General features: G+C 34.3%; 1 protein-coding gene across 1 annotated transcript; it reads left to right on the forward strand.

The window, feature by feature from the left end:
- The first annotated feature begins 18,410 nt into the window (after positions 1-18,410).
- LOC149560136 (alpha/beta-Hydrolases superfamily protein) lies at positions 18,411-44,805 on the forward strand. The gene is made up of 7 exons (XM_089824526.1): positions 18,411-18,586; positions 18,826-18,936; positions 37,623-37,761; positions 38,687-38,857; positions 43,084-43,327; positions 43,488-43,579; positions 44,452-44,805. Exons 1-7 carry the CDS (start codon positions 18,436-18,438, stop codon positions 44,723-44,725), a joined length of 1,182 nt encoding a protein of 393 aa, XP_089680652.1. The 5' UTR covers positions 18,411-18,435; the 3' UTR covers positions 44,726-44,805.
- The last annotated feature ends 27,284 nt before the right edge of the window (positions 44,806-72,089 follow it).

The following is a 72,089-nucleotide window of genomic DNA, read 5'->3' on the forward strand; positions in this document are numbered from 1 at the left end:
TGCATTGCTTAAGACCAGTTTGAATGGAATAGCGCACCTGTTTTGTATTTGTTCTTACTTCAAACAAAAAATCACGTGTCTGGTCATGCTTACTAAAGATACATATCGATAAAGAGGACCTTAATGAGATGACTCACATGACTGGTCATACCTGCAGTTTCTATGAACTTGGGAATATTTAATCAAATAGTACATATGCTTGGACTTGTGTGGGTTGGCTAAGTAATAGGTATCCCGGACAATACATCATTATCATTTAAAATCTGCCACTCTCCTCACATTGGTTATTCCTTCAAGTAACTCACGATGCTAACTTATTTGTCAAACTGCAGGTCTTGACTTGCATGGACATCTGAACAATATGTATTTCAAACAACGCACTGTTATCACTTATATTTCCTGGCATCTTTCAAGTTTTTCATTCCTTCAAATGAATCACGTGCTTGGTCTGATGTCTATTTGCAATACACAAAGTTGTATTGTCTATGGAATAACTCCAAATGACTCACATGCCTGTCAAAGCCACAGATCTTGACTTGAGTTGGATGGCTAATTAACATGTATTTTTGAAGTAGCATATGAAAATAGTTTAGCATCTTGAAACCACAGTTCGTGTTGCTCTAACTTGGTATTGCTTTCTAATTAACCTCCAATGAAACAACACATCTGAATTACTCTAAACATTTGTGAACTTTATTTCCAGCCAGCAGTTGCTTTCAAGTTGAAGTTTGGGTTGGGAGGTTTGGGTTAGGATTAGGTCAAAAAGTTGGAGTACGGGGAGAGAGAGTTCTTTAGTATGTGGAGAGAGAAGATTGTGAATGAGAAAATCCAAACCCAAACCCATACTTCTCTCTACAAGTTTTGGTACGTGGAGAGAGAAAATTGTGAATGAGGGGAATGAAACCCAAACTCAAACCCCGAACTTCTCTCTAGAAGTTTTAGTACATGGAGAGAGAAAAGTACGGGGAGAGAGAAAGTTTGGTTTTACTTGAGGACTAATCTCTCTCTTTTCGTTTAATTAATATAATTAAAGTTGTAAAATATTTGGGTAACAAACCCTAACCCTAACTCTGACTATAAACCTATCCCTAATCCTAACCCTAACACTATATATAACTCTAACTCTATCCCTAACCCTAATTCTTATTCTAATCCCAACCCTAAATCTAACCAGGTAACTTTAACCCTAACTCTAAATCTAACCCTAACCCCAACTCTATTGTGATATCCCCATTTTTAATAATAAATAAGTATTACACATAAAGTTTATAATATTAAAATAATCGATAATGTATATAAAATATTATAATTACACTATATCATAATAATATTATTATAAAATAACTATACATATATAAATTATTATATATCTATATAATTAGATATTTAAATAGCATACTATAAATAATTAATATATATCAAGTTCTATTCTAAGTACTATAGTATATGACAATAATATCTTTGTTATATATTAATAATATTGTTATAAATAATTAAAATAATTCATATAATTAATATTATATATAATGATATATAATTAATATAATATATATTTAATTACCTTATCAATATAATTAATATTTATGAAATGACATGACTCTATGAATACACTCAAATATATATATATATATATATATATATATATATATATATATATATATATATATATATCAACGCATTGAAAAGGAATTCAGAGAGAGGAATAGGAAAATATACGCAAAGTCAGGTTTTATAATCTAATGTCCTAATCGGGGACATTACATCTATCTCTAACTTTAACTCTAACTTGAAACCTAACTCAAACTCTAATTCTAACCCTAACCCTAACCCTAATCTTATCCCCAATTCTAACCCTAACTCTAACTCTAATTCTAGCTCTAGCTCTTATACTAACACTACCCCTAATTTTAACTCTAACTCTAATTGTAACCCTAAACCTAATGTGAACCCTAACCCTAACCCTAACACTAACCCTAACCTTAACTCTAAACCCAATTATAACCCTAACCTTAATTCTAACCCTAATGCTAACCCTAATTGTATTTGTAACCCTAATTCTAACCCTTGCCCTAATTCTAAACTATATTTGTAATCCTAATTCTAATCCTAACCTTAATCCTAACTCTAATTCTAAACCTAATCCTAACCCTAACCTAACTCTGACCCTAACTATAACTCTAACCCTAACCCTAACTCTAGCTCTAATTGTAAACCTAACCCTAGCAAGGACCCTAAATCTAACCCTAACTCTAATTCAAACCCTATCCCTCACCCTAATTTTAATTGTAATGCTAACCCTAACTCTAACCCTAACCCTAACCCTAACCTTAACACTAACCCTAACCCTAATGCTAACCTTAACCTTGACCTTAACTCTAACTCTACCCCTAACCCTAACCTTAACACTAACCTTAACCATAAACATTAATCTATCCCTAACTCTAACCCTAGATCTAACTCTACCATAATTTGACTCTAACCATAACCATAACCTTAACTTTAATCATGGCTCAAAACCTAACCCTAACCATAACTCTAACCTTAACCCTGACTCAAACCCTAACCCTAACCATAACTCTAACCCTAACCTTATCCACGAGCATAACTCTAACCCTAACCTTAACCATAAACATGACTCTATCCCTAACTCTATCCCTAAATCTAACTCTACCATAATTGGACTCTAACCCTAACCTTAACCCTAACTTTAATCCTGACTCAAATCCTAACCCTAATCCTAACCCTAACCGTAACCCTAGCCCTATAATAAACCTAACCCTAACCCTAACTATAGTCATAACTCTAACCCTAACCTTGACCATGAGCATAACTCTAATCCTAATCTTAACTATAAACATAACTCTACCCCTAACTCTAACCCAAAATCTAACTCTACCATAATTTGACTCTGACCCTAACCCTAACCCTAAATTCAATCCTAACTCAAACCCTAACCCTAACTCTAATCTTAACCTTGACTCAGACCCTAACTTTAATCCTAACTCGAACCCTAACCCTAACTCTAACCTTACCCCTCACTCAAACCCTAATTCTAGCCTCACTATAACCTTAACCCTAACCCTAACCATAACTCTAACCCTAACCTTAACCATGACCATAACTCTAACCCTAACCTTAACCATAAAAATAACTCTAATCTGAACCTTAACCATAACTCTAACAATAACCATAACCATAACTCTAACCCTAACCTTAACCATAACTCAATCCTAACCCTAACTCCAACCCTAACAGTAATGCTAACCCCCTAACCCTAATTCTATCCCTAAGGTTAACAATAATTGTAATGGTAACTTCGTCTCTAACCATATATCTACATTTGACTATAACATTTTACATTACAATATCCCAAAAATAAAATTAATTTTTTAATCTAAATTAAACTCCATATATTAAATTTAAAAAAATGTTTTGAAGCATAATTTTATAGTAACTTTATACAACTCTAATTAAAAATTAATTAACAATTTCATAATAATCTTATCAAAATATAAATAAAAAGTAAGTGTTTTTCCTATTCCGTCGCGACTACCACTAGCTTATATATACCTCTATACATATTACGCCGAGAGTAATTGTTCTTGAGATGCCTATTTTTATTTTCATAAATCCCAACTCTGATTAAAATAACCTTGGGATTATAGGCGCCTCAAGAACGATTACTCTCGGCGTAATATATATAGAGGTTTATATAAGCTAGTTATAGGTTTGTTCACAGTATTGATCTATATTCTCAAACCATATTTTACATAATATGTAAACTATATATATGTATGTATGTATTTATATATGTATTTAACAAGAATTAGAATTGATGCTAAGATTATTCAAAGACAAGTGTCATGCTAAAGTGTAGGAATTTGGAGCACCCATGAGTTACACTGCAGAGTAGGTCACCCTCATTCAGTGACTCACTACTGTTTTTGAATGAAGCCTAATCCAAAATATGGATTATCTACATTGAATCTCTAACCCATCTATTTATTTCTTTACTTATTTATTTTCATAGATAATTAAAACTACTTGTAGTTATGCTTATTTTTCTTGTGTGACAATAGCAATTAATTGCAAATTTTATTTTTTAGGTTCATATGGACTATCATGCTAAGGAGATCATGAGAATATTTCAAGAACAACTCTTTCTTTACATGGTTTGAATATTCACTTGAAATGTTTGACTATTTATTTTTTATGGATGGTAGATAAGGAATATATACTTTGAAATCACACATGTAAAAGATTCACATGCACTTCAATGAGTGAGAAAAATGTAATGGTGAAATTGGCACGCCCATGTCAATTCTCATTTAGGTTTAAGACATTGTAATGTAGTTACATGTCATTAAGTGACACATTCATGTGCCACTTTTGACTCATAGATTTTCCTTATCCGTATCTATTTCACCTGTTTAAGACAGATTCCCAAATATTTATTGAATTTATTAAGCAATTTCCATTCCTATTTACACATATTTTATACTTTCTTTCCTTTCCTTGACATAATCATTTCCACCATCTAATTTCTTAAAACTAAAATTGAAATTTAAACATTTACATTGAACCCCAAAACTCCATTTCTTTAACAAAATATTGTGAGCTATATGTATCAATAAGTTATTATTATTATTATATCTTGATATTTAGTTACACTTGTGCACTTTGAAAATTAAAGAATTATAAAATAAGACAAGAGAAAAGGAAGTACTAAATTACATTTTTTTAAAGAACTACGAATAATAGTCTACACTAGAAACATATAATACTATATCCATGTTGTACACACCTAGATAGCACACTGGCTTCAATTTTTTTTACGTTGTAGATATGAAAGATTGACTTGATTACCTTAATGAACGATTGAGAATGTTTTAAAATCATGTAAGACGATTGAATACAAACTAGCCATTCAATTGTTTTGCCCAGTTACTTCCCGTATAACTATTTTATTCACTTTCCTAAAGTTTTCTAACATTCGTAAAGTAGATGAAATGAGCTCGTGCGAGTGGCAGAGTCCCGTGGTATAGGGTTTGAAGCTTTTCTCTCGGTGGGTTTAAGAGGGGTTATCTTGCGGATGATTGATCTCACTAGTGGGAGGACTAGTTTTGCCCTAGTTCACATAGGTATGGAAGATATGGGCTATTAGTCACTAAGGCCCCGTTTGGTTGGGGAAGATGAATTTTTGACATAACCAGGTTATCTTATAACCAGGTTTTCCAAAACTTGGTTTTGTGGTTTGGAAAGCCAATGGTCCGTTTGGTTGACACGGAAGATGAATATATTGTGGACCCCACAATATTATTAAAAAAACTGTCATAAAATTCAAAACCTGGTTTTAATTTCGAATTCCACCTTTTTACTGGAAGAAACTTCTTCCAATTTTTGACCAAAATTGGAAGATGAAATTGAAAGCCGGGTTATAATTTTAACCAACCAAACAACAAAGTTTTTTTGCAAAACCTGGTTTTGCCCCTGATAACTCGATTTTGGCCCTCATCTTCCAGCAACCAAACGGGGCCTAAGGGTTCGTTTGGTTGCAAGCGTAGGAATTGAGAATTAGAATAGAAAATTTGAATGAGAATGGAGAATGAAGAATAGGAATGGAAAAATGCAATCCAATCTTGTTTATCCCTTGTTTGGTTATGCAAGCTTAAATTGGAATAGGGTTAACTTGCAATCGGCGCCGTTTAAAAATATTTCTGAAAATGCAATTGGCGCCATTGGAAAATCGCTGAAATATTTGAAAATATTGAAAACAAAGTTCCAGCGCTCACTCCAGGTCAAAGCGGATTTGAAAATTTAATCAAATTTGAGAAAGCTAAAATGAATGCAAGAATAGCAATTCCAATTACAGGTATTTTTTGGAATGGACAAAAGCTCATTTTGGGGCTAAAATGAGAATACGTATTCCTATTCCCTATTCCTATTCCACGCACCAAACAAAGAATACAAATCATATTCTGATTTCCTATTCCTATTCCGGTTGTATTCCAACAACCAAACAGGCCCTAAGATATGACATCAAGTTACCTCCCACTTATTTTAAAAAAAAAGTAGATGAAAAAACTTTTTAATACTAATAGATTCAAAGTGCTCAACATAATTATGATTTTTTAATTTCTAATTTAGAAAATTATTTTTGAAGACGGACATATTTATAGATATAATTATTAAGATAATTGATGTAGTGACATGTTGCAAAGCTAAAATACAAATAGATATATTAAAATAAGAAGTTGATTACTATAATTTATATAGTGAAGTGAAAGAATTGGAGAAAATATGAAAATAAAGAAAATGTAAAAATAAATAAATAAAGATGCATAAAGCAAGAATATTTGAATCTAATTGATTAATTGGAAGATATTATTATTTAAAATTATTTAAATTGATTATTGGTTTGGTCTCTTTCTATCTTCTTCTAGATGCTTCCCTTACTTTTTGGATCCTCTAGACAGTGCGTCCCCTCCTTTTTTATGCTTGTTACCTTCTGTTTTGGTGTCCCACCTTTTCCTTTTTGGCTTTCATTAGGTTCGTGCCTTGCTACTTTCTAGATTTGGTTCATTTAGGACATTTTTGTGTTTCTTGAATATAGACTCTCTCAGTATCATCTTTCACTCTCATGAAACTAGGACCATGTCCTTCATTGGCTCCGTTAAGCACAAACGATGAAGTAGAATCCTCAAAAAAGTAGACATGACTTGGTTGGCTATGCACAAAGTGCTCGGTGAAAAATATTTTAACTATAGTTTTCTTCCTAGCGATCAAACAATGAGGTCATAGGTTGCTTCATCACATGTATTTTTAGGGCCAAAGTAAAATCGTGGGACATTATTCAGCTCTGCGAATCCAATTTCCATCATACAAGGCTTAAAGGGCTTCAAAACACAATCTAAAGCATTAATAATCAATTGGAAATTATGTTCCCTGAAGAGAACATGACTTGGTTAGTTGGAAGTCTTTTACATACCAAAACTCCTAGGCATCCTATCCTTGTTGTTAAGGACCGCATGACTTAAACATCACACACTAAGGTTTAATTCCTAAGCTAGAAGTGTTGAATATACTATTTTTTACAAACTTCATTTCTTCCTTAGCATGTGATGTTTAAGAATGACTGTCACTAGTTTTTCCAAACATAATTTTGTTCTTAGTGTGTGATGTTTAAGAATGACTGTCCATTAGATACCCTCCCACCTTTAAATGTTTCTGACCTAAAATGAAAATGTACATCCACTTTCTATTTCATCGAGGCAATATCATCAAAGAATTTTTTTGTAATCCTTTCTCAAACATGCTAGGATCATTTTCTCTCCTAACCTAGATCTCAATGACCATAATAAACTTTGTTGCATTCTCCCAAATCTCAACAGGCCAAATAGGAAGGCCATCAACAAACATGCATTGGAAGTAGGATAGATTAAGGTGCAAATTCTGATGTAGATGCAGAGGAAGAAATCATAGTCTTTCGATGCCCGAAAGTTGTAGGTCATGGATAATTCACGGTTCTTGAGGATCTTTTTGTTGTTGTTTAACTATGTATCCTACTTATAATATCTTGTCTATATAAGTATTGAATGTATAGACTGTTCTTATAGATAACCAATCGACAAATATTTCATATAAAGGAAGTTAACTACTCGAATCATGTTTGTTATACTTCTTCTGATTCCCGAAAATGTGGATTCTTGTAAATATAACTCTTTTGTCACTATTAACATATCACTACTAGTTTTCTATTTTGTTAGAATAATGTTTATTTAATAAAGTAGTAGTTGAGCCTTTATTATAGTTTTTGGAAATATCTAGTTACAAGGAAGACTCCATAAGTTTTCCCCACCGTATTCTCTAGAAAGAATTCTCCAAAAGGTTGCACATATCTATAAGTAGATCAGCCTGCCCCATAGATGGATGTAACAATTTGAAAGTGTTAATAGTATAAGTTTCAATTTCCTTTATGCATCTCTTCTCTGTTCCAATGTATTTTATTGCTTTGTTTTAACTCTATTTTGTTGATCATTTATGCTCTATTTTATAGTTTGTGTTGCTGTTATAATCACTGTTATAATCATTTCAACATGGTAGCAGAGCTAAAATATATTCTTTGGCTATGATATGTTTTCTGTGTGTGAGAAATTCTGATTTCTTAGTTGATTTAAAGTTCTTCTTCTTTCAGTTCTTCTACGTTTTTATCATGGTATGAAGAAGAGTTTAAAGTGTTGCTCATTGGCTATGGTGACATCTACATAAGGGAATTGAGCACTTTTTTTTTACAAAGTGAAGCTATAAAAGATTTAGCCATGGTTAAAAATCATTGCAAGGTCTAGAAAAAATAATTGTTGTTGCTTTGAGTATGAAGAGGCATCTCCACTAAAGAAGATCAAGCCAACTCTGCTAAGAAAACTGAATTTGGAGTTTGTTGTCACCAAGGACTATAGTTAAGCATTTGATTAGCTGGAAGGAGTACAAAACAATTTGTGTGTAAAAGTGCAGAAGCTTCTAGATTGCCTCAAGGAGAAGGTAGACAGTTAATCAAGGTTAAAAAAAAGGTAAGTTTAATTCTGAATTTGCAATATCATACTTAGGAAGAGTAAAATGAAAATGGAGTGACAAATTTTGACAAATGTTAAATATTTTTAGTTGGAAAGAGTGATAAATGATGGGAATTGTTGATGTTGACAAAGGGTGTTAAGAATTGCATATTTTACAATCATCAAAATTAGAAATAGAAGTGTGTAGTTTAAGGGTTAGTTTGGATTGAAAGGTTATGATTACATAAAACAATAAGTGTTTGGTAAATGTGTTTTTTAAGATTTGAGATATTGTAAAGAAATTGAAGAGAGAGAGAGAGAGAGAGAGAGAGAGAGAGAGAGAGAGAGAGAGAGAGAGAGAGAGAGAGAGAGAGAGAGTTTAATCTCAATGGGAAAAGATGGAAGAGTTAAAAAGGAGAAGACCAATAATTTAGAAGAAGAATTAACAAAGGTAAAGAAAGAAAATGCAAGAGTGATATGTGAAAATGATGTTTTGCAAAGAGAATTGACAAAGCTAAGAAATGAGCTAAGTGTAGAAAGATGTAACTTTCTATATCAGATTAATGTTTATATAGAAGCAAATGGAGAGCTAGAACAACAATTAAAGTCATTTGATATTGTTAAGAAAAGAAATGAAGAATTGGAGAGAGAAATGAAGAAAATAGAAGAAGAGAATGGCTTGTTAAAAGATGAATTAAATCAATTACATACTTTGAGGAATGTATGCTTGGAGATAAAATTAGTATGTGATATTTTGTGTAGTACAAAAGATTTGGAATCATCACTTGATAAATGTGTTTTTAAAGATGATAAAGAATGTAAGAAGGAAAAGGATAATGTGTTCACAAATAATACTAGTTCTGATAATAAGAATGTTGGTTCGAATATCATGAAGAAAATGGGATACAAAGGTAAAGGATTGAGAAAACATGAACAAGAAATCATAGAAACTATTCTACCAACAATGAGACCAAAGTATGAAGGACTAGGATATACAACAAATAAAAAAAATGATGTTATTGGTTTAAGAAAAATTGTTCAAAGTAAACAATATATGCAATGTTCAAATTGTAATAGGAAAGGACCACAAAAGACAAGTGTTGGGATCCACATCCATGTAATATTTGTGGCTTAAAGAGTCATAGTGAAAAGATGTGTTGGAATAGAAAGTGTAAGTGCTTAAAAATGGACTTTGGATGGAGCTATGGATCAAGTTGGCAAAAGATTGTAGGTATGATCAAAGGTTTGTTTAAGTGCAAATGTTCAAGTGTGAGCAATAATTAAAAATCCTTCAAAGAGTGAATTCTCAAGGAGGAGTACAAGTGATTTGAGCAAATTAGAATCATTGTCGAAGAATGAGATTTCATAAAAGAGAAAAACTTAGAGATGATTTTCCCATCATTGGGATGATATTTGTTCCAAGTCTTTGAAGGGTTTGTGGTAATCCAAAACCACTTTCTTGGGTGAAAAACCTAAAGGAAAAATAAAATGTATTAGTTGAAAATCTCAAATGGTTATGGGTAAATCGGTTAAAAACTCAAAGTGTAATAACAAGAAAAATAAAGGGATAGTGATAAGCGGAACAAAGATTTTATGTTGTAAATGGGTACCTAAGAAGGTTGAATGCTGAGACCCATCAAGACTATTTGAATTTTTAATTTCTCCCACATATAGATCCATTAGTGGTAGAAATTAAGGGAGGGTGTTAGAATAATGTTTATTTAATAAAGTACTAGTTGAGCATTTATTATAGTTTTTGGAAATATCTAGTTACAAGGAAGACACCAGAAGTTTTCCCCACTGTAGTCTCTAGAAAGAATTCTCGAGAAGGTTGCGCACATCTATAAGTAGATCAGTGCACCCCATACATGGATGTAACAATTTGATAGTATTTATAGTATAAGTTTTACTTTCCTTTGTGCATCTCTGCTCTGTTTCAATGTATTCTGCTGCTCTGTTTTAACTCTATTTTGTTGATCATTTCTGCTCTGTTTTACAGTTTGTATTGCTGTTAAAATCATTTCAACATATTCAAACTTGTGTTTCAAGGTTTATCTCTTCTTATGGGTTTTAAGCCTTGGGATCATCCCCTATTTTCAGTTTATGCTCCAAAACACCTTGACATAGTTTAATCTAATTTTCTAAAAGAAATTAACAAGTAGTATCATGAGCAAAATATGGTATTTGCTTATGTAAACAAATATGATCCGCGATCTATTGTTAATTAACTCTTTTAGTCGGTGATTTTCTTACAGCTGAAGATTGAATGAAAATGGCAATGTAGTAATCCTTTAGGACCTTGATAAATTTCCATTAACAATTGCACAGAGAGATGTTAATCCCCCAATTAATCAAATCATAACTGGTTAAGCTGGGTATCACTTGCTTGCATTCTCAAAGAAGTTATTAAGACAAGCTCAAAAATATAGTTGCATCAATTAAGTAGAAAACGTATTGGTTAACTATGTTTCAATAACAATAAAGCATATGATCCTTTTACAAATACATATTTCTAACTCATGCACTTCCATAATGCAAGCTAATGAAAATACATGTCGAGGGTAATTATAAGAGTGGTTAGTTTACACTATTCCAATTAAAATACTAAGGAAAGAATTTAGCTACTAAAATATATTCTAATAAAATTCTATATGTAGAGAAAATACTTGCAAAGAATGTACATGTAAAATAGAACAATCATCAATAGACTTTTAAAGTCCACATTTATAAACTAATAAGCCATTTAAAAAATTAAAGAAACAAAAAGTCTAAATAAATACATTTAATTGTGATAAAAGTCAATCTCATTATGTTAAACTTAATATTACAAAGTGATTGGATTTTGATCATTTTGAATGCTAACATTAGATAAAGGGACTTAAAATTCTACTAATTCTGAATAGGATCAATATAAATTGAATAGGAACATCTCAAAATAATAATCATCAAGTTCAAAACTTCCAAAGTGACACCAGGGATATGGAGAAGTGTAAAGCCATAAAGCTCGAAATAATTAAAGCATATAAGAAAATATGCAAGAATAAGCATAGAAGAAAGTTGTATAAAACTATTGATCGATTAATTACAAAGGAAGGAATGTACATAGTAGATATGACGTTTTCCTTTGGATACTAGATTGGGGTTTTCTTCCACATTCTTTTTCCTCCTGCACTTGAACAAGGGTTTAAAAGATTGATGTAAATTAATGAAATACCAACAATTGCCTTTTACAGATAATTTTTTAAAAATTAATAATTAATAAAAAAATTCAAAGTTGTAAATTATTCTTAATGCATTTTTTTAAAACCTATTATTTATATCTTTATGTTTTACAAAAGAATATTCTTATATTTACATTATTAATTAACTAAAATGTGTTTATATCTTAAAATTAAATGATTAAGGAAAAATGTGCCAACATAGTTTCTTGAAAATATTTTTTTCTTGAATGAAAAAAAAAACATCCAAATTGATTCTAATCATATGAACTAGCTAGATAAGTTTGACCAACATGACCAAAATGTCATGTACAAAATCAATGCTAATTCATCAAAATAATTGATTCTTCAAGGACAAGTAGGCAACAAAAAAAGCTCAAAACCTAATCCAAAGAAAAGAACTAAAATAGTGTTCATAATTTCTAGCTAGTAGTCATTGGCTAGGAAGTTGGGTTGGGCAAAAAAAAACAATGACTTTTGCCACAACACCAAGGTCAAACTCGAAACTATAATAGAGACATCATACCTCCTTAATAAAAGTGAAATGTTAAGTGTTTAGTGGAAAAGTGCATAGCCTCTTACATTTTTTAACCATGACAAAAAATAATAGCACCCAGAAGAATTTGTCAAGTGAGTTCTTCAGGACAAAACATAGCATGCAATGAGATGATTAGAGATATGATTTGATAAAAAAATGGTGTGATTTTTAACATAAAAATACTATATGGAAACTTCTTTCGTGCCCATATTTTGATAGAAATTTCATAATTAATGAAAATAAACAAATTATCAACATCAGTTCTCAAATTGAAATGTGAGTTTTTTCTACAACAAATAGCCATATTTTGGAAATGAAAAGAATATCATTAAAAGGAAAAATATTGAACCTTAAAATTACAATTAAGAGAATCATAGACCTTTAGAATCTCCTCATGCTATATCATAGAAAATTGATTTACGACAAATGATACTGAAGGGAAGAGAACATAATTCTTTTCAGAATCAAGTTCAAACAAGCTCAAATTCTACTGGTCAAGTTTCAAGCCCATAGAAGTAAATTGGTTTTTCCTAAGAGAGCTTGTCAAACTAGTTTCAATGTAGGCCTTATGAACTTACATCAACAATAAGAAGCTACTTGACCATGAAAGTAAGAAGAATGAGAAATTACATAGATATAAAGATATGGAAGGGGTTAATATGATCCAAAATCTTCACAAAGAGATCAAACACACAATTTTATAACCCAACTATACAAAAATCCCTAGCCCATTGATCTAAAGAAGCCTTTATCTTTTAGGTCAACCTTGAAGTGGAACAAAAACAAAACGTAAGATCTTTGAAATAATTTTTCTACAAGGAATATTTTAATAGATATAGAGAAGAAGAAAAGATCAATGTTACTTGCAGGCCTTCATTTTGATGATGGTGGACTCCTTCAAATTGGTTAAACAAAACCCCTATTTGAAACTCGAGCCTTATTTCTTAGAAGTAATACATTAGATAGGAGGAGGGAAGACAATTTGAAAATAAATCCAAAATGAAACTGCAATATTCTAAAATGTTTTCCTCTACCAGAAGAGCTCCATAATGTAAACAATTGGGCAATTTTGAATAGATGGGTTACATACCCCTTTGATTTTGTATCCAAGAAGTTCATGGTCATCCTCTCGATTCAAAGGACTATACATATATAGATGAACACAAATTGACTCATAGTACATTACAAAATTGTAAATCTCCCTGCCTAATTTAAAGCACTAAACAAATTTTTCTTGCAAATTTGATGTCAAAACAATTATATATATCACAATTCGAGGTAAACTTGACTAGGTCGAAGCTAAATTTGTTTGGTCGAAGCTAAATTTGATTAACAAATAAATATGTCTAAGGCTATCAATTTCAATTCAGTTGGAGATTCAAACCATTCTGCTCAAACTAGGTATAGGAAGCCCTAATTTCAAGCTAGATTCCTTATCTCTTGATATAAATACAATAGACAAGAGGTGAGAAAATAAATTGAAAATAAACCCAAAAGAAAGCCCCAATATTCAAAATAGAGCAACCAAACTATAAATGGAAATCAAAACAACAAGATAGCAAAACTATAAATGGAAATCAAAACCACATAAATAGAACAATACTATGGATATTAGACATGGAATGCAGAAAAAAGAAGACGAAATGGAATGCAAAATTGTGTTTTGCGGACCAAGAGAGCATCCTCTGTAATAAGTTTACAAAAGTTGATGCATTGATATAACAATTGCATGCCAAAGCCACGTCTACACCTCTAAACAAATTCCCTCACCTCTTGCCATGATGTGTCACCAATGCAAATGCTTGCTATGAATTTTAGGCTAATTTTTTGGTGCAGAAAATAAAATAGATCCTTGAGAAAAATCAAAAGAGCCAATGAAAAAATTAGGTCTTCCTAGCATTGGGGTGTGGTTTGATGCAACTCTCGAGAAGTTTATTTTCTTTTCTTAGTTCATAAGGGTTGGCATACTAAGAATCTCATGGAGGCCTTGTCATTTATTATGTTGTGGAGCAATTTTGTTTGAGGGGATGACACAATCTTTTTTGTGAATTTGACTCTCAAGTGGTGGTATATTTTCTTACTTTGGAGTTTCTTGAGGATGTTAGTTGGCAATTGGCTTCAATTGTTAATCAAACTATTCTCTTTTAAAATTCTTTAGAGTTAGTTTTAATTACACTCCTCGAGAATGGAACAAAGCTATTGATTGTTTGGCCAAATGGGCTTCTAATCATGTTTAGGATTGGATATTGTGGATAGGGGTCAACTACCCTTGGATCTGTCTTGTGAGTTAGATGACCTTGTTTAGGATTAGATATTGTGGATAGGGGGCAGCTACCCTTGGATTTGTCTTGTGAGTTAGATGACCTTGTTGCTCAGGATAGAGCTCCTTATTGAGCTCTCCTTTTTGTTTCTCTTTTTGTCTTCATAAATTTTTACCCCTCTTTTAGTATTATTAGAAATTTTCAACACAAAATTCAGTTTTATAAATAGTAATATATGGAGCTTATAGTGGATGTTTTGCATATCTCATGGAACCCAAAGCATCAACCAATGTTAAATAGAGATTTGAAAACTTTAGTCCCTGCCATGATAGGGACTAATAATAATAGTTATGAGAAATAATAATAGATTTTCATTCAATATTTGTTAATATTATGAAAAGAAGAGAAAAAAATCATAAATATGCTTTAATTCATTTGAGAATGTATTATATTATATATATTAATATCTTAAAACTAAATGAAAATATTAAGGTTTACATAAATTGAATCAAATTGAAGTGATTTGGATTTGGTCACCTGTGGGGGTTTAAGGTTTTTTATGTATTTTTAATCATATCTTTTGATTTCTAGGGATTGTATGCTCTAATTATGGTAGGATCCATAACTATATTAGATTTTAGGGATTTACAATGGATGTCAACAATTTCTTTTTATCTGGTCCTTAAGACAGATATAGTGCTTTATGCTTGTAAAATGGTTTTGTTTCCTTTAATTTCTCAAATGATTGAGATAGGTTAAAAACACTATTTGCATTATAGGTCAATTCTGTATTTCAATGCTCTATATCAAGGGTAAGTTATGATAATGCAATAACAAAGAATCTACACTGTGACTGCAAGTAATACATTCAGAATTGATGCATGGTGTTTAGCAGGATTTCATCATTTTTTCTAAATAAATTTGAGCTCATCTAGGGTTTTATTTGATTCAATTGTTAGATATGGCTCTTTGTGTCTTTTCTCGCAGATTTGTATTTCTTCTCCAGGCATTCTAGCTTTAGACTAGATTATTAATTGTATCCAGTAGGGCTCTCTACATTTGAAACCCTAATTTAAAAGACTCAAGGGTTTGGTTCTTAGTTTCATTTTATTTCTTTCCTATTCAAGATTGGCTGGCTGGGCAGAGGAGGCATTTTTAAGATTTCTGTTGGTAATCATGTTTAATGTCATCTAGCCTAGGTTTTCTATTGACATCCTTTTTGTTTGGACCAAGAGGTTAGCTGATTTTGTTAGGCAGATCAAGTATGAAATGAGTCTCATTTGAGGTAGCAGGAATTCGATTTCAGTTTCAATCACTTTAGGTTCTGAATTTAGATCTTAATACTATATTGCCTAGTATTTTAGGTATGAATTAGGATAATGTTTTCTCCTTCTCAATCCTAGTTTTATGATTACATATAGTAATTTAAATAAGCCTCAAGTTAGTGTTTCTGCAATCACAATTTAAATATAATTACTTGAAAGGGCTTAGATTCTAACAATCTTATTGATAAGTTTCTAGATTATGAAACAAGTGATTAAAACCATAATGGAAATTTGGTAATGTTAATTTAAAAGGTATGAGTAATTAGTTACTTGGTTCAAGATAGATTTTAGTTCTTTAGATGATTGTAGTACTATTACTAACCGGTTTGTTTGACAAGATAGCTAGGTAGGGTGAGCATATTTATCTTCGATGGCAGGATGCAAAGAGAAGTGGATGGAATGATCCTCAATGAGGTCTCAGCTATATTTAAAATTTTTTTGGTAATAAGATCTTTCTATTGTAGTAATGAGTATTGTTGATAATTTGACTAGGGTATGCCCCTTTTATAATGTAATAATAAAGGACCATGGTCCAGGGCTAGATTGGAGGTTTTCTTCCCTATTCTTTCCTACCAGTGCCAAATTGAACGGTGGTACGCTATTGTAAATAATTTTTTATTAATAAAATTATCAAGGCCTTGGTCGTTTACTGATCAAAAAATAAAAAATAAAAATTGAATCAAATTAATATAAATATAAAATGATATTCCACTTTGTCTATTTTTTATTAGATAAAATTGTATTGTTGTGTCCAATCTTCATGACTAACTAATTTGAATTATTACACATTATATATTTAATATAGTATCAATATATAACATATAATATTAATATTAATCAATTAAAAAAATTACTTTCAATAGATTTATATTGAAAACTAGCTTTTATATATATATAAAATAAGTCGAGAGATATCTTCTCGAGGCGTCTATTTTCATAATCTCATGATTTTCATCATGGCATATTTATGTGAGTCTAAGAGGCATAAGAGACATGAGGAAGTGATACGAGACTCTTGATTTGCTTCATTCTTACTTCCATTTCCTCTCTGTAATTTTCACGATTTTAATTATAATTATATTTAGTCTATTTCTATTTAGTTTTTCTAACATGTAAATGAACATCAATTTTTTTTCAAAATGAAAAATGTTTACATTAAAGATTGTTGCCACTAATCAGAAGAGTATCTAATATTTTGAATATTTTATTTGATTTTTAAAAATATATTTTTAACATTTTTAATTGAGAAAAATATAAATGTGTGTATAAGAGAGAGAGAGAGAGGGGTTAAACGTTTTCAAAACCATTGTTCTAAACAAATCAAAGTTTTTCTTTTTAATTTTACTAAAATTTATCTTATATTCTATACAATTCAAAGTTTTAAAGAAATAATAATTTTAAACACATCATATACATCATTATAATAAAATAACTCTTCTATACAGTCATTCAACAACTATCAATAAGTGCTTATAGTAAATTGTAATGCAAATACAAATCTATAAATATTGTAATAATGTGTAAAAATTTATCAACTAATATGAATATCGTAACAATTTGTAATTGTGTAATAGTATTTGAAGCTTCATAGATTAAAAAGAAACAAAAATTGATAACAAGCTATGTATATTATTCAGCTAGAAGCATAATGTAAAGACATGTTTTTTAGGTCATTATATCATCAATTTTGTTTCAAATTTATTTCATCATTTATTTTAGTAAACTTTGATAGAAGATATTAATCAAAATTCTCTCAAAGACCTTAAATTGCTCTTTAGTATATGTAAAGTGTTTCACTTTTGATGAAAATATCACAATAAGTATGGTAAATTATATTTCACTATCTTTGAAAAACTATGAAAGATCTTAATTAACATTATCAATATTTTTTTATTTTAAATTGTTCATTATAGTTGAAATATAAAAAATTAAAAGAATTATAATTGATGTTAAAAAATTCAACAATGATAAGAGAAATGTGTTACATTCATAATTAATTGAAAGTCTAAATTTTTTTAAAATTTTTTAATTGATTAATTAATTATAATTATAATAATAATATAATTATAGACAAAAGTCTATAACACAACGCTAATATGTGGGAGGTCTTAAGTTCTAATCTATGTCACTGCACATATAATAATAATTAATTCCAACAAAAACTAATAATTAATTCTAATAAATAAGATGTCCATTACCTTTAAAAAACATAAATAAAAAATATAAAATTATCGTACCGAGGAAAAAATGAACATATATAATATTGAAAAATCTCAAAATTAATGAACTAATTGAATCACTGAATCTCTGAAAACTGTGAATCTTTTTGTCTCCTGTTTCTATTTGTAATATATCCATGAAATCAATAATGTTTTCTTCCATTGGTGTCGATGCTTGCTACGTAGCACCATACCAAATGGGTAAAAGACAATCCAAACATCTGGACCGGATGCAAACACACCTGGTCCGAGCAGAATATGAACTATACTTAAACGGTCATTCGGGTGAATTATGGAGCTGGGTTTACCAGCTTGCAAATCGATAATGGAACATACCTGTACCCTTCCTTTGACCTCTGCCTCATCCCCCTTCTCCATTTTATCACCCACAAAGAGTCCGATTTCTCATTTAAATTTATGGTCGACAATAAGCCGGCCATTGAAGAACAGAGTACCTAAGAGGGCTTTAGTTTCTGGTAATACCAACTTAATTTTTTGGGTTTATCTATAGCAATTCCCTTAATACAATCTCTTTAGTTTCTGTTAACACAAATATGAATGTCTGGGTCTTGTCTGTAACAATTATCTTTTTGTAATACCTTAGAAACTCTTTCTTTTGCGGTGATACGGAAATTGGTTTTTGGCTATGTCAATAACAATTCTCTCTTTTTCTCAATCCTCCGCTTTTGAAAACAATTCAATTTGAACCATGCAGGCTGCTCTTATGGGGATGATTTGAAGCTGCCGAGGAGAGGCTTGCTGAAGAGAGTTGGAGCAATTGGTATTATCATGTGTGCTTCTGTGCTGTCTGAAGAATCGGTGAAAGGTTGGTTCCACTTTCTCTGAGAAAATTTAATAGTGCCCGCTGGTGCTTTGCATGCTTTGGAGGGAATTTGTTTTACAGGCTGCTGCATTTGCAGGTTAGGCCTCCGGTTTAGTCAAGGTAAAGGGTAATCACTCTTGTTGTTTCTTTCCCGCCTTGTGCTAAAATTTGTCATGAAGAAACCAAGATCGATTTGAGGTCTTATCTGTATCCATTAATTGAGTGATCCATCGTGCTAAGGACACCTTCCTCCTTACAGGAAGACCTTTTCCTGCCTTCACATGGAGAAATTCACCATGAAGCTTAGAACACTGGACCCTGGGAAGGCCGATTTCTCTTCTGTTAGAATTTGTCGTCTTTTAACTGTAAAGGAACATGCTCGGCAGGTTTTGAAGTCGTCACAATGCCTTGACGCTAGACAATGGTAGATGGTGCCTAAAATTAGCTGCTAGATATATTACGTAGTAGTTTAATAATAATCCCCATCAAATTTGAACGGATTGCCATAGTGCAAAACAAATATTTGAAGTCCTACGCAACCAATGTTTTGGGTGTTAGACAACTCATTCTAACACATGAATCTGATGCCTGTGATCATTTAGTCGGATTGCTTTTCATGAATTTGAATTGCTCCTTGATACAATTGTACTTTTTGTTTGGTGATGCTTTTTACTACTAGGTCATCTCGATTTTTCTGTTATATAATTATATTTGTGCTCTGTTTAATAAGATAATGAATCTTGATCTATTCTTCCAATAAAAATTGTGATTTTAAGGCATTATAGTGCAACTGTAACTATCTGAGTATCATTTTAGTACTAAGGGTTTCATTTGATAGCTCTAGAATCTTCTGATGCACTTTGTGAAACATTATGCCCTCAACCAATTTTAATATAATGTTTGACATTTTCTGATCACCAAGATCCCATATGAGCGAGGTGATTGCACATGATGAGAAAATATTAGTAACCACTTCTTGATCATGTAAATCTCATGAAGGCAAGGTGAGAGGATATATAAAATACATACACACAACAAAAATGCTCAGTACGATCAACAATGGATTGCAATAATAGTATATATATGTTGAAACTTAAAAGAACAACGCACAAGAATGAGTAAAGCTTCTTCAGCAATAAAATGCTGATTTAGAGATTGTAAAATATATGCTTCCATAATAGTTTAGATCTTTATAAATAAAACACTTGTTCTAAATATCAAATGTCAAATATATAAGCCTAGGCGGGCCCTTATAATAGTAGGGGTAGGGGGCCAAAATCCAAATAAAGCTTTGAAGTACTAATACGACATCTCTGATATTGTCCTCAAGAAATGAAAAGGATTATCATCTTAGCAATCTTTACGAAACCAATATATATTCATCCTCCAATCCTTAGAATCCTAGAGTTTCTTCTTTAAATCCTATGGCTGAACAAAAAGCTTAATCTATCGGCAAAATGACTAAATCAATTGGTAAATGTCTCAAAGGCAACACCAGTTGAGCACAAGTTTTCATGACCCCACTTTCCCTTCCAATTATAGCAATTGTAATATTAATGAGATTCTTTCTCTAAAATACCTCCTACTTTGACATTAATGCTAACTTGTTAACTTATAAATTTCTTGTCATAGAGTTGTCATGAAGAATTTGCCAAGTGTCCTAAGAGTCACCCCGACTTTCTATGGAAACTCACACCATATTGCTTATGATCATTTTATTTGTTGCCACTAAACCATAGGCCTTCTATTAATATATTTTTATATCCATATTATAGAAATAAAGATAGGGGCCACATAATACAGCTAAATAAAAATGGACATTAGAGTCTTCTTTTCTCAAAATATCTTTCTTACCGGTGCTGCACAGTTGGGTGCTCAAGAATATTTGGTTACTCCTATCTAGCATCTATTACAATTAGGTTCTTCCCATAAACCAAGTATTCTGTGACTCATGTTCCTCAACTTCTCCCATGCATTAATGGTAGCTTTTGGCACCAAAAGGAGCTTCCCTTCATCATACAATGTTGGCAACTCTTTTGTGTAAATATTGCCCAACTGTCCTTTTGAAGCAAGACACATGGACACATTGTTAATTCTATTGTCTATTGACAAGTCCAACTCATAAGCATTTTCAAAAACCCTTCCTACAACTCTATAAGGTCAATAGGTTTGAACATTTCAGCCCCATGTTATTTGATTGCTCTAATATATGATTGTGGCTGTACAAATTCTATTTCTCTAGCCTTGAAGGACCTCTCAATCTGGTCTAATCTACATGGAAATTTTGTTGATCTGGAGCTCTGTAGAGGTGATTCTTGAGGGACCTCAAAATAGCTAGACTATGTCCTACCAAGTCATTAGTTGTTTGTCGCCTGTTGTTAGTGAACACCAAATTTGTAAGGACTAGTGCATCATATCCACACAAAAGCATGACAAGAATAATGCCAATGGATATGTGATGGGTAATATTGTAGCAATATTCTCTAAGGTGCAACCACTTGACCCATGCTACTAGTTGGTTTGTGTCAATATCTTCAATATCCTTCAACCCCACTTATTCACCATTTCTATCTATTCATGTGTACAAGGTGTGATAATGAGTAATAGGAGTGATCTCAATTCCAGTTAAACAAAACAGTTTCTACTTGAAGGAGCTAAGGAATCTACCATCCCTATCACTAACAATATTCATAGGCAATCTATGTAGTCTATATACTAATTTGAAAAAAGAAACTCAATTACCTAATGTGATATGAAATACATAGGTATGGTAAATAAATTTGTACATGTAGTTAATTAATCCAAAATATAAACACAAAATTTTCCATTTATCTTGGAAACCCTGTGATGATATCTGTGGTTATGCTTCCCCACTTCTATTTGGGAACAAGCAGTCACTATAGCAATCCTATAAGAGAAACATGTTTTTCTTAAGTTTTTTATAGATGCGCACCTACTTGATGTATTAATATTTAATAGTACATCCTTAGGGACGTTGCTTGTGAGTTTTATAGAATCTGTGTTGTGTAGCCATAGGTGCACCATGCAAATCTTTTATAATCTTTTCTTTCATCTTATATTTCCGTACTACGGAAATTGTGTACTTATACAAGATGGGACCATTTGTTATCAGATAGCTGTCATCTTTCACACTTCCCTTGTAGATATCAACAACAAAAGTGTTTTTTCACATAATCTGTTACAATATAACAGAAAACATCGAATCACCAAAAGTGACAAAAATAGAACTAAGAGTGGGCATTCTATAAAGGGTTTCAACAGCTACATTATTTTTACCTTTTGAATGTTTTATATCAAAATGTTAAGATTGGGCAGTACTCATTTTTGTTGCCTATCTTTCAAATCTTGTTGACTTAGTAAGAACTTCAAGTTGTGGTCTAATTTATTACCACAAATTTAACACAAACTAGATACTATTTGAACTTTGCTAAATCATGCATAATGGAAAGCATCTCGTTGTTATCTTTTTTTAACTCTTTTAATTTCCTGCTATCAAATGCTAAGGATGCTCCTTCTACCCTGACAGGCTTCAATTGTCTCTCTTGAAGCATTACATTCTGTATAAAATGGTTGTGAAAAATCTGGAATAACAAGATACAAAGCATGAACTCATTATCTCCTTGAGCTTCTTAAAGGCACCTTAAGCTATGCCACTTCATGAGAAAGCTTCTTTTTAAATTGTATTAGTTAATGGTGCAGCTGGTTGTGTAACATCCTCAATAAACTTCATGTAGTATGTCATGACCACCCAATAACTCGTACATTCTTCTAAGAAACAATATATAATATATAAATTAAAAATTGCATTGATTCATGAAGTGAGTCCATCATAAAGAAACTCATTGTGGAAAAACATCCATATTACTTGCTTGTGTCAATAAGCTGGATAAACAAACAAATAGAATCTGGCCCATTAATCCAAGTATCAGTGATTAAAAACCAGCAGTCAGTAGTAGGCGAAAGTCCATATAATTGAGGCATTGATGATCAATAGAAAGACAGAAATGTAATTAATGCCTAATGTAGTGACTAATTAACTCAAGGCAGCACTTAGTTTTGGAGGGGCAGTGATGGAGTTATGCAGGGACACCTCAATTGCGAGGAGTTGTATGTCTCGAAAACTGGTGACTCTTAATCCATTCTTGAGGGAATATATTGACTAGATCACTTCATTGGAGGAGGGCATCAATGAAGAAAAAGGAATTCAGTGAGCTATCAGTGCACATAAAGAGCTGACCAATTCCTAAGATATGAGCAGTCAGGTTCGCAGATTGATCAAATCAGAAATTTCTAGTTATAGCTGGGAATAGCATTCTTGTTCGATTATGGTATTCATGAAATATATGCTTAGTTTATGCATGGTGAAGACATTGTCTAACATATAATTTCTCATGTGTTTGATATATTTAATGATGTGAAATGCTAATCAATTTAGATCCATATTTTATTTATCTATTAATTCTCCCATGAAAACACTCATATGTGGGTGAGGAAGCATTTGGGAGAACTGATATAGGATCCCCTCTAAGTAACCCACACCAAGTTGGATAATATTCTCTTGGTTAGACTGTCCTGCCACTTGTGGGCCAATGGGTCAAGTTGTCTTGGTTGGATGCTTCAAGGCCTTGAACTTTGTTGTGGATGGCCTTGGGCACCCTTTTTGCTATCCTTTCCTATCCCATGATGGTTGGTTGTGGGAAGTGAAGTAAATAATCATATAAATAATGGAAGGAAATATGTTAGGGAGAGGTGGTAGACATAGGTTCCCTTAGATAAGTAGCCCACACCAAGGGATTGAATCATCATTGGATGCTCCTCCACTTGTGGGTCAAGGGGTGAGTTGCTTGATCAGGCACTACACACTATTGGGTAATGTGCTCCATCACTCCTTCAAACGCCTATATTAAGAAAGATCATTTCAATTCATTTTGTATCCAACACAAACAAGTTTTTGGCTCTTTTGTAGCAGCAAATCACCTTCAGCCAGAAGCATTTTTCATTAATAATAAGGCAGCAAGTTTGTCTTCATGGGGCAGCGAACTGTTTCATTGGGTGGTGAATTAACTTGGGAGGCAGTGGATCATCATAGGAGAAGGGCCGAGTCTTTTGAAATTCTAGACTGAAAGAGGGAGCTTTTCTTCAAAATCAGAGATGAGATGGTGAAGAAAGTAAAATCTGGGCACGACGCTGATTATAGATCTTACTTATTTTTCCAGATTTTAGTATAATTTTTTTCAAAAAATTTGAAGAAAATGGAGGAATTTGTCTAATAACTCAAAATAATCCATGATTTTGTCCATTCTTGTTTGATGTGATATAATTTGTTTTCATGAGAAGTTTCAGATTTCCTTTGTTTTGTGATTTCTTGTCATTTCATGAACTTATTGCCTTCACCTCTCTTGTTTTGCAAGGAAAATATTTGAGGGGGGAGGCAAGGTGATAGTTGAAGACTTCAAATGGCGAGATCAAGCTCGTGAACTCCAATTAAATGGATTCTATAGCAAGGCAGGTTCAAGACTTAAAGACTTCAAGTAATGCAAAATGATGGTTCAAACTTAGGATTTCAAGAAAGGATGCTTCAAGACTCCAAACGAGATGGAAGTTCAACTCAGATTATCAAAGGGAATCTCAGATCAAGATCAAGATGAAGCCCAAGAGATCAGGTTTGCAAGTGCAAGTTCAAGTCATAGCAATGACAAAATTTCTAGAGGATGAAGAAGATTAGAGAAGATGAAGCAATTTGGGAGTATGCCATCATTTTTGAAGGCTTGGAAATCTTGAGTATCAAGAGATACATCCCCATCATTGCAAGATTGATCAAGTCTACAAGACATAGATGTTGAGGTGGCACTTAGTTGTCTTCTACCAATTAAAATCAATTTCAAGCACATTTGATCATAGTATGCCAAGCATAGTTGGAAATCTTGGACTCGGCAACAACTCACCAAGCCCCCAAAAGTTTATTCGGGAAATAATCGGCTATTTAAAAAAAAAACTTGAGAACCAAAAAACGGTCTTAAATTTAATTAAAAATACATTTTTTTGCAAAATTCTATGAGAAGATGCATGTAATGAGTTAATTAAAGTGACCACAAAAGAAATAAGCAAAGTTTAGATATACATAAATGCACAGTGGGTACAAAATCGCATTCTCATGTGGAATGTTGATGGCGGGAAGCAAAATAGTAAATAGATTTTGTCAAACTAAAGCTAAATACTAAATACATCAATAGTAAATACAATCACATCTTCCTCTTCCCATATCTACTATTGGAAAAGAGAGGGGGTCTAGGCCTCAAAGAGGTGCCCTGCACTGGAAGTGGGTGTGAGCCGCATAACTGTGCAGTTTGTGGTTGTGCCTCCTCGCTCGGCATCCCTACTGACTGGCTCTATGTCTTGGAAGTGGATGTATCTCCTCTTATATATGGTATTGGTAATGCCTCCTCCTCTCAATCCTCATCATCCTCGTCCCCGATTTCAACCATTGTGAGATGAAAATCCGTTCCAGCCTCCTCCCTCCATGGCCTGCCTCTCCAAATCAGCGATCTCATCCACTCAAAACAATGGACTTGGCTCCTACATTGTTTAATTAGGATAAGTATCTATCTCTTCCAATTCAAATGGACTAGGTAGTGCTGAACTCTGTGCCTTTTTTACGGGCAACTTAAGATTATAGTGCAAATAAACAAGGTCATTAAATTGTTTTTGAGTTATTATGTTTCTTTTCTTTGTGTGGATGGACTCAAATAAGCTCCAATTTCACTCACAATGGGACGCACTAGAAGGTTGACAAAAGACTTTGAGAGGAAAATTCTTTAAATTGGGGGTATTGCCACCCCAAGTTGCCCACCAACCATCTGCAAAACAAAATATAATAAGTTTTAAAGCAATGAAAAAAGATAATCATAAAATACAACTTATCAATTTGCAAAAGTTTTAAAGTTTAACTTTAAACTTTGACGGTTTACCTAGGGCTTGAATGGCTCTTGCTCTCTTTGCTAGCACAGAAGAGAACAAATTACCTAATGATTCCACATAGACTTGGTGTTTGATCACAACAAGGTCTCTCTCCGCTTCATCAGATATCATCCTCTCAATGCATCTAGAGAGACCCTCCATGACGTCTCCGTTAGGATTTGAATAAGAATCATTAGCCCTAAAACAAACATAAAATGAAATCAAGTCTTAGTACACAACCTCTAGAAAAAAAGTAAAATGAAGTCTTAGTAAAATCTCAAGGAGAATCATAGTACCTGAATTTGGGGTTGAGGAAGTAGCTTGTTGAATGGATGGGTTGGTGGAGCATATTGTTCCACCTCCTATCAATTATTTCCCAAATGGGCTCAAATTTGAGTTTGTCCACATTGTAGTAATTTCTAACAGCCTCTTTGGCCTTATCCATGGCCTCATAAATACTTCCCATTGGGGAATGTTGCCTACCACTTATGCACAAAACTCTGATTAAGGGCATAGGCTTCTACATTTAAATTTGAAAAACACAAATTAGTTACAAATTGATAATGAAACTTGACTCAACTAAAAAATTAATGTTTTGATTCTTGAAGTTACCTTCACAATCTCAATAGCCTTTTCAAAAAAATATCAATAAAGACTATCTGTACCACAGTCTCTCCTTTGGGCTTTTTTGAGTAAGGTGAATGAACCCATTCAACACACACAAACATTTGTTTCAGAGGCAATATTGGGTGGATCATACTTTGCAATGTCAAGAACACCGTTGCAAACCTTGTGATAGCGAACCTCATCAAATCTTTGTCTTTAGTGATCCTTCTCATCAAACTGAGAACCCATGGGTGATTATAGATATATTTGGTGATCGCTTTGCGTCTTCCACAATTGGACTCACCCAATTAAGTTTTCCTATGTCCTCCAAAAGAAGGTCAAGGACGTGCTACACAAGGTGACCAAAAAATTGTGGAGTGCTTCTCTTGGAGGATTCTACTTAAAATATTAGTAAAATATAAGTAGTTAGTTTCTAACTTTCCATATTTACATCAAATCAAAATTGAACATAAAAAATTAGATTTACTTGTTGCCAAATATGTTGCCGCATTATCTGTGATGATTTGCACCACATTTTCTACTCCCACCTCCATGACAAAATTCTCCAACATTAAAGCCAATGTGTGTGCATTTTTCACTTAATTGGAGGCATCAATAGATTTCCAAAACACCACATCATCTTTGCAAGTAACGAAGAAATTAACAATGGTTCTGCCTCTTCCATTTGTCCACCCATCATATAAAATGGTGCAAACAAATTTCTTCCACTCTTTCTTTTGGTCTTCCACCAATACGATTGCCCTATCAACCGCATTTTCAAGCAACCTACAAAATTTAAGTGAAATCAAGTGTTGGTAATAAATAGGAAATAACAATTTTAAAATATAAAATATAAAAATGAACTCAAGTGGATTTCAATTATTTACAGTTACTAAATAGTAAAATGCTAACCTTCCACTCAAATCCTTGTGAGAAGGGGGCTTGTGCCCGTTACCTGATATTGTAATTGAGTTCACCATATTCGGCCAATAGGGACTATCGGCCACATACATTGAGAGATTGTTGAAAAACCAAAAATTAGCACATGCAATATCAGTTTGCTCATGCACCTCCTTGTTCTATTCAGTGCCCTCTAATGATGGTTGTGATCCAACTATGTTCTTGGACACAAAATAGCTACCTATCCCCGATGGGTTAGGCAATGTAGAAGAGCTAGGTAGTGTAGAAGATGCAGTGGATCCAAAAAAAAAGGCACTTTGTTTGCGGATCCATGGGCCACGAAGAGATCCCACTATGTTCTTGAGTGCTTCTTCTTCTTCTTGTATATCAATAGGAGCTCCTTGAGATTCAGCTATGGCTGCCCTCATAGCTAATTTTCCCCTCTCCCTATTCAATTTTTTCTCTTCAGCAGCTGCAAGTGGTGCATTAATGGATCTTTTTTGTTCTTCAATTACCTTGCAACGAGTTGAATCATGTTTCTTTATACCTGCAAGGTGGTATTTGAAGCAGTTTATGCCTTTAGAAATAAGTTTTCCACATGGAATGCATATAACCTTCCCAACATCATTTGGAGCTTCATAGGCATACCGCCATGCCTTATCTCTTGCATTTCTAGGCTGAGTGCCTATATATCCAGATGGGCATGGTGTTTGTAGCCACTCTTCTTGTGAATTTATCATGCTTTTATAATGCTTAACCGCTGCCCTACACATAACTTTAAAGCACAATTAAATATAAATAGGAAAATGATATAACAAAGTTAGAACTTAGAAATAGAAACTAGGTAAATTAGTTTGATTGTGTTTTGGGCATACTAGGGTTTTTTAATATTAAAAGCTACATATTTTTCAAAAAATCAGCAATAGATTTAAAAAGATTTGTCAAACATAGAGTTGAAATGCTTTCAAATGATTCAAAATTATTTCTAACTATTTAGAAATGACTTTGAATTCATTTACATGCAAAAAAAAATAGAACATTAAAAGTACAAAAACAAACTCAACAAACCTACCTAGGAAAGAGATTTTTTTTCCAAAACTGGTTGAAATCCTCTTGAAGTCCACTCAAATCTGCCTTCAATAGCTTGCAATTAGCACTCAATAGCTTGGAACCCTTTTTCTCCCCTAGGCTAGAACCTCCCAACACTGAAAATGAATTGGCAAACAAAACAATAACGCTTTTTATTTTTATTTTGTTGTCTTCTAATTCAGCTGAGTCATTTTCAAAAACTTGCCAATTTTTCCCAAATACTCGGGGCGAGTAAACAGCTAGTTTTTGCAAGATTTTGGGGAATTTTTTTGTGTGATTAAAACTGCCAAAAAATCACCTGATTATAAAACTCAGCGATTAGTGGCAAATCTTTGAGTATTCGGCAATCATGCCAACTATGATGCCAAGTGTACAATTTTCTCATTGGCTAACAAAATCATTGTAATTTTCTTATTGGCCCACTAGGGTGGTGTCTTCATGTAATTGTTTAACAATTTGGCAACCCTAATTAGGGTTTGTAGGGACAAATCCTAACCCTTAATCTTGAATCTATCTTGCGCCTTCATTGTAATTGAACACCTACAAAAGGCCACAGCCTTCTGATTTGTAAGGGGTTAGATTCTAGAGATTTTGGAGACTAGAGGGAAGTTAGCTAGCTAGTAGTGGAGTAGAGTAAGAGGGGACTTGATCAAATTGTTTCTACAATGTTATCAAAGTAATTGATGATTCATTGTTGGTCTTTATGGTGGATTACATAATGTTTCTTTGAAGTGTTACTTGGTTTCTTCAATTCCTCATTTCGGATTTTATTTCATGTTAAATAGAAATAGAAGTAGACTAGATGGGAGATATTGTTGATGGCAATCAATGTGAAGCTAGTGTCCATACCTTTTGTTACTTGCTGATTGTAAGTAATGGTGTACAGTTAGTTTGGGCCTAAATTACAAGTGTTTAAGTTCTATTGGAGATATACATTTAGATTGCGCCTTTATAGGGTATTTGAATGAGTATTGACAATGTGAAAATTATTCTTGCATCCACAGAAGCTAGCACCCTCCTATGCTTTAGTTGATTTGGTGAAACAAGGATTGGTTAGAGGCTCACCCCATCATCGACATTGTCGTACATTCTTAGAGTTAGATTTCTTTTGTTTCCTTTGCAAGTTAACTCGATTGAAAATGTTTGGAGAAGCAAAAGGTTGATATCCATTGAATGATTGAATTGCAGAGAGCTGTCAGACTCTTTAGAATTCGCTGTCGAATGCAAACAAATCAAAATAATTACGCTTTTTCATATTCATATTCATATAATCTAAATTGGAAACTTTGTTTTTTTAAAGTCAAAATACATCCTTTTTTTTTACCAAAGTCAACCCGAGTTTTGCAATGTTTAGTCAAAGTAGCTACAAATTCTGGCAAATTCAGCCTGGGTCCCTCTGTGAGAATCTGGGATGAATTTGCTCAACTCCATTTTGTGAGGTATAAAAAGATCCTTGATCTATCTTCAGCAGACATCAAGGAGGATCGCAGAAAAAGGATTTCATATCATCAGTATTCAGAAAAGGAATTAAAACCATATTTAATTGCTTGTAAGTATAGTGTGATAGCAAGTGGCATGCTGTAAAGAATCTAAGCATCAATATTGGTTCATAGAATATTGTTAGGAATAAAAGGGCCAATCATAAGTTAATGATATACATATTGTATGTTGTATTCTATATCAGTTATGTTGCATGTGATCTATAGGTATAAGTATATATATAGGTTTGTATATATATGTATGTATGTATAATCAATTTGTAGTTAATACACTTCTAACCATTTCTTAATCACTCGCTATAGCCCCACAAGAGGATAGGTTGGTATTGTGTAGGAGGCAGTGGAGTAAATCCTCACAAGGTAGGTGAATCCCAAGATGGGATATATTTGGATGGACCCCTGAAGCCTTGAGAGACCCTACTTGTAGATTGGTAACCAAGTGCCCTATGACAAGTAAATCTCGATCCTTCTACAACATCCAGTTTTCTCGGGTCAAAATTAACATTCAACATACTCAAAGAATACAGTTATTACTTCATTTCATAGGAAGATAGTTATATCATTCATGTTCATGAGAATAAGATTTATCATTAAAATCAGTTAGACAAAATTTCTTAACTATAAACTTGAAATATCATCAATTGGAATTACTACAGAAATTGAAAATCACATACCTCGGAAAACTAAGATCGAAAACAAACTAGGGATGCTTCTACAACCATCCGGGTTAGTCCACAAATACCTCTATAACAATACCACAAAAACGACTTCTATCCAATATTGTTAAACCAAAATCAAATGGCGATTATCATTAAATACCATTATATAAAATTAGGGCATCACATACCACTGTATCAATTAGGGCATTGTTTACCTTCGGATCATTTAGGGCTTATGATACCGCTATCTCACTTAGGGCTTCCGCAATCACGAATTTATTTAGGGGTTCCGATACCACTGATTCAATTAGGGCTTCCAATACCATGGATTCAAAGATGGCTTCCAATACCACGGATTCAATTAGGGCTTGCAATACCATGGAATCAATTAGGGCTTCCGATACCATTGTATCATTTAGGGTTCCAATCATTTCTCAATCAATTAGGGCTTCAAATTCCTTTCCTTCTGATTACTTAACTATGATAGTATTTCAAGATTAGAATTATGCTCATATTTGATAATCATATAAATGAAAAACAATCCATGAATCTATTTCTTAGATCTAGATGTAAATAACAGTAACAAAGAAATAACTCAATTTAACCTTACCTCCTCATAAATATAAGTGATATTACCTGTTTCCGATAACAATTGTTTCCATAGCTTATCTCTGTCTAATGCACGATTGACATTTTTGGATAAAAGTGAAACACTGTCAAGGGCTTAGCCACCCAACCTCGGACCACAACTTTATCCTCACACAATCTCTAACGAGATAGGCCCTCCCTACCCGGAATAGGCAAGGGTCAGCTTGCCATCCACTGGGCTTCCTGGTAATAAACTCACCATACGACTTGGCAGCAGGAGATCACAGTAATAGGATTATACACGAGTTATTAATTATTCATATTTAAAGTGATAAAAGTTATTATGTCATATTTGATACTAATTCATATTATTTATGATTCCTTTCTCACACCTCATCACCCATCATCTTGGCTACACAACTGGGTGAGTCGTAGGTATTTGGAATTCTCAGAGCAGATGGCTCATACAACCATCATTTCACATTCTACGATTATGTTCTTTAAAGACCTCAAAATTGACAACATTCTTCATGAGTGGATCATGCATGAGATAATGCATTATTTATTTTATTATTTATTTAATTCTGATAACATTCTTGTTTATTGTAGATTCTCGGCATCTCCTCACCTATTTTGGGCCATCAAGCTTGTTACATCCCAATTTTTGACCTAGCTTGAAATATAGCCATTGAGGTTCGCATGAAGTTAGTTGGCAGTTTAATTTGATATAATTTGGCAAAATGGTAAGATAGTTGGTCGTTATGATTTCAAGTGAAGATGACATGTTGTTCGTTAATCGCAAATTCATGGAATTAAGATGGAAGGATAATTGTTATGATTATTTATGATTATATAATTTATAATTTAATAATGGAGAAATTCCTTGTAAGAAGCATGTCGAAGGGGTGGAAGCATTGTCAGAAAAGAATTAGGTAGGGCATCACTATCACTGGGCAAACATGTAGAGGATCTAGCCATTTGAAACAGGATACATCTGTGGAACTGAATGAGTTATTTAAATAAATAATTTAAATTAAAATAATTGAGTTAAAATATAAAATGTATCTTAAAGGATTTTATATATATCTTTCATCACAATATTTTAATTAATAATTGTAAACAATTGATTTGGCACCATTATAATTTAATAATTAATAAGGTGATGTTACTTATAAGATTTTAATAATGTTTGAATTTTAACAACATTTGAATTATTATTTTCGAGTAATAATCTTTCAATCCTCTTTCCATTTTTTTATGCCTTCCTTATTTTTAATCGATTAAGTAATTGGAAAATAGAATCCATTATAATCTTTTAAACTTTATGTTCTTGCTTTACATCAAAATTATGATTGGAATTCATATAGTTTCTTGTAATGGATAGAAGCCATAGAGTCTGGCTCTCTATTATTTATTAGACTCCCATAGTCATTTCAATATTGGATCTTTTCCTTTAGTCTCTCAAACCATTACCACTGGAACCAAGATAACAGAGCTCAAGAGATTGAATTCATGTTAGCCGAACTTCCCTATCATATTTGCCATGGGTAACAATTCAAGAACCAAGATTTATTCAAGTGTAGGGCTTTTGTATCATTTATAGGAATTACCTCGCAAAGCCATGCCTGCACTTAGTGAATCCCTGTGTGGGGGAATGGCTTGCTGTCACTTGTCTACTTTCTTTTAATCCTTGGATGCCGTGTTGAAACCAAAGCAAAGGTATGTTTGCATTTTCATTTACCGGGTTAGTATAGTTGACTTGGGTTTGGATTTTGTTCAATTGGGCTTTACCTTGAATGAGCGAAGTTGGTGTCTTATGGATTTTTAAATCGGGCTTCACCATGTTCAAATTTGTTGCATGACGCATGAAATTGTGTTCTTCATTTTATATGGGGTTTCCACCGTTGTATATATATTATTAGGAATTTCTCTTTCTTTTCTCAAAGAGTAAGTTAGCACTTCGATTAAAATGCTTTGCAATTTTTGTTATTAATTGAGTTTTCCTTGATTGAATGAGATCATAGATCTTACTGCATTTTGAATGGGCTTCATCATTGTCAAATTGGACTCACGTTGTTTGGACTGGGTTTCACTAGTTTATGCATATGCTTTCTCCGTTGTTCAATGTGATTTATCTCGATTAAATACATGGAGTATTTAATATGTTAATTGTTCTTTCAATCATCCATATCTCATTAATTCATTAAAAAAAAGAAATTAAATATTAAGAAGTCATTTAAGTAAATGAAGTATCTTTTAGAAGCTTCAAGTAGATTGAAGCAAATCTTTCTACGAGATTCAACTGAACCCTTTAAAAGAGAGGAGATCTTGATATGATAGTTTCTTTAAGAGAAATCAGTTATGACTAATTTAATTAGTCTAAACATTCCAATTTGAAATCTTAAAGAACATAGTTATGTAAACACAAAATGTGAGATGATGGATGTTTGTAATCATCTTGAATACTTGATAGAGCTGTGTGCTCCGAAAATTCCGATTACCTGGGACTCACCTGGCTGTATAGCCAAGAAGATGGGTAATGAGGTGTGAGAAGGAATCATCAATAATATGAACCAGTATTAGTTATGACATTTCAATATTTATCCTTTAATATGAATTAATTAATAGCTCATGCAAGTTTCCTGTTCTGGTGATCTCTTGCTGCCAAGTTGTATGGCGTGTTATATATCATGATGCCCAGTGGATGGTAAGATGTTCCCTGTCAATTCCAGGTAGGGAGGGCCTTTCTCGTTAGAGATCGTGTGGGGATATGTTGTGGTTCAAGGTTGGGTGGTTAAAGCCCCTAACAATGTTTCACCTCACTTAAGATGTCGGATATGAGTCAGACAGAAGTAAGCTATGCTTTCAATTGTTTATCAAAAACAAGTCTTATCATTTTTATTATAAAGAGGTAAGATCAAATTGAGTTAAATTCATCGTTATCATTATTTTACACCTAGATTGATTTGAAAATTGTTTTCATTTATATGAATATTGAATATAATTATTTATCTAATCTTGAGAAATTGTCACAGATAAGTAATCGAAAGGAAAAAAAATCCGAAGCCCTAATTGATTGGGTGATAGCTGGAATCTTAAATGATGCAATGGTATTGGAAGCCCTAGTTGAATCCGTGGTTGCGGAAGCCCTAAATTGAATCCGTGGTTGCGGAAGCCCTAAAATTGAATCTGTGGTCACCGAAGCCCTAAAATTGAATTTGTGGTCGTAGAAGCCCTAAATTGAATCCATTGTCACAGAAGCCCTATAATTGAATCTATGGTCGCAAAAGCCCTAAAATTGAATCCGTGGTCGCGGAAGCCCTAAAATGAATCCGTGGTATTGGAAGCCCTAAGTGAGATAGTAGTATCAGAAGCCCTAAATGAACCGAAGGTATACAATGCCCTAATTGATACAGTGGTATGTGATGCCCTAATTTAAAATAATAGAAGTATTTAATTTGATTTTAAGATAGCGGTTTTTAGATGATAGTTGTCACATGAAATTGTTATAGTGCATTTGTGGACTAATTTGGGTGGTTGCAGAAGCATCCCTAGTTTGATTCGAACTTAGTTTTCCGAGGTATGTGGTTTTCAATTTTTGTAGTAATTTCTTTTGATGGTAATTCAAGTTTTTAGTTAAGAAATTTTGTATAACTTTTTTTTAACATTAAATCTTATTCACATGAACATGAATGATATAACTGTCTTCCTATGAAATGAAGTAGTGACTGTATTCTTTGAGTATGTTAAATGTTAATTTATACTAGATGTTACAAAGCCGGTGACTCCTTGGTGCTATCAGATTATATTCAATGTGAGACTTCACACCTTCTTCACAATATTTGGGCATTTCGCCTAATGAATTCCTTGGCATTCACTTATATATATATATATATATATATATATATATATATATATATATGTAAATCAGTGTTATATTTGTTTTATACTGGAATGGAAAACAATCTCGACTGAAACCATAATGAATCAAGAGAAATTTATCATTTCACATGTAAAGAGGACGGCAAGATTATATGCTTAATTCAGTACAAGGATGTCTTCAGACTTTATTATCAGTGCTATGCTATTCAATAGAAAAAGGACAGGTTAAGAGAGATGCAACAACCTTACTGCTTAAGTCAAGGATGTTGCTTCTTATGCTATTACAAAGGGAAACGATGAATTGCAACACCAGCTATAGGTATAAACTTATAACAGGATGTATTTGATTTGTAATTGAGAAAGAAAAGATATCATTCTTAAGAAGGGAAATCAGATAATTACACATTCAGACAATAAAGGAAGATGTCTGATTTAACATATGTTATTTGTAATGATATCAAAGTAAAATAGTCGGCATATTGGAAACATGACCAGCTTCACTATTTATGATTGGAAACATACATACATCAATCACAAGGAAAATAACATACTGGTACTAAATTTCAGTTATCTTATATTCTAACGGGTTTTACTTTCTCATAGTAATCTGCCGACTCAAGAATGCAAATGTGATAACAAGGTGAGCATAAAATGATTACAAGACTTAGATTATCTTTCTTGACTCTCTCTAAAATCCAATCCTGAGAAGAGTCTGCACTTTGGTATCAAACTGTCTGCTCTGGCTCAATGGGGGTGGAAACAATCGATTTTGATTTCAAAGCGGATTACAAACAGGGCCGAACTTTAACCTTTGTAAACAGCTAACAAAGAATCATGGGTTGCCAAGAATAAGGAAGGTCGATGAGGTATTCAGATACAAAATGCCGAAACAAGGACGAATCTACTAGCTGTTACTGAAAACCCGTGACAAGGGATCTCAGTCGGCTAACACAGTATGCACATACGGATGGTCTCTACAATTCGAGGGTGCTAATAGGGAGTTTTTTGAAAACTTAAGGAGCTTGAAGGCCGAGAGAAGAAAGATGGCCGATAGATGATTGAGGAGTCCATAATAAAGAATTGAGCCAGACCTTACGGCCACCTTCAGTTACAAGAAGCCATTCGAATACCTCAAAAAAAAAAAATTGAAATTAAAGAAGAGAAGATGGAAAAACTCAAATTGCCAAATGTTTAAATCGATTAATTATGCCAAATGCTATCAAAAAGCAAATAATATTAAATTGAAAAGAATAGGGTTGGAAGGTTGTAATTCGAAAATAATTCAAATATTATTATAATTAGAATATTATTAAAATCTTATATTACTTATAAACATCACTATATTAAAATATAAAAATGTCAAAACATTTTTATATTTAAATGCACGTATATAAACAATTATTAAAAATACTATGACGAAAGATAATTTAAAATCCTTTAAGATACGTTTTATATTTTAATCCAATTATTTTAATTAAATTATTAAATAACTCATGCGAGTCCAGCAGATGTATTCTAGCTAGGTCCTTTACCTGTCTATCCAGTGATGGTGATGCCCTGCCTAATTCTTTTCTGGCAATGCTTTCACCCCTTTGACATGCTTCCTGCAAAGAAATTCTTCATAATTAATTTATATATTATTTAATCATAAATAATCATAACAATTAACCTTTCATCTTAATTCCATTAATTCGTGATTAACGATCAACTAACATGTCATCTTCACTTGAAATCATAACGACCAACTATCTTACCATTTCGCCAGATTATATCAAATTAAATTACCAACTGACTTCATGCGAACCTCAATGGCTATATATCAAGCTAGGTCAAAAATTGAGATGTTTAATGTTTAGAAGGGAAGTAAGGAATTAGGACTTAAGTATCTTAACTATCAAATGTATAATGAATCATTAATTGTTTCTTAATTTGATTTGATTTAAACACGTAGTGAGGTATATTAATCATTAGGAATTGGCAGTCTCCTAGTAGGGAACATTACACATTCTAATTTTAAATACACTTTCCCAAGCACAATCCAAACCCTAGTTGGAATTTTAGGGTAAACCAAGTTGAGTCCTAGTAGAAGACATTACATATTTCATGGCAAGGTGTTTCAATTTTCAACAAAAAACATAAAGAAACTGGAAAGAAAGAATACTACAGTGAGTATGTAATTATTTTCTTTGTTTCTTTTTGGACTCATGCTAGAGATATGATGTACATGTTCTTGTTACATTCACAACTTTATCTCATTAGTGTATCTATGCTTTATTCTTTTCTTACTTCCTTTCTATTTGTTTCTTCATGATTCATGCTCCAGTTATGCAGATTATTATCATTTATTTAGTTGCATGGATTATGTGCTTTCTTTGTGTTCTTGAATGGTTTCTCTGAGATAAACGCATACCCTCTTGCAGTCACAAACATAAGATACACTAAAATCATTCTTAGACATGGAAGCATTACCAAATTTACTTTCTTGTAGGTATGGAAAGGCTTCCATTTAAGCCAGAAGGTTATAACTTCTGGACATGGCGTGATCACCAAATACATTATGTGGTTCAAGGAGAAGGTCCTCCCATTGTTCTGATTCATGGATTTGGAGCCTCAGTTTTCCATTGGAGGTCTGTTGAAAGACCTAAAAAGTGAATACTAAATGTATTTACTTTTTCTTTTATATGTTCTCAAATATAAAGGGCATTGGATCCTTAAAACAAGGAACTTAATATCTTGTAAGTGCTCTATTTAAAGATTAAAAATGAAATTAGGTCTCTTCTTCTCTCTTTCTTGTATTCAAATATTTTACTAACCATTCAATTAGATTTCTTTTTGAAAAGAGTGGTTTCACTAGGCTTTCATTTAAAAAAATGATTTGGCTGAACTAATTATTACTTAATACTTCATAGTAAAAAGATGTTAATTTTATTTAGTTTCTGATTATGTAACGAAGGTTTTCAGGTAGGGTAATTTGTAGAAAGGATTTTCAGGAAAGGAGAAAACCATAACGAAGTAAAAATTAGTTATGGAGAAAAGAGCTTGACAAGTAAAGAAATAACAACTTGTGCTATTGTGGTTGTATGCTGAATAGATGAATATCGCTGCAATTTGGCCTTTTTCCTTTTAGTTTCACAGACTTTTTACATTCAAAGTAGAAATACGTTTTGTGCCTAAAATTCTAATTTAGTGAATTGAGGCTTGCATAGTAATTCAACCAAGTTTTTGATAAATATATTTGGATATAACTGATGCAAGAATTTTTCCTTTCCCAACAGTTCTATTAAGACCCATTTTCAAAATAATAATGAATCAAATGTATTTTATTTTCTTTATTTTTTGTTATCAACAATTTCTCATGACCCTGAAATACAAATAGATGGTTTCAAGGGTTCTCTGAGGCTCTGAGCACTCATGGCAACAAAGAATTTTTGTGCAATTAGTTTATCCTTTACTAAGCTTTCCAAATAGCTGGGAATATTTTGCATGCATAGGAAATTTATAGTCAGCTTCCTCCACATTTTAACAATTTGGCAAACTTTTTCCATTGATCAGATATAACATTCCACAGTTGGCAAAGAAGTTTAAAGTTTATGCAGTAGACCTGTTGGGGTTTGGATGGAGTGAAAAAGCTGTTATTGACTACAATACTTTTGTGTGGAGGAATCAGGTTACTGACTTCTTGAAGGAAGTAGTCAAAGAACCAGCAATATTAGTGGGAAACAGGTATATGATATCTGGCAACTAATTTCTTGGTAGACCCAAATGTCTTTTGAATTGAATAACAGAGAATGGAATGCACACACACGCAATTCCCCTATTCCCTCTTTATGTACCAATAATGACAAAGGAATATGTTAAGTTTGTTTTATGAAGCCCTGAGAATCAACTATATTTTTATGTTTGGGGAGGAAGCTTTCAATTATTCTTGAAGCAAAGATAGCATTTCGTCATTTTTTCATATTTTACTGCAATATCCTATTTTATTGTTGGTTCTCTGAAGGACCCTTGTTGGATTTTATTGGATTCCCTCAAAGCACAAGTGATGATGGTGTTGGATTTGCAGTTTGTTTTATAAAAAACTTGGTATTAAGTACAGTTTTACATTTGCAGAGGAATAAATTTTAAACATTCTTGAAGCAAATATAGCATTTTCTTTGTGGTTTCATCATCTGATGCAGTAGCTTATTTTATTATTGGTTCTCTGAAGCAGCCTCATTCAATTTTACTGTCTAAAAGCAGCATGTCTATCAACTTATTAATGCTTCATTGCTAATTGTGGGAGTGAACTAGGTTCTACTATCATAGGCCCAGTACTAACCTGGTTAGGAGCCTATTTTTGCAAGGTTGAATTCATACTGTTTAATCATCTCAGCACAAATTCATTTGTTTTTTGTATAATTTGGATGATGAAAATAGGATGAGAAAAGAAAATACTAAACTAGTTATGTTTTTGGGCAGACATTGAACTTTCTAGGTTTGTTTAGAGATAGAGTACAAGTTAACTAATATAAATGGAAGAGAGTGTTTGACTTCATGCAAAACACATGAGTTTTAGATGATTCGGATCACTTATCAGAACAGTAGAACATTAATTTGATGCTATATGAAGGCTCATTTTTCTAGTTTCTAATCCCCCTCTTCAATCTTGTAGGCAACTGCTGATGCAGTGAGTGCCCAAATGAACCATTACAGCTCATGTCGAATGGATTATTGTGAAATATCTATCATAAGTTAAGACTAAGAATAACTTGAGAATCAAATACTATCGACACAGCCCAAAATGAATTATATCCAATATTGATAACTGATGAAATATTCACATGCAAAAAAATCGTGACAGATTATTCTGCACTCCATAGACAGGTCATTGAAACAATTGAGCTCATGTGTCAAATCCAGATTTGGTTTATGCTTAATCAATTCCACCCACAATATTTGGCAGTAGAAGACGACAAAAGTCTAAGATGCTAGTTCAGATTCCGGTATGGATGCGGGTTCAAGTTTCAGGTTTGAAATTTGTCCAAATTTTTTTGGGGTTGGGTTCAGATTCATTTTGGGTTCATTCGTACAAAAACATATTTGAAAAAAAATGGTGCATGTGTGTGTATATATATGCAACAACAAAAAAATTCCATACATCACTATGCTAATAGTAAAGCAACATAGCAAAATACACCACCATATCTATGTTTCAGTTCAATAGGATATTAGTTGCATCATTTAGCCATACATACAACACAATACACTTGCTTGGTCACATGCATGGAACATATTTTCATATCAGAGGGACAGTTTGAGAATGAAAGGAATTGCCAAAATGATAAGTGCAGTTATCTGAATTTTTATTTTGTATTGGTTAAGAGGATTTCTAACCAGGCTAGATCAAAAGTTGAGATTCAAATTTTAAGCCCTAAATTCAAAGATATCATATCGTTTTTAAAGAATTCTTTTATAATCATCAATTTGGATGTCACCTATTGTCAATTTGGATTTCCTTTATAAGCAAGTGTTCATTTTCATTCACAAATGCATAAATGACACATAGACCATATTTTTTGGTCTTTTTAGTGGTCAATTTAGGGTTGGGATAATCGAATAGACCAAATTAGGCAAAAAAAAACACTTAAAAAAAGTCAAAAAAATGTTTTGAGACCAAATTCAGCCCAGGTTCAGCCACTGGGAAGCAAATTTTTCAAAATCTGCTGCAAATTCTCTCCGGGTTCCTCTGATAGATTTGCAGCAAATCTGTAGTTCTGCTAGAGAATTTGGGCAGAATTTGACAAGGACCAGACTTTGTACAAAATTGAACCAGACTTTGAGGGTTGCTGGAGAGAATCTGGTAACTTAGATGAAAGTAAATAGATACATTTGAAGTAAAGGAACACTTCCAATTTTTTCTTGCAAGGAACCTTCTTGTACAACAATGGAAATACCTATTATTACTTAGATGAATAGAAGCCATTGTCTGGTGATTGCCTGAGTAATTGCTTTGTTATTTTTTTAAAAAAATTACTCAAATGTCTCCATGAGGATGATGGATGATTCATTTTAGTAGAACGATTATGCAAATAATATGAATCTAGTTGGTATCCTCATATGATCAAGCTGAGAAGCATTGTGTTCATACCTTTCCTTGGAAGGTTCTTTTACAAAAATAGTCCCAGGTTCAATTATGCTTTACAGTAGAATTAAATTCTATCCTAAACTAACTGCTAGGGAAAATGTTCTGCTAAAATGATGACAAAAGTAGTTGGAATATTCAATGTTTGTTGGGCTACTAATTTGTAGGAGACTATGCAGTAATTCCATATTAGATTCATCATATATTCAATGGACAGCCACCATTTTTACAACTATGACATGTGACAGCAGAGCGCAAACACAAATTTCAATTTGGTAACAGCTGCACATCCTATACAATGGACAGTCATCATTTTTACAGTTATAACTTGTGACAGAAAGGTAAACACAAATTTCAATGTAGTAACAGGCTACACATCCACATAAGGAGATCATCTCTCTCCTTGTAAGGCAACAGGATACATATCTGAGATTTAGACTGAATGTAATTCTAATGATTAGCATCCTTTAAGGTGTGTTGCATCTTTCGCATTGTTCATTTGTGTTTTAGGGATCCTAGTTTTACAAAATTATATCATGGTATAAGATTTGGATTCTTGAAAGGACATCTCTTAAGAAATGAAAAGCTCTGTATCAGGAGAGAAGACTGTGAAAACAATGTGAGATTTGCCAATAGTTATAGTGATCTATAGAAGATCAAGGCTGGAGAGTATCATGCTAATGAATATGTTAATTTAGAATTTGTAGTTGCAAAGGATGCCATATTGGTTGGAGAAGCTTTATTTCCTAGAAGTGTTTCACTCTTACTGTGTATGAAGAGTCATAGAGCTCATTGCTAAAGGCCATGAAAGGTCTAGACTTTTATGAGGGGTAGAAAAATAAGAGAAAATTTATGATATGGTTGTAGATAACGTTCCATAAAAAACCTCAAGATTCTTATGAAGTGTATGTGGAAGTTGAACTAAATAGATTTAAGATGTAGAGGGTTCTTACATACTTCTTGAAGGTATGTTGGAAGGGTTCCTTATTAGATTGGTCTCAAGGACAAGAGAAAAAGCCAAAGTCTAGGGATAATGTTGGCAGGGTTTTCCATCAGTTTGGAGTTCTGTATCATAGCACAAACACATGATTGGAATCATAAAAGCCAAAACAAGACACAAAATAGAGAGTGCTGAAATAAAATACAGAAATGATATGGTACCTCTGATGGCTTTGCAGCATAAAAGGGAGCGAGCACAGGGGAGAAAGAGTTCTTTAAGGAAGGAAACTAAAATGGATTCACATTAAATTAATGATATAAACTATGCAAATGGAAAAAAATTTAGAGATATTTAAACAAAAGAGACAAGAAACAACATTTTCCCCAAGGAAACCCTCAAAAAGGAATATCATTGCACCAAAAGTGCATTCAATGTATAAATCTTCACTGAGATGGTTGGAACACATTCATAGAGTCCCTATGCTTCAATGGGGATTTTTAAACTTAAGAATCAACCCAGCAACATTAAGTTTTAAGATGTTTTCTCAAAACTTTGTTACTATGCGTTTAGAATTGTTTCTCATTCTAGTGTATCTTAATTTGGAGATTACTATTATTTGAATCATTGTTTTTATTAGTATTATTCATCTCTGTTTTTATATTAGATGGGAAAGGTAGATTTGAGTTTAACTGAATAGTTATTTCTTGGGTCATGTCTGGCCACAGACTATTATTTATATTTTTTGATCTTTCAAATAGAATTTAAAAAATACAAAACTAGACCTGATATTTTACTACAGATCTTGTGTATTTCAAATCTTTGCCATGAACGTCAGTTTCTTGAATTTTACATATGATAATAAATTGTTCTATAACACATTGGATGCAGTCTGGGGGGATTTACTGCATTGATAACAGCAGCAGATTGTCCAGAATATGTTTCTGCAGTTGCAATTTTAAATAGTGCAGGCCAGTTTGGCAACCCTGAAGATCAAGCTAAGGATGTCAAGGAAGAAACAGCTATCCAAAGAATTATAATCAATCCTTTGAAAAATTTGTTTCAGCGTGCTGTACTTAGCTTTGCATTTTGGCAAGCAAAACAGCCATCTCGTATTATGTCTGTCTTGAAAAGTGTAAGCATTTTTTTTTTGGAAGATGTCTTTAGTTACGTTTGATTCAATTATACTGTATCACCTTTTTCCCAAATCATTTTTCTCAATCAGTGATTAAGAGATTGTGTGAAGATAATTTTCATTTTCTATAAACAAAAAGTATATTGCTCTTTCTTTGCAGGTATATCCAAATTCAACCAACGTAGATGATTATCTTGTTGAGTCTATTATAAGGCCTGCGGATGATCCTAATGCAGGAGAAGTTTACTACAGGTTTGAACTAGAGTTCCTTAGGCACAACATATTTATCTTTTAAAAATTAAAATGATATTTACATTTAAGAGATCCATACCAACAATACCGAATTGATAATTACAGTTTCACTTTGATCTTTTCTTTCGTTATGCCTACTCTTGTTGATATTGTGATTTGAATTTTCTTGTAAATCACTGCACTCTGTTTGGTCAGTCACTAATGGGCTTCGCAGGCATGAATGTCAATGTTCCAATGAAGATACTGTTTATCTTTACCTTTCGTAATTTATTTGATTCCAGAATAGTCTGAAGTAAACCAGAGCTTGATTACATACTTTCTTTCTTAAAGAGTTGTGCTTGTATTTCCTAAGAAATGAAATTCTATCAAATTAGGCTTGGGCCATACAAGTTGAAAAATATAACTTATCTAGTAATAATCCAACATTTTGCCTAACAAGTTCCATCCATCGTACAAGTTAGTCCAATGTTACGTATGATTCCTAATAAATTATTGGTAATCACTTGAATAAACTTAATTCCAAATAATCATTCAATTTTTCATATTAAGCAGGACATTCAGGTTATATCTATATATATATATTCATTCAACACCTGCTTTTTAGTTATAGACAATAGTCGGAATTTAACACTTGAATCCAAAGGTCATTTCTCTGCCTTTGTGTCAGTCAGTTCTCTCAATAAATATATTTTGTCAGTCACTATTTCTCAATACAGAATACCACCAAATTTCTGCGCTTTGATACAGAATATGGGATGATGAAAAAACAAAAAATAGAATGAAAACAACAAATTTCTTTGATATCCTACTTTTCTCTTTATTTTCCCCCTAATATTCCACCAGACAGTAATTAATTTTTCCTTGTTTTGCAGGTTGATGACACAATTTATGTTGAGTCCAGCAAGAGTTACCCTGAATAGTATTTTTGAGAAACTTTCCTGCCCACTTCTTTTGCTTTGGGGAGATCTGGATCCTTGGGTGGGTCCAAGTAAAGCAAACAAAATCAAGGAAATATATCCTAATTCTTCAATCGTACATTTGCAAGCAGGACATTGTCCACATGATGAGGTTCCAGAACTTGTAAATGAAGCTTTGCTAAATTGGGCATTGCCTTTGAGCTCTCAAGCTTCAGCTAAAACAATATAGTGTTTCTTCTTGTCATATAAGAACATACTACCTATTGTATTTAGCCTTAAATCAACCAGCATTTTTGAAATATTTTGCAATGTTCTGCTTCAACATGTTTAACTACAGTTTTATACGACTCATTTAGGTTGGCGTTATTATGTGTTGGAATACCATACTAAATTAAAGACCTCATCTATTTGTAGAATTGCTGACCCTTCAAAAGTTGATAACAATTGTAACACCTGCAGTTCAAGAACTCAAATTTGTGAGGCCTAAAATTTGACTCCTATCTGAAACTTGAGAAATATTGGCAAAACTTCTTACTATTAACGAGCACACAAAGGAGTAAAATAATCTTAATATATAAGAAAGTAAAGTAGAATTTAATTAATGTCTGATCTTGCTTTTCCTTTCACTTCAAGAGATGGTATCATATGATTATAAATATAAATACCTGTATTAACAGTTACAATTTCCATATGCAAAAGAAGTATAGGCACAAAACAATTATTATACATGTTAGGCCGAATTTCCGGGATGGAGGGACATGGCGACAGTTGCTGCACATGGAGAGATTTTTTAGGTCATTTTTAGGAATGGCAGGGGGCAACAAAGGGCATGGCTAAAAAAAACTACATTGAATTTTGAAAACATAGAAGCATTTAATCTTTATAGATAACATTGATAACAAGGATAATCTAATATAAGTTGCATGAACGTAAGGAAGAACTTCTAGTTATTAAACTGAAGAAGGAGCAGAGCAGAAACCGTTGGATTGTCAAAGATAAGGACAGGCCCGATGCCTGTGATCTGAAGGGAGTGCCAGTATTGGACATTTCAGAGATGACCGCTAAGGATACAAAGGAATTATGTTGGACCACATTGATTGGGAGGATTTGTGAAAAGCCAGACTTAGAGAGTAGCGGAGAGGGAATAGTAGCCTGAGGACTAACTTGGTAGCTGCTAAGAACTTAATTTTAAGAAATGTAAATTAGACATTGAACTACCTACAACTACAATTCTTAAAATAACGCTTAATCTAAAAATCTCTGATAAGGGAATTGAGCTCTGCTAGGGTTTGTACGGCTTCCATATGAGCCCTCGCTGGTTTGCCACCTATCATACTGCATTTACTGCGGGAATAAGTTTTCATTTATAATGGCCTTGACCTTCTCCCCGGCTTAGCAATTGATGCTGGTGCTGGAGTTGCTATTGTGGAGAGAATGGTGCCATCAAACAAACGTTTGCACAAGTTCGTTTCCAAGGTGTTCCACGAGGTAATTTGTCTCGTGATATTATTTTGAATGTTAAGGATTTTGATAGTGCATGCACTTGGTTATAGCAACAAACCCTTATTGGGTATTTTGTGGATCGCACTCCTTCTGAAAGCATGTTGCGAGATTGGGTTTCCAAGGTCTAGACACCTCAGGCTGTCCGCCTTGAAGGCATGCAAAGCCTTACCAAAGCCTTTTTCCTTTTTCGCTTTGGCACCCTAGGCTAAGTTGAACATGTGTTTGTTCGAGGTCCCTAGATTGTTAGGTCCTCTTGGTTTTTCAATGCTGGTCATACGATTTTTCTGTTTTTTATGATAGCAAGCTTAAGGTGCCTGTTTGGGTGGAGTTCCCTAACTTGCCTATCCCATGTTGGTTCTTTTTGTTAGTCATTGCGCAAACCGTTGGCAAGGTTGTCTGCCTTGAACTTGATAATTTTTTCAATGGTCGGCCCTAGCGTAGGGTTTGTGTTGAGGTCGACCTCTCTTGGGACCTCAAGGATTCTGTGGATATCCAGATTGGTGGTACCACCTTCACTCAGAAGGTGCTTTACCTTAACCTTTTGAATACTTGCTATCAGTGCTAGTCCGTTGAGCACAAGATTAGGGATTGTCCTTTATTGGACTACAATTGCCTAGCCTTCTCAGAAGCCAAGCCAGCTGCGGCTGCCAAAAATGATGAATGGATAACGGTGGTGAACAAATGAAAAGGTTCGACTACAACTAAGGCGAGCCCTTTGCCTGTGGATACTGGTTGACCTAGCTCAAGCCTAGTTCAACTAGAGGCTATAGTTCCTCTGCTTCCTTCGCCTCCTGTTTCAAACCCTACTGTGCAGGGGATAGCGGGAGGTCGCACTCCTAAACCTTGACCCTTATGGATTCAAGCGCCACAAGCGGTGTCGATGATCTCACAAAAAACTCTTCGTAGGTCTCGCAGCCCAGACGAGTGTGATGAGTATTTTGATAATGGGGAGGAGATTTGAAGTCATTTCTCTTGATGACTCTTTGTTCGATGCTCCCACATATTTGCATAATAGCTTCTCCTCTCTTGGAGATGAGGATGACATGCAAACTAGTTTATAATGAATTGTCTCTCATGGAATCCGCGGGGGCTAAAAGACCTTATAAAATATTCTGTTCGTGACATCAAGCATAGGCTTGGTAATATTGATGTTCTTTGTTCAACAAGTTAAAGTTACTGGGTTTCTTCTCATCTTAGCTTGTAGTGTTATACGGCCGGATATCGTCGTATTTTCTTCCCAACATGAGGCTGGTCGAGGTGGAGTTGTTACTCTTCTCTCTCCTTGTTTACTTTCTTCTGTTATTTCGCATGGATCTAATCCATTACACAAGGTGGTTTGGATTTTGCTATCTTTTTAGAATCATTCTTTTGGTATTATTAATGTTTATGCTCCTAATAATGTTGTGGAGCGATTGCACATGTGGTGCTGGTTGGCAGATAATTTGCAACCTGCGACTTGGGTCTTTTGTGGGGATTTCAACATAGTAGAGTTGGCCATTGACAAGGAGGGACTTCTGCCTTTTAGATGGGCAGCTAGCAAATGTGAGGCCTGGTTTTACATGCGGAACAAGCTAGGTCTTTTTGATCCCAATGCTAACCACCGCTGCCCAAATGGGGTTTGGCATACATGGTCCAATTTTTGAGTTGGGTCCAATAGAGTAGTAAAAAGGCTTGACAGGGCTATGATTTTTGCGCAGTCCTTTTTTTCTTATTCCCACAAGTATGCCCTACCTGTCACCCCTTTGCCAGATGTTACGCTGTCAGATCACTCCCCCATTATTTTTTCTATCACTTGGGAAACAGCTCAACTTCGTCCTTGTAAAACCCAATTTTACCTTAACACCTTCTTGCTGTCCCATCCTCCCACTATTGCCCACATTCTTCAAGTGTGGAATCTTGAGCCTCGACCCATACCCATGTTGGGTGGATTCAATGGTGGAATGACGCCATCCTCCGTACTGCGAGATTTCTTCGCATTTATAGTAGACAGTTGGCAAAGTACCGCAAAAGATCTTATGAAGTCACTACCAAAGATCTGTGCACGGCTTCAAAAGCTCTTGCCATGAATCTGTTTGATATGGATCTCCAAATTCGGCTTGCCAATCTTCGATACCAAAAGCAAGTTGTAGACAACTATGCTACTAGAGGAGCTCAGATCAAGGCCCATCTCCATTGGCTGGAGGTTGGCGATCAGGCTGCCAAAGAATTTTTTAATGCTATGTGGGCTCACCATTCTGCTGTTGGCATCAAATGCATTTGTGAAGACCATCAAGTCTTTATTGATCTGCCAAACATTCTTCAGGCTTTTGTGTGCCATTATGAGCAAGTTTTCATGGCTCAAGGGCCATCTGCTATGGGTCACGAAGCTCTTCAAGAATGCCTTATGGTTACTCCCAATCGGCTATGGGTCACGAAGCTCTACAAAATCCTATGGGATGATATTGGTCCTGATTTGCTTCAGGTTTACCATGAAGCTTGCAATTCTAATTCCCTAGGCAACATTATCAATAAGGGCAATATTAAATTCATACCTAAAGTTGATGATCTTGAGGAAATATGCAATTGGAGACCCATCACCTTTTTGAATGTCTCCTACAAGATCATTGCCAAAGCCTGCTTCCTTAGGTTGTTTGCCCTGAACAAATTGGTTTCATCAAATCCTGCTATATTTTGGATAACATCATTGCTGTTTGGCAAGGCATGGAATGGGCTAGGCAATCTAAGCAGCAGGCTTTATTTCTTAAAATTGACTTTGCCAAAGCCTATGACCGGATTGAGTGGCCTTTTATTATGGCCATGTTGCAAGCTCTGGGTTTGGGCCAATTTTTTTTTCAGTCTATGCTAATGCTTTTTGGGGATGCCTTTGCTTGCATCACCATTAATGAGAGGCAATTTGAAGCTTTTGGGCTTTACAGATCTATCCGTCAAGGTTTCCCTTTTGCGCCTTCACTCTATGTGCTAGTGGCTGAGGGATTTGGCTATCTTCTTGCCAATGCCATTTCTCAGGGTATGGTTTGTGGTATTTCTCTTCCCAAGTCCTCTACCCAACTTGTGAATGGCCATTTTGCTGATGACTCCTTCCTTATTTTTAAGAGGAAGACAATATAACCAACACCTTGCAGTGCTTGTATACTTTTTGCCTTGCCTCTGGGTCTGCTATTCAATGGCATAAAGCCCTTTGTTACTGGCAATCCTTCTTGCCAGGCCCTCAATGGCTTCAGCAATATGGGTGGAAATGGGTCCAACATGGGGAAATATTTAAATTCTTGGGCATTCCCTTCACTTTTCAAGCCTCCCCTGTGGAGTTGTGGAATGTTGCCCTTGCTAGGATTGAGAAGAAGCTGGAATATTGGATCACTAAACAACTTTCCCTTGCAGGAAAATTTCAAATTTGTTCTAAAGTGATTGCTGCTACACGTGTACTATTCTTCCTATTGGGATCCTTCCAAAGCTTCTTATCTTAAGCTAGAGCGTCTCCTCCAAAACTTCTTCTAGGCCTCTGATGCTATGCATCATGTCTTTCACAGAGTTGTTGGGGATTATTGTTGTTTTCCCAAAGCCTCAGGGCTGTCCACTCAAAAACAAGGGATTCCCCTTTGTGCGAAGTGGGTCATTCGGGCTCTCACTGGAGATGAGGCTTGGAAAATTTTATTACGGCATCACATTTCTTGAGGCTTCCTGATTAACCGGCCTGCTTGGAAGGGGATTGGTTTTCAAACCCTTCTTGTGACTCATGAACTTGTTCAGATTCAGGGCACTTTTGTTGTGAGGAGTATTTGGAAAGTCTGGGAAGCCCTCAAACCATGGCTTCGTTGGGCTGGTAATGGGTTCAGAGATGGTCTCTAAATGAACCAACAAAACCTTTGGTGGTCTTCTTTATTTGCTACTCAAGTTGTTCCTTTAGCTCAGATTCAGTGAGCCAATGCTCTTTGTTTATTCTGAAAGGGTATTAAAACTCCCAATGACTTATTTTCCAAAGTTACTATGAGCCTTCACTCTTGGGATGATCTGCAGGTTCAGTTCAAGCTCATCCATGCAGATCGACGGACAATTGATCTTCTAGTTTTTGTGATGCCTCTCACTTTGTTACACAAGCTTGGTATTTACTCATCTTGCCCTTGGTGGAAAGATTGGAAGTGGTATCCTGCCACTCCTATGGCCAACTACAAACCCAAGTTGGGGTATCGGTGGCTAGTGCCCCATCTTCTAATGGTCGATACCCTCAATCAACGTTGGCATTTGCGTTCTTCTCATAGTCTTAGATTTGCTACTATTTGGAATGCCAGTACAAAGCCAAAGATTGCTCACTTTACCTAGTGTCTCCTTCTTAAGGGTTTGCCTTTGGGCCCTTGGCTTCAGTATTTGGGAGTTTCGGATCCTAGATGCCCCTTTTGTGGTTAGGCCAAAAGCTTCTTGCACATTTTTTGGTTCTATAGGCAAGCCTAAAGATATTGGCTTTGGATTCATGACTTTTTCAAGCCTTTTCATCTAGAGGAGTTCCCCTGGCATATGGTGGTGCTGGGAGATCCACCCAGACTTTCTTTTAGATATTGCCCGAATTTGGCATGCTTTCAGAATGGAAATTTTGTTTTCTATTTGGAAGGACCAAAATGATGTTTTATTCTCTCACAACTTTCTTGATATTCATATTGCTATGTACTCTAAAGCACGTATTTGTAATAATGTCATGATGTAGATTGAAGTATAGATCGTGTAAGTCGCGTTGGAGGCTCACCTGCAAGAGCTACTTGCTCATTGGTGAAATGCACTAGGTACGATTTCCCACGTGCCTCTAGATCCTATTTCTAGTGACCGCACTCCTCATGGTCGCTGGTGAGGCTGGAGCAGATCTATGCGCTGCTCGCACACCCCCTAGTCGTTGTTGTCCTAGTGGTGGTTTTGATGGTCGTCACTGCTCAGCCTTGCCTCCACAAAGTTTGAGCTTGGGCTAGTCTCCGGTTGTTCCCCCCGTTGCCCCTGTTGCGGGTTAGTTGTATGTGCAACGTGATCCTAAGTGGGCATTCTCTCGGCTGGACTTAGCTATCTCCCTATCTAGGCCTAAGGGAGATCAAGATGCCGATACTGGTGCTAGTGCTGTTGACGGTTGGGCTCCCCATATGCCAACCACTAGCCCCAAGGATTTTTGGGGTTTTGATGATAAAGACCCTCCTTCGGCTGGCATTGCTCTTGCTACCTGAGACTTTTTGCTTAAACAATTTTTTTTAATGAATAGTTGTTAATCCGGCCTTGTGCCATTTGAACTCGCAGGGTGATCTTGTATCCCCTGGCCCCTTTTTTTGTGAATATATATCTTTAAATTATATTTAATGGAAAATGTTTATTCATCAAAAAATCTCTAATAATTGAAATAAAAAATATCATTTGTTGTTAATAGAATATTGTATAACTATATGAAATGCAACATCTATGCAACTTAAATGGATCAAATAGTTATTACTAATCATAAATATTTGTTATATATAATTTTTATGTTAAACATAAAAGGACATATACTTACCAAAAAATTTAATTACTTTTTAGTCCCTGCCTTATAGGCAGGAGACTTATGTTTCCACCTCATTTATGTCTATTATTTTTTCTTTCCAAATTGTGAGTCCATAGCTTCAGCTATAGTATTTATCAAAATGTATTATTTAAGTTGAATTTTCTATTATTTAATACTTATTTTGATTGGTTTTTTCATTTTTTCCATGTGGTTTAAGTGATTTTAATAAGAAAATATATGAATATTTGAAACAATAATTATTCCTGGGCATTAATGTTCAACCAATATAGATGTGTCTTGAATGTTCTCCAAAATGATATGTCTTGCACGTTCTTTGAAATGATAGTAAGTGGCTCTCCCTATTTCCTCGGCATGAAAAACGACCTCTAACTTGATTTATAATTGTCTTGTCTATAGGCATCATTATTTTTAAAAAACATTGCCTTTCTATCTTGCTCGACTCGTGAAATCTTCCAATTTAAGGGTTTGTGGTTTGCCTTTTTGTTTTTCCTTTCCAACTTCGTAAAGATATACCATATAAATGAATTATTTCATAGTATATCAGATATCATAAATTGTGTTCTCTTCAACCTTGAAATACCTATTTCTGAAGTAAGGTAGAGTATTTTTTTAGCTTACAACCACACACGTTTGATGGGCCAAGTGAAATCTGTTTTCCTTCAAATTCCATGTATGCATGAAATCCTTAAATGTTTCTATTTGGCTCTTCACTGTGGAGGGTACATGAAATGGGTTCTTTCTCTAGCGTTGGCAAGAGCATTTCCTGCTTGCCATATCTGGTTTTAAGATTTCATTCTCCATGAAGATTGATTCTTTGGATATATAAGCAACCCCACTTGAATCACTACTGCCCAATGGTACAATGTCACAAGGAAGGGTTAATGTTTCATTTGCATTAATTTTCACCACCACAACAACCCTAATCTTTTTACATCCCTTTGGTTGAAAACTCCCCTCTTGCCTTTGCACTTATGTTACTCCCTGTTCAGTCAGACCGGTGCCTACGCGAATCTTCATATCCATTTTTGACAGTAGTAATAAGCAAAACAAATGTAAGTGGAAGAAAAGAAGAGAATCTACTGAAAACTTGTAGACATGGAAGTTGATTGAATACAATAAGAAAAAGGAAATAGATTTAAGTGACCCAATGAATCTACTCAAAGAGATTGTGAGGCAAGAAGGTGAAGATTGTGTATTTGTTGGTCCTAATTTGATTTCCAACAAACTCGTACTTGTCATTTGTTTGATCAGCATCATTGGTAAATAATAATCTTGAATTTTTATCTGATATTTCTCTCTACGAGCCTCCTTGGGCATCCGAATCGGTGCCTCTCAATTCGTACCTATTTAATGGACCCCTCCCAGTTTGAACCATTGTGTCCCATTCTTGAATTAAGATTAGAGTTAAGAGCTTCTTTGGCGCCAGGGGTTCCAAAATTCAACAATTCAGTGTTAGGAAGAGGGGAATTGAAATTGCAGCTCCAACTTTGTACTGATACTTATGTTGATGTTAGGTTGTGGGTGAAGGGCTCAATAATGGCCGAGGAGGTGTGATATGCCCTATAAATTTGATTGCATTTATCTTGCAAGCTAATATAACGCCTACACTACAGGTGAAGATGTTGTTACAATAGAATAAGCTTATTCACAAAACATTGTTTCTTGCAGGTGCATAATTCCCTTCGCAAAATATTTCCTCTGTATTGTATTTACTGACATCTCTTCCTTGCACAAACTAAAACTAAATAATGTGCTTTGAGTTTACCTCATCTTGCTCTAATAAATGGTGCTAACCATAATTGGCTTTTCAAAGAAACTGAAGATGAGGAATAGTCATTTGGATTTTGCTCTCATGTTTAGAATGGGAGCTTGGTGCTTCTTCAACTCCTCCTTTCATATTTAGAACGGTAGCCAGTCTAGGTTTAAGTTCCAATTCTTTTCCCTCTGTATCCATTTTTTCTTTGTCAGTAGAACCATTATCAAAGGGAACCTTTTTCCCACTCTTCCTTTCTGCCGATGTTTTAGTCATCTTTCTCACCTGTTTTTTAAAGGAACTACATTGAGCATCTGCCTTATCTTCTACTAAGAGCCCACAAACATTGTCTTTAACTTGCCTTTTATTGTCTCTAGTAGACTACCTCCTTGATTTCAAAGAAATGGTTTTGGATTTTCCAGAGTTTTAAAATCTGCTTTCAAAGACATGTTCTTGGCTCTAGTAGATCTTCTTTATGGACTTGAAGAGTTGTATTGCACATTTTCATTATGATTGGATAGTTATTGGATGCAACTGATTTAATCGCTGACTCTGATAATAGGTACCAAATATAATCATAGTTTGGGTTTTAGACAATCTTCTCTTAAATGGCTAAGAAGATAAACATAGAACCATAAAAGTTAGCCATGAAAACCAATGTGTCTAAGAAAAATGATGCCAAGTCTATAAATTTAAAATATACTTCTGATGCAATGATGTTAAAGCACAATTCTGGAATATCGATTCTCATTCCTAATAGCATCACATATCAGGTCACTATAGGTTGGATTACTGTCAGAATAATTTCAGAATTCAATTCCTTTCTTCAAAAAAATTAACCATGGTAGAAATTAGAAATTAATATCAAAATATGCCAGATAGCAACCCTTTCGATAAAATTTATGTAAGGATCATTGTAGTGCTTCTGTTACACAAACATTATAAGTCATTAATATGCTAACCAGTCAAAATAATGTTTTAACTCATGTATTCATATTATTAACCACAACCCAACATGGTGACCTACAATCTAGGTTGTGCTCTTGCTGTATAACCGAAATCTTGTGTTACCAAAATCTGGTCTACAAGCACATTATAATTTTTAATTTGCTTCTTTGTGTGGCATGATCAAAATTGGTTGTTGATATACTTACATTAAGTATCCAAAGGTATAAATTGTACTTTAAGAATCAACAAAATCATCAAACAAAATTGTCTGCTCAATCTTGACCTTGCGTCTAAGACACCAAAAAGAAATTCATTATGGATAAGAAAATGACTTCAAAGTGGAAAAAAATTGAAGTTCTTATTTTTAGTACAGGACTTCAAAAAGGGACTAATCTAGAACATGAGCATTAAAGAGTTTTGTCTGTGATCAAATTTTGCATTATTTTACTTCTTGGAATGTCATTCAATGTTAAGCTTTCTCATGCTAGACAATACCATTATGTAATTATGCACCCTCTGCTCATTTTTATTATTTTTGTATTTTTTTTACAGACTGAGCTACTTAATTTTCTTCAATTATTTTCCTCCATAGAAATTGCCACATACCTGATCTAAAACTAGCACAAACAATTAAGTTTTTAACACTCATTTGATCAAATTCAATACCTTTTCGAAGTAGAATCAAGGAATGCACAATTTACTTCAGTTATAACTGAACTAGAGAAAATAATTGCTTAAGGATTACTTAAGTATAAACAAATACAATTTTTAGAAATTTAAGCATTACATATTTTCTAAATTTACATGAATCTAAGTTGCATATTTTTCAAGCTCTCTTTAGGTTTCAGATCTTATATAATAGATATGTCAACCTCTTATTGCATAAATTATATAAATTCTATTTTTAATATGAGTTATAATTTTTTTGAGTTATAAGCATTATATATTTTCTAAAATTACATGACTCTACGTTGCATATTGCATATTTTTAAAGTTAGACAAGCTTTCTCTTTATGATTCAATTTGATTCTTGAGACAAATTTTCAGATTATTAGTAAAACATTTTGTAAATAATTTCATGCTCTCGCAAACTTTGAACACATATTTGTTTTAATAAATCTTTCTACATGTTATTTTTGCTTTCATATCGACGCTCTATCAATCTCTCTTTCACACTAAGAATAAATATACAGGCTTTCCATGGTAAATGTATTGTTGTTGTCATTTACATGAGTAATTGCATTGTCATTTACATCAGCAATTGCATTCATGCTCAACTTCTATTCTGAAAGTTTATATTGTTCAACTTTCTTATATCATCAATGTTTTAATGTTGTTTACAGAGTTTAAAGTTTTAATACTGTTTACAAGGTTTAAAATGTTGTACTATCACAAACAAGCAAGTATATTCATAATTTATATTTGTTCAAAGGTAAAATCAACAACTTCATTTCATACTTATATTTTCTTGAAAGTTTACTATTGCTCTTCGTTCACAAATCTGCAAGCATCTTTGAAATCTAATCTTGTTCTATGACAAATAGATTTAGATTCAAAATTATTGTTGTATGCAAGACATTAAGTCACTATAAGCTTCAATTTAGTCAATAACGAATATGCTCCACCTCAACAAATTATTCTTTACAATCTACCAACTCCAATTGATCCTAGATTCTTGCAAACCAACCCAGGACTGTACCTCTCAAAAACCACATTTAGATTAAGAAAAGTTTAACTCTTCAAACTATTCAATATTGAATATTTGAGATTAAGAAAGACATAACTCTTCAAATTATGGTTTTTATGATGCCCGCAAATAGTTCCTTATTTTATGGCAAAAGTAGGGACTCCAGCTCTATCGAGCTCTTGTTTATATTTGTGATCAGACATATTATTAATATGATTTACTTTATGCATATATATTAAGATATCAATGGTTATTTAATTGAGTGTCTTATTTTATTAAATGAGTATATTATTTTAAAGCATAAATTTATTTATTTCACGTATTAATGGATTCATTTTTAAAAAAAAATTATATGACATTTATAAGTTTTCATGTGTTAAAGTATTAGTCTATTTTTTTTATCAACATTCGATTTTAAAAAAAAAATTTACAAGTAGATCAATTAAGTACTATATATATATATATATAGATAGATAGATAGATAGATAGATAGAGAGAGAGAGAGAGAGAGAGAGAGAGAGAGAGAGAGAGAGAGAGAGAGAGTTGGAAGATTGGATAGTATGGGTGATCATGTCATTCCATTCTTCCATGTCAGAGACTTCTTATATCCGTGCATGTAGATTTTTATATAACCATGCATTTCAATCTTAACTAAATTCCAAACATTCAATATGTTTGAGTTTTTGATATTTTGTATGTTTTATTATTTTTAAAATTATTTTATTATAATATAAAATATAATTAAGTTTAGAATATACTATAGTATTGTTTAATAATAACAAAATAACTATATAATATAGTTTTAATATATAGATAGATATTTTTAAAATTAAAAAAACTTTTAAATTATGTTTTAATTATAATATGTTAAATTTAGTTATGAAATACATAGATCAAGTCTTACAAACTGCAATCGTTTTGTAAGTTTTTAACTAATTTTTTTTGTAAAATAAAAATGTATTTTTATAAAATAAATTTAAGAGTTAAAGTACCTATTAACTTTTTTATTTCAAATTCCAATTTCTAAATTCAAATGTAAATAATTTATTTAATAAGTTTTTATTGAAAGTTTATAATTTTTTTAAGTATATAATATTTATAAACAACTGAAAGTTGTAATATTTTTGATATTTAATTTTTATAATATTTACAAAAGTAAGCATGTTTCTTATTTATATAAATTTTTAATTTTTTTAAAAAAAATATAATGAGTAAAAATAAATTGAAATGGTAAAACTTTAAAATGAAAATGATAAGAAGTAAAATTTAAATAATAAAAATAAATTTGACTAAGTACTAAAGATGATTTTATATTTTTTAACCATAAATAATTACAATAAAATAGTAAAATATAAATGTAAAATTATTAACGTTGAATGTAGTTCTATATTTGAGGTCAAAGTCATTTTAAATAGATAAATAATATAAATACACTTTCATTAATAGATGTTTCATTATATGTTAACATAAAATATAAAAATCTAAATATTTGAAGCAATTTTTTTTAACGAGGATCTTTTCAAAACATATGTAAATATTATATTTCAAAAAGAAAAAATATTGATTTGTATATGATAGTAGAGAAAAAATAATAGTTTAAAGTTAATTATAATGATATAATTTTTATATTTAATAATTTATTAAAATCAAATTTATTGTTATTTGAAATATAGTGAATACATGTACATAATTTTTTTATAAAAAAATTATAAATATTTAATAAAATAAATATTAAAGACAATTATTAAATTAAATTGAAAATTAAAATTATAAAGAAATTTAACTAGCATATAAATTCAAATAGTAATTTATTTTAAAATATTATAGAGCATTTTTTTAAATTAATAGTTTTAAATTATTTTCATTAGTTTAAAATGGTAAGAAAAAATATTTGATAAAGAAAGCATTTATTTATGAAAAATTAAAAGTTTACAAAACTGTACTTTGTTGGGTGCATAAACATGTACTCAAAATAATACTGACAAACCAACAAACACTGATTGTTGTTGTCAAAGATATAAGGATGTCATAGATGGTATTGAGGCATGGGGCATCCAACCACAACGAATTTTATGGTGAGACTAGCTATCCTCCACCAAAATCATGCGTGTTTAAGACATGCATGCCCATCAACACTAGTACTAGTGCTTCCAGATATTAGGTGTCAATAGGTCTGTAGTTTGTCAATGCATCTGACCCCTGACATGAGTATGAGAATTCGCCAGATGTCACCATCCACCAGAAAATGGGGCGTTAAATACAATATGAAATAGATGGTCTACGAAAACTTAATCACAGTCTATTACTTGACTGTGGGTAATGGGGGATGGACTTGACCATTTGGTTGGACTAACAGATGTGCTTGATAGTTAGGTAGATGACCAACAACTACTAGTTACCTAACCCATTTGTGAATTTAAATTGTCCATGGGCTTCTTGTTAGTTTTAGGTAGCTTTGACAGCTATTCGTCCACATGTGATTAGTTGACAAATAATTGTTAAGAGTTACAATAATTATTTGTTAATTAATTGACTCCTTCTAGAAGCCACTAGTAACCTATTGGTTAGGTTATTTTAATTGAGAAGCAACTAGAAACTTCTTGGTTGAGTTGTCTTGATCAAGAAGCAACTAGAAACCTCTTGGTTAAGTAGTATAAAAGGGAGTCAAAGGAGTCATTTGGAGAACATAACAGAATAGGGAACAACAAGAGTCATAGAAACATTTGCAGTGTTAGCAAATGAGTTTGCAATGATAGCAAATAGTCTTACAGTGTCAACAAGGGCGCAGTGATAGCGTTGGGGATAGCAGTGGAGAATATTAGTTGGAGAAATTAGGAGGTTGCTTGAATTCTGCCAGTGAGAGGCAAGAAATTTTGTATCTCTTGTTTTGATAAAGTTAATATATTTTCCATCTACAGAACTGGCTTTCCCTTTGGGGGTTTTTCCAGGGACAATTTGTCCGAAACTATTATGCTCTTTGTGTTTTGAATTTCTTTCCGTATTTTATTTGGTGAAGTTGTAGTTGTGTTATTTTTTGATATTAGCTGGAAATTTATTTTTGGTAGTTTAATAATCATTTACGATAGGAGATTAATAATCAGTGACTACAATAACAAGAGTTGTAAGAAGCATTTACAGTGTTAGCAAATGAGTTTGCAGTGATAGAAAATAGGGTTAGCAAGGGCACAGTGATAGCGTTGGGGATAGTAGTGGAGAATATCAACAGAAGAAATTAGGAGGTTGTCTGAATTCTACCATAGGCAAGGAATTTTGTATCTCTTGATTTGCTAAAGTTAATAAATTTTCCATCTGCAGAACTGGTTTTCCCTTAGGGGTTTTTCTAGGGACGATTTGTTTGAAAATATTGTGTTCTCTGTGTTCTAAATTTCTTTCTGTATTTTATTAGTGAAGTTGCAGTTGTGTTATTTGTCAATATTAGCTTTGAATTTGTTTCCAGCAATTTAATAATTGTTTATGATAGGAGATTAATAATTAGTGACTATAATAGTGTTAATTTTCACATGTTATCAGAGCATTGTTGAGGGTAGAAGAGTTTTTCCCTAGGAAACAAATTGCAATCTCTTTAGAATTATTATTGCTTTAATCCCTTGAGATGGCTTCAGCTGGTTTGAGAGATCAGGACAGATTGGATGGTGCCTCCAATTTTGGTGTTTGGAAGGCCATAATTTCTTTATTATTAGAAGAGAATGGTATCAAGGATTATGTTACTAGTGTTGTACCTATACCAACGGATGTGACACAACTTGCAACATATAAGAAGGACGATGCAAAGGTGAGGAGGATTATCCTTGATGGTGTCAAGGATCATATTGTTCCACATATCTCAGAGCTAGACACAATGAATAAGATGTGGGACACCATTCTGAATCTGTACTAGAATGCTACCACCAACAGGAAGATTATTCTTAAAGAGAAGCTAAAGAATACCTAGATAAACTAGGGAGAAGACGTTACAAGTTACCTCACCAGGCTTAGACTTGTCAAGGATGAGTTAGCAATTGTTGGAGATAGTCCTAGTGATGACGAGCTAGTGAGAATAGCCCTAAATGAGTTTTCTAAATAGTGGAGCATCTTTGTTCAAGTTGTTAGTGGATAGGATACCTTATTGAGTTGGGATTGACTATGGATTGATTTCACTCAGGAGGAGTTTACACTAAGTCTTGTCAATGGGGCCAACAAAAGTTAGAAAAGTGAGGTGGAATAGGAGAACATTGCCCTAGCAGGGACAGGGAAAGAAAAGAAGGGATCTAGCAAAGGATCGAACTCACAAAGTAAGAAGAAGAAGAAGAACCTTTCTAAGGTCAAGTGCTTTGGTTGTCACGAGTATGGTCACTATGTTAGTGATTATCCAAAAAGGAAAAAGGCAAAGAAGCAGGTGGCAGCTTCAACAAGTGTAGATGAACTCTCTAGTAGAATGGAAGACGAGTTTGCACTTATAGCTTGTATAGTGAGCTCACCCTCACAGACTATCTGGTATATAGATAGTTGGGTGTCATTTCATATTGTAGGAGTTAGAGAGTACTTCTCCAATTATAAGGAGGAGAACACCAATATCCAAATTTCTATGGGAAACTTGTCCAAGCTCAATTCGGTTGGGAAAGGGACTATTCAGTTTCAGAGGGAGAATGGAAAGATAATTCTAGTTCATGATGTGTTGCATGTGCCAGGCTTAGGTATGAATTTGATTTATGTATTTGTTCTTCAGGATAGGGGGTATAATGTACTCTATAAAGGGATGTGTTGATCAAGCACAAGAATTGGAAATCACCCATAACTATTGGAGTTAGGAGTGGTCATCTTTATAGGTTGCAGTTTGATACTCTGAAGGCACTCATGAGCATCGCTAATCCTAGAGATCTTGGAGAGCTATGGCATAGGAGGATGGACCATATTCATCATGGAGCACTCAAATTATTTCATGAGATGGTGATAGGTGTTCCAGAGGTGAGCACAAAGCATGATGATGTTTGTAAGGGATGCATGTTGGGGAAGTTTGCAAAAGCATCTTTTCCAAGAAGTGACACTAGATCTGAAGGTGTTCTTGATCTAGTACATTCAGATGTATGTGGATCGATGTCGATAAAGTCTATTAGAGGATATGAGTACTATGTTACTTTTATCGATGATTTCTCTAGGAAGACCTAGATATACTTCTTGAAGACCAAGGATGAGGTTTTTAGTCGATTCCAAGAGTTCAAGGCTCTAGTGGAGAAGTCGATAGGAAAGAAGATAAAGGTTCTTTTGTCAGACAATGGAGGTGAATACAAAGGAAATAACTTCCAAGAGTTCTATACTAGGGAGGGAATCAAGAGATAGTGGACTATTCCTTACAATCCACAATAGAATGGAGCTGCTAAGAGAAAGAACCATTTTGTATTAGAGGTGGCAAGAGCCGTGCTACATGACCAGGATATGCCCCACTACTTATGGGCAAAAGCGTGTAGTACAATAGTCTACATTTAGAACAAGGTTCCACACAAGGTGCTAGGGAGGATGACATCAAAGGATGCTTTCACAGGTAAGAACCTAATGTTAGCCATTTTAGGATATTTGAGAGTTTGGCATATTGACATATTCCAGGTGATACACGTGGGTAAGTGCACAAAGTTGTGGTGCCAAAAGGGGGGTATAAGTGGACACCTTTTTCCTGAAATCTACAAATTTTGAACTTCAACAAGAATTTGAAGATAGTTACGCCCAAAATTTTAAGATATGAAAAAAACAAAAGTCATAGTCCTTTGAATCTAGTTTCTAAACTACTAATTTTTTTTCAAAATGGTTTAGTTTTGGGTCCTCAAAAAAGGGGGCCACAAAAAGTGGTACTGTTTATTCCAAAAAAACATAACACAGTACAAAGTGTGGCCCCCCTAAAATTATAACTTTTTTTTAAAAATTCTTTAATCACTCTGGTCAAAAGTTACTTAACACTATGTAGTTTATCCAGAATTTTTTGGTTAATTTAATAATGTGTATTTTTTTTAATGAAATTTTTAACTAGACACATCCCAAAAACATGAAATATCTGTGTGCTCCCCCTAGAAATAATTGAAAACTAATCTAAAATCAAATTTTTTTTTTCAAAGTGTGTAGAATGGAGTCTAGTTTCTAAAAAACTAAGTTGTTGCAAAATTTGATGAACGAGCTAAAACCTATAGCCCAATTAGTACATGGTGGTTTTTGGCAAAAAATGAACATACATTCAAAAGAAATTATAGATGAAAAGGTTTGAAATAGTTCAAATTAAAAATAAATTATATGATTAGATAGCTAACACAGAGACTTATAATGCTATGTAACCTGATCTTATTGATACCCAACCATGAGGAATCTTGAAGGGCAGCACACAAGAAAAAACAATCATTTTTGGTATGTTTGCTGGAAAACACATCTCAGACCTATTCATAAACTTCAAACCTTTGGGTTGGATCTCCAAGGAAAAACCAAGCCTTAGGCTTGGGTTTAAATAAGCTTTCAATAGCGCGTGCGCCCTATAGCGTGCACACGCTATAGTGAGCATGTGCTATCTAAAACATGATTTCTTAGTAGCACGTGCACGCTATAGTGCGCACGCACTATTAAGACCTAAATTACTAAGAGAACTAGATGGGGGGGGGGATAAGGGAATGGCTATGTGTGTGTGAGAGAGAGATAGAGAGAAAGTAGGGGATGTGAGAGGGGAGAGAGAAAGTGAAAAAGAGTAGGGGTGGAAAAGAGAGTATAGGATGTGAGAGAGAGTAAGGGTGGCAGAGAGAGTGTAGGATGCGAGAGAGAGGAAGTGTGAGAGAGAGTAGGGGTGGAAAAGAGAGAGTGCGAGATGGGGGAAAGAGATTGAAAGTAGGGGATGGGAGAGAGAGGAAGTGTGAGAGAGAGTACAAGTTAGGAGAGAAAGATTAATAGTAGGGGATGAGAGAGAGAGAGAGAAGGCGATGGGAGACAGAGTGGGAGAGGAAGAGTGAGAGAGAGGAGGATGGGAGTGCATGTGTCTGAAAGAGAGAGAGTATAGGGAAAGGGGGAAGACAAAGTAGCTCGAGAGAGAGTAGGGGATGAAAGAGAGAGTAGGGGATGGGAGAGGGAGTGGGAGAGGGAGAGAAAGGGGGGATAGAAATGTCTGTAAGAGAGAAAGAGAGAGAGAGTAGGAGATAGGAGAGAGTGTGAAAATGTAAGAGAGAGTAGACAGGGAGAGAGAGAGAGAGAGAGAGAGAGAGAGAGAGAGAGAGAGAGAGAGAGAGAGAGAGAGATAGAGAGAGTAGGTAGTGGGAGAGGGAGTGGGAGAGGGAGAGCGAGTGAGAGAAAAAGTAAGGGATGGGTGTGTGTGTGTGAAAGAGAGAGAGAGTAGGGAATGAGAGAAGGGAGAGAGAGATAGAGAGAGTACACAATGGCAGAGGGATGGGAGAGAGAGGGAGAGAGTGAGAGAGAGAGAGATAGTAGGCTATGGGAGAGGGAGTGGGAGGTAGAGAGAGGTGGAATGGAAGTGTGTAAGAGAGATAGAGTAGGGGACGGGAGAGAGTAGGTAGTGGGACAGAGACTGCAAGAGAGAGAGGGGGGAATGGGAATGTGTAATTATTTATAAGAGAGATAGAGTAAGGGATGGGAGAGAGTGTGAGAGTTTGAGAGAAAGTAGGAGGTGGTAGAGAGAGCTTGTACATGATGAGGGCGAGAGAGAGAGAGAGAGAGAGAGAGAGAGAGAGAGAGAGAGAGAGAGAGAGAGAGAGTAGGCAATGGGAGAGAATGTGAGAGAGAAGGGGATGGAAGAGAGAGAGTGAGAGTAGGGGATGAGAGAGAGAAAGTAGAGAGGGAGAGAGAGTACTTGAGAGAGAGAGATAGTAGGCAGTGCAAGAGGGAGTGGGAGAGGGAGAGAGAGGGGGGATGAGAGTGTGTGACAAATCTAGAGAGTAGGAAATGGGAGAGGAGAGAGAGAGAGGGAGGATGGGAGTGTGTGTGTAAGAGAGATAGAGTAGGGGATGGGAGAGAGTGTGAGAGTGTGAGAGAGAGTAGGTGGTGGCAAAGAGAGCTCGTACAGGATGGGAGAGAGAGAGAGTGAGATTACGGGATGGGAGAGCATGAGAGAGAGTAGGGGATGGGAGAGAGATAGTGATAGTAAGGGATGGGGAGAGAGAGAGAGAGAGAGAGAGAGAGAGAGAGAGAGAGAGAGAGAGAGAGAGAGAACTTGAGAGAGAGAGATAGTAGGTAGTAGGAGAGGGAGTGGGAGAGGGAGAGGGAGAGAGATAGGGGGGATGGGAGTGTGTGTGACAAATGTAGAGAGTAGGGGATGGGAGAGAGTATGAGAGTGTGAGAGTAGGGGGTGGCAGAGAGAGAGTACGATGATGGAGGAGAGAAAGTAGGCTGTGGGAGAGGGAAAGAGAGAGGGGGGATGAGAGTGTGTGTGTGTGTAAGAGAGACAGAGTAGGGGATGGGAGAGAGTGTGAGAGTGTGAGAGAGTAGAGGATGGGAGAGGAGAGAGAGAGTAGGGGATGGGGGAGAGAAAGTAGGTGATGGGAGAGGGAGAAGGAGTGGGAGAGGGGGAGAGGGGGAATGGGAGTGTGTGTGATAGATGTAGAGAGCAAGGGATGGGAGAGAAGAAGAGTGGGAGGATAAGAGTGTGTGTATTTGTGAAAGAGAGAGAGTGTGAGAGTGTGAGTGTAGGGGGTGGCAGAGAGAGAGAGTGTACGATGATGGGGGAGAGAAAGTAGGCGGTGGGAGAGGGAAAGAGAGAGGAGGGATGGGAGTGTGTGTGTAAGAGAGACAGAGTAGGGGATGGGAGAGAGAGTGAGAGTAAGGGATGGGAGAGAGAGAGAGAGTAGAGAGGAAGAAAGTGAACTTGAGAGAGAGAGATAGTAGGCGGTAGGAGAGGGAGTGGGAGAGGGAGAGGGAGAGAGTGGGGGGATAAGAGTGTGTTTATCTATGAAAGAGAGAGAGAGTAGGGGATGGGAGAGAGTGTGAGTGTGAGAGTAGGGGGTGGCAGAGAGAGAGTATGACGATGGGGGAGAGAAAGTAGGCGGTGGGAGAGGGAAAGAGAGAGGGGGGATGGGAGTGTGTGTGAGAGAGACAGAGTAGGGGATGGGAGAGAGTGTGAGTGTGAGAGAGTAGGGGATGGGAGAGGAGAGAGAGAGCAGGGGATGGGGGAGAGAAAGTAGGTGGTGGGAGAGGGAGAGAGAGAGGGGGGATGGGAGTGTGTGTGCGAGAGAGACAGAGTAGGGGATGGAAGAGAGTGTGAATGTGAGAGAGTAGGGGATGGGAGAGGAGAGAGAGCAGGGGATGGGGGAGAGAAAGCAGGCGGTGGGAGAGGGAGAGAGAGAGGGGGAATAGGAGTGTGTGTGTAAGAGAGACAGAGTAGGGAATGGGAGAGAGTGTGAGAGGGAGAGAGAGAACTTGAGAGAGAGAGATAGTAGGCAGTAGGAGAGGGAGTGGGAGAGGGAGAGGGAGAGGGAGAGGGAGAGGGAGAGAGATAGGGGGAATGGGAATGTGTGTAAGAGAGACAAAGTAGGGGATGGGAGAGGAGAGAGAGTAGGAGATGGGGGAGAGAAAGTAGGCAGTAGGAGAGGGAGAGGGAGAGAGATATGGGGGATAAGAGTGTGTGTGAGAGATCTAAAGAGTCAGGGATGGGAGAGGAGAGAGGGTGAGAGACGTAGAAAGAGTAGGTGGTGGGAGAGGGAGAGTGAGAGAGAGTAAAGGATGGGAGAGGGGAGAGAGAGTAGGAAGAGAGAGAGGGAGGGGATGGGAGAGAGAGTAGGAAGGATAGAAAGTAGGGAGGATGGGGAGTGATGTGATTTCACATAGTGTGTACACGCTTTATAGTGCATACGCACTATAGTGCTTACGCACTATCTCAAATCACCTAAAAATTGTAAAAAACCAACCTTGGGGCCCATTTTATCCATTTTTTTCTTTTGGTCTATTATGCACTCTGTTATTTCGACAGAAATCATGGGTTTCAACATAGCAAACACTATTTCAACACTTTTGGAAGTCAGCAAACACCAAATTCAATCATTGGATACGTGATTTGAAGACTTTTTGAATATTCCTTGTATAGAAAAGGTTAGTGCAATCCATTTTAAATATTGTTTGTCAATATTTAGATACAAATTTGATTATAATTTGACATGTTATTTAATATATAGTGAATTCATTGAAAATTGTATGTTTGAATGAAATGTTATTTCAGAATGGTTAGAAATTTGACAAGTCGTTTGATATATATTGTGTATTCATTCAAATAATTATAATTTTTATATTTAATTGAATAATTTTTAATTTAGACATTTTAAGTAATTCAGATGTTTGAATAATTTGACATGTAGAAATCATCATCATGCAAAGGAAGAAACCAAATATTCAAACAAATGAAGATAGGGAGAGAGATTTGATAATTAAAAGAGATAAAATGAAATTACTACGTAAACAAAAAAAATTACAAAGCAATAATGAAAAATTGACTTTTGAAGAGGATCAAGAACCACTAGTACAAAGAAACAAAGAGGAAGAATTAGAAAGACAAAGAGAATGAATGAGATTGTTACGCTGAAGAAGACAATTGAGATTTATGGAGATTTGGCTAATAGGGGCATATCATATCATCAGCACATTATTTGGTCAGACAATTATGCATCTCAATTCAAGAATGCACAGATGTTCTATTGGTTGAGCAGGATGTATAGGTTGTGTAGAATTTAATATATGTGAAATTTTACAGAGGCTGGTCATGGTAAGGGAGAGCACGATGGTGCAGGCGCATGCATTAAAAGAGCCTTGGCTCGTGATGAACTAAAGTACAAAGATGGAGCAATATTGATAGATGCAAAATCCATCATCCAATAGTGTAACGCTACAATTGGTCCAGGTAAGGAAGGTGAGTCTACAGTTCATAGATTTTTTTGGTTGATAGATAATACTAATATTGCACCATATTAGGATTGTTGCACACTAATATGATCTAGTGAGTTACACTCTTTTAGAAGCTTTGATGCAGGTTCATGGAGTATCCACACATGAAAAATGACATGCTATTGTCCATCATGCGCAGAGGAAAATTGGGATGACTGTGAGTCAACTGAATGGGTGGACAAATGGGATATACGGGTTTTGGACCCAATTGACACCTATCGTCCCCCACAAGTACTGGAAATGGTAGAGATGGATTTGTCTATTGACTTTGACCACTTGTTAGATCTAGTGCAACTTGGTAATATATATATATATATATATAGATATATTACCAAGTTGCACTAGATCTTTGTAATTTCAATATGTAACTTTATAACTTTTACCCAAGTATTTTTTGAATTAATTATCGCATTTTTTACATTTGTCACTACAGGCCATGTTTTTGCTGTTATTGCACCTAAAGATAATGAAGAAGGGACAGATTATTATTTGTGTCATTGTGTTGAAGCCAACCAAAAATTGGATCACTCAGTTATAGATGGTGAAGGTTTAGAGTACCATGTCGGTGCGGTGGTTGTAACAGGCACATGGCTTAGACGATATCCTATGAAGAATCCTAACTTGTGGTTATTCGAGGATTGGCAAACAAAGAGGAAGATTCTTCATTATTCAAAACTTGTTGTCGCATCAAATGTCCACTTGATAAAATATGGTGGAACACCACTTAATAAGATTCTTTGGAAAGTTCACAATTCAGACCATGAGGCAATACTTGAGACATTAAAATGTCGAGCAGATCTAGTTGGCTCATTAGATTGAATAGGGAGAGAGGGAGAGAGAGAAAAAGTGATCAGTTGGATCCAAATACAATGTTACAACCTCTTCCCCAAGACTATCACATGACTAAGGTGGACCGTATTGTTATGATGTGTAAGTGATGAGATTTAGTTTTTATTTTCTTAGAATCTAGATACATTATTTGAATTTATATTATATTCTTTAATAGGACCCATTTTAAAAATCTTATCTTAGATTTTTTACTGCGCTAATTCTTCATTTGTAAGTCACTAAAGAAGAGGGCTAATAAAGTTGACGCACAAGTGATAAAGGGTGAGATGCCAAAATCATCTGCGAAATGGTATTATCAATTCACATCCTCAATATTTATTAGTGTTCTTTGTTCAAGTACCATTGTATGCTGATCATCTTATGCCTGGAATTGCAGAGGATCACAATCATCAAAAAGTAAGAAGGAAAATAGGTCTCAATCTGATGATAATGGGGCAGTGACAGATATAGTTCTCTCTAAGGATTCCAATTTGTTGGAATTTGACTCATTATTATCATAAAGTTGGAATTTTGGAAAGGGTTAATAGTTGATTATGAATATTCATCCCATGTGTGTTAATCTTACTAGATTAATCTTATCTTAGATTTTTTACTGTGCTAATTCTTCATTTGTAGGTCACCAAAGAAGAGGGCTAATAAAGTTGACACACAAGTGATAAAGAGTGAGATGCCAAAATCATCTACAAAATGGTATTATCAATTCACATCCTCAATATTTATTAGTGTTCTTTGTTCAAGTACCATTGTATGCTAATCATCTTATGCCTAGAATTGCAGAGGATCACAATCAACAAAAAGTAAGAAGGAAAATAGGTCTCGATTTGATGATAATGGGGCAGTGACAGATATAGTTCTCTCTAAGGATTCCAATTTGTTGGAATTTGACTCATTATTATCATAAATTTGGCATGTTGGAAAGGGTTAATAGTTGATTATGTATATTCATTTCATGTGTGTTCCATGAGGTTAATACTATTGTAACATGATCAGTTTGTTCAAGTGACATATGATGAGGTTGTTTGTACAACGTAATGATTGAGTTGAAGTGATTTATGAAGTAATGGCTATTTGTACACTATAGTTTATAGCATAGACTTCCTAGAATAATTTTTTTACTATGCTTTGAATGACAAATAGAAATTTCAATTTGCATATAATATGATCCTCAAGATTTGTTATAGCATGTGCATACATTATCCCTCAATATCAAACATGGAAGGCTATTATCTACTATATTTAAAATTGCTCTAGCAGTTCATACACATGTTAATAATAACTTATTTCCAAACCCAATTGAATTCAACCCACAATATGGTTAAATTATGTCAATACTAAGGTTTGTAGCATTAATTGGTCGCATTCCTAATATTGACACACAACTAAATTGGGACCAACTATTCCTCATAGGTTTACACCAGCAAAAATATTTTAATGGAGATTTATATTAGAAGATTCAACACAATGGTGATGCATTTGGGTCATAGCTTTCATGAAGAGTTTGACATAGTTTAAAATAGTTATAAGTACATACTTCTGGGAAGTCACATTCTAATGACTTGAAATAGATTTACAATGCTTAGAACTTCCATTTGTTTAAAGTAGAGCACAATCATATAGAACTAGATTCCAATCAATTCCTAGAGATGTCATTCAAATCAGGATAGTCACCTCATTGTCATCTATCTTTTAAGAAAATCATCACTACTTACATGTGATTCTCTATACGGCCTATTGTGTGGTGACCATTCCAAATATAAATTGTTCACCATTTCATATGAAACTAAACTATCATTGGAACCTAGATGAATTCTTATCATTCACAACTTATCTTGACTCTTATATTGTGCTCTAAAAATTAATAGCTTTGGTTTCACTTTTTTTGTTTTCCCCTTATAAAAATCAACATTTATCCTTTAGTCTCTAAAATTAGTTAAACATAAGGATCTGAACCTCTATGTGCTCTAACTTCTTGACCCTCTTCTTAATCTTCCTTTCACCTTGATCATTTAATTGACACTTAATCGATGTGTTCCCTACCCTTCCTGTAAACATCCATGTTCCTCTACCTAAACAAAATCTTCCTCCAACTCTATAGCCTCCTCTTTGATAAGAAAAAAAGGTTCATTACCCTTGTCATTTCTTCCTTGTCCTATTCCTATATTATTGGTTTTTCTTCCCCTTCCTCTATTTGCATTTCCTCTACCACCTTCTTGTCTCTCTTTCTTCCTATTGACCATATCTTATGCACTTATAGCCAATTAGAAACTATCTCTAAGCATCTTAGGAAAAATCAAGGTAATCCCATTTTGCAAGTTTTATATGAGCCCATTAAGATACCTTGCAACATTTTCATCTTTATACTCTAATCCACCTCTTATGCTCAACTTGTGAAATTCCTCTATGTAGGTCATCTAACCCATCTCCTTTTCTTTCAAGTTATTCCTTATCCTCTATTTTTGGATTGTATTATTTGATGGAAGAGGCACATCCTTCACCATTTGGTCATGTTTGTTTCACCCTTACAAAACCTCTTTTCCATTACACTACTCCACCATGTCAATGTTGTCCCTCTTAGCTATGTTTTGTATAGCTTTACCTTATTTTACTTCACTTATATCTCCATAATTATAATAGTTCTCTTGGGAATCTATCAACCCCAAAACTTCTTCACTATCTATCTTGGCATGATAGATATGGAAATCAATTATTTTCTTTCTTCTACCACATTGAAATATCTTCAACAACCTTATCATCCTTCTTTCTTCAAGATCTAAGTCCCCTCCATCCTCTCCATGAGGATTCTCAAGTGCTTAAGCATCACTTTCTTATTCTTCATGCACATCCCTTGTAGGAATCCTTTCCAAAGCTTCCAAGATTTCCAAGATGGTTGCATTTTACTTGCTTACTTGTCTCAGTTCTCTTTACCTTATTGCATCTTAGTCTCTTTTTTCCCTCAACTCTCTATCCATTATTTTAGTAGCTTATATCAGCACTTGTATCTCCTTCTATATATATTTTTTGGAGACATCTTCCCAATATAACAATCTACAACACAAGTAACTAATTTTGCACCCCTCAATAGATCTACTAGATTTGATACCAATGATTTGAGGAGTCAAACTAGATCCCCAAGAAGTAATAAACATGCAGAAAAAGACTTGTTTCAAGAATAGATTCAAACCATTAAACTAAATACCTACCCTTCTCCACAAGGGTCCCTCCAAATGTTCAAATTGGGTTACCAAATTTATTGGGTTGTCCCAAATCTTTCTAAGGTCTTCAAATATCTCAATTAGGTTGTTCCAATAGTCTAAATGCATATCTTTAATAGGTTTATTCAAAACCCCTTACTTGGAAATTATCTAGGCTTGATCTTAGCATCACTATGAATCAGGTAATTCCTTATTTTCACCAATTTCTCCCAAACCTCATACAAGTAAATTATAGTTACAAATACTACTATTGGAGCATGACAACATATAGCAATCTCATTTGTAGTTCCTTTGGACCAACTATTTGATCCAACACTATGGATTCAACAAAATAGGCCTAATTACCCTTCACTTACAAAGAAAATCTCAATATTTCTAACCCAAGGCCCTATACGTGCTATGGTAATATTATATCATGATCTAAAACAACATATTTTCACACCCATCTACCTAGCCATGGGAATTTGATAGGCTAACTACCAAACCCTCAGTCTTATGCCCTCAAAACTAGGGCTTTCTCAAAGTGCCTTCTCCAACCACTTCCAAATTCAAACAAAGGTTACTTCACCTTTCCTTGAACATACATGACATATTATGAAGGAAAATATAACCTAAAAAGCAACAATTTCCATTTTGAAGAAAGAAAGCATTTCCCCTTTATCTCTAGTCATCTTAGTTTCTTGCACCAAAATCACATCCTATTTATGCTACCAAACCACATTCCACAAAATGTCCTTCTTATGAGGAGCATTCAATCCTCTAATATTCTATGATATGATATTCCTTTATAACTTTTGTTACAACTCTCCTAGATGGTGAACTGTCTCCCATTTACTATATCAACTTTACTTGCCAATTCTCTTATTTCTTTATTATTCTTCCTACCCAAACAATAATTCTTACCTTCCACATTAGGTTTGTAATTTCTCTTAGTAACCATGTTAAAAAAGGGGCTATTAGTCGAGAACTTATTCTTCCTACTAGTGACTTCTACCCATTGGCTTTGAGCTTTGTTGGTGTAGGAGCACCTAGGAAATATGCTAAGTTTCCTAAATCATTTTTGGCTTGTAGTGGTCTTGGCTAGAACACATGAATAAGGGCTATGTGATAAATCCCCAAGTGTGTGAGTTGTTTTTGTAAATAGGTTTTTTTTGTGTTTGAGTTCCCAAGTTGCTTCTTTGTTGGCAAAATTGCTTAAATTACTTGTTA

The sequence above is a fragment of the Cupressus sempervirens genome, chromosome 4, assembly GCF_028749045.1.
Source record: "Cupressus sempervirens isolate cs-2001-9-10 chromosome 4, ASM2874904v1, whole genome shotgun sequence".
Classification (NCBI taxonomy): Eukaryota; Viridiplantae; Streptophyta; class Pinopsida; order Cupressales; family Cupressaceae; genus Cupressus; species Cupressus sempervirens.

Excerpts from the sequence above, each read along its gene's own strand:
- LOC149560136 (XM_089824526.1), top strand. The coding sequence starts at position 18,436 with ATGGAACATACCTGTACCCTTCCTTTGACCTCTGCCTCATCCCCCTTC. Across the intron at positions 18,937-37,622 it reads GTCTGAAGAATCGGTGAAAG|GTATGGAAAGGCTTCCATTT; the intron begins GTTGGTTCCACT and ends ACTTTCTTGTAG. Across the intron at positions 37,762-38,686 it reads GCCTCAGTTTTCCATTGGAG|ATATAACATTCCACAGTTGG; the intron begins GTCTGTTGAAAG and ends TCCATTGATCAG.